The sequence below is a fragment of the Teleopsis dalmanni genome, chromosome 1 (genome assembly GCF_002237135.1).
Source record: "Teleopsis dalmanni isolate 2A chromosome 1, ASM223713v2, whole genome shotgun sequence".
NCBI lineage: Eukaryota > Metazoa > Arthropoda > Insecta > Diptera > Diopsidae > Teleopsis > Teleopsis dalmanni.
In genome coordinates this window covers 201,379,453-201,444,366 of record NC_051846.1, presented here as the reverse complement: position 1 = coordinate 201,444,366, position 64,914 = coordinate 201,379,453, and the positions used below count along the sequence as shown (strand labels likewise).

Genomic DNA, 64,914 nt, shown 5'->3' with positions numbered 1-64,914 from the left:
ATACAATTCAACAAGTAACCCAGCAGTAAAATTAGTGCTCTAATATGGTACAACCTATAAGCCAGTCCCATGATGTTACTGTCGTATAAGATTTTGAAAATATATAATAACTAAAAATTAATAGAATGACTGCTGAAGACAGAAAGAGAAATTGAAGAATAAACTATATTAAAAAAAGTGATTTTTAACTAATCAAATATGTCATTTAATATGATTTCATATAAAATTTTATATATATATATATATTGCTTATATTAATAGTAATATAAATTTAATATAACTAAAATATATAGATATTAATAAAATTTGCTGTTTTGTAGATATATACATGAGTGAGTGATACATGCCGGTACAAATCACTATGAAAAAAATTGTAAATATATTAAAAATAAATATGTTTATATTAATTAATTAGTAATTGGGAAAAATAGATTTTTTAATTCCGTTTGCTTTTTTAACAAATTTGCACTTCTATAGGACATTCCTTTTAGTTTTTTAATTTTTGTTAATATAATTTAATTAATTCAGCAATTCGAACTCTGGGGGAAAAACTGTTTTTATGCAAATATAAATTTAAAATAGATACAATATTTAAAAATATTTGTCAATATAGAATAATATTAATCGCTTCAATGTTAGCTGTTGTGTATCCAAATACAAATTAAAAGTTTGGTTTAATCAAAAAATTACGAAAGTTTCTATAGGCAATGAAAATAAATATATCACATATATATAAAATATTTAATTATTTATTTAATTATTTATTTAATTCTTGATACAAAAGTCTTGCTCAAAGTTTGAGGTCAGATTATTTTCATTAAAGAAATCACATGTATTTTTCCTATACCATAAAGCACTGTATGTGTGTATTAGAAATATCCGGATTAAGTAAACTTTTAGGTAGTGAACATATACGTATTATCCACTATATAATTATAGTAATGAGTAGTACTGTTTTAAGAATTCCTCCCATATATTAATGCAGGCTCAGATACTTGTTTACTCATTGTACAACAGATTTCTAAAGACAGCACGTATACATTAAGAAAGAATATATATTACGTTTAACTATGTCTTGCTGGAGTAGCGCAAATGATTTTATCACTAGTGTCTCTGAACTTAAGCAGGTGTAATATTCTTCATGTTTATGATAGAATAAATTCATTATTACTATAAGAATGTAATTACCATAAGAATAGAAAAATAAATATGGAAAGTAGGCTTTCAGTAATAGATATGGTTTATGAAACTAATACGACTAAAAATTTAAACTAACTTCCTCAACAATGGATCCCAGATATGTTTATTTGCAAAGAGATATGGTAAAAAAGTTACAAATGATGTTAAATAAATTAAGAGAAACCCAACAGAGAAAAAAACAATGAATTTAAGAGTGATAAACCAATTCTTCTTCATGTACTTTTAATTCAGTTGAAAAGCAAATTAGTTTATAATTTTTCCTTTATTTTATAAAATAACTTTTTGAACTACATCATAACAATAAGTAATACCGCAATAAAATGTTATAAATTTAAACCTATGTATATAGTTTATGACATACTGGTATATAAATTAATTATTCTGAATACTTAATTATTCTAAATTATTTTGAAGTAATAAAAACTTTCTAAAGGGACCACCTACCAGGTCAGCAATTCTATTTGTTTTAGAGAAGCGTCGGTTCAAAAGATTGTGCTTTGTATGAAACACACAAATTGGGTGTAAAACAGTTAATCGTTTATAAGACGCTTATTAAACAGAGCTTTTACTGTAATACGCTCATTTCTTCTATTAATCGCACGTAAAAGTAGTAGCTGTATTAAGACGAAGTCAGAACTCTGAACATAATTCTTTAAATTTAAAATACATATTATATTCCTATTGTCTAATTTAACTAGTTTTCACAGTAATATGATTTATCTGCTTATTGTGTTCTTTTTATTCGTTAAAACTTATTTCCGTTATCTTCCACAACCTTCTACTGTATTTCATTCTATATTATACTTTCCTGCCTTTACGTGTTTATATTATAAGTAGTTTTATCACTACCACTTGAATATTTTTCTATTTCTGTTAAGTGTTGTAGATATTAGGCCTATCTAACACCCTTTCTCTTCGACCTTTACTCCTCGCACTTGCTGATTCTCTTATATATTGCATTTATTATTTAAATAATGTTAGGTTATCACTTAATGTATATAAGAGAGTTGTGTTAATACTACTTTACTACTGTATTATGATTTAATTAATTTCATTTCCGCATTGCCTAATGTAGCGTGACTAATATCGCAATTGATTCATCAGAAATTCATTCAAAATATGTGTCGTTAATGCACAAAACTTAAAGGCAACAAACTTTATATTGTCTCCTCTTTTCGTATCCAATCAAGACATAACGTGCAAACGACGATTTGAGCAAATGGTCAAACAAATTTGACAGAGCGGTGAGGTATATTGCATATTAAGCCGCGATTAGAGGCTCAACAGTCCGGAGAGCGGAACCTTAACTTTTTTGTCGTCAATTTTGACCGATTATTTTTTCATGGCGTTTTCAATTGTGTAAATCATTGGAAAAAATAAAATTATAAACAAAAAGATTGGTAAAGTGGTCGAAACAATAAACAAACACCTTCATTTCGATACAAACAGTGAAGTGTAGCAGTTGCAGTTTAGGCTGACTTCCACCAGAAACTCACGATGACGAAGTTGAAAATTGTGCGTTACTTATTGTTTATTAAAATTTGTTAAGAAAACCTGCAATTAATAGTGCAATTTATAATTAAAATTAAATAATCTAGATTACTTAATTTTTACGTATAGTTAATCTTGTTGACTGCTTGCATTTTGTGCAGTGTTGAAGCGATATATCCACCAAGTCAGCGACAGGTACAGTTAGTAGAAATCACCTTGCCAAATGTAATAGAGGACTTCGAATATGTACCCACACAAGGTGGATACAGATATAGGTGAGTTGTGAAATATTGAATAATTAATATTTAATAGAATTTTTTTAATGCATTATTGAATTGCATATAACACCATACTTCTTCTGATTTCATCTTGCAGCTACAAAGTCTTCGGTGGTCCCAAACGTGAAGAATACGGTGTAATACCAAATGCGGAGGCGGCGACTGGTGTGCGTGGCTCAGGTAGAGACCAAGGTAAAACCAAATCGAAACCACGCTACGGTACTAAAAATCGAAAATTATCACCGAAATCATTACAATCGCTTGCGGGATAATTGAAACTATTCGAGGCATTGGTTTTGTGACCTTAACATATGGTTTTGAAGTATTTTCGGTTAATTACAACCTTTCTTGTTTTAGTCTTTAAGATTTTGAATTTTTTGTTATTTATTTTGTTATTGTTTTGTATTGTTAAGTTTTAAAAATATACAAAAATATCAACACTAAAGAAAAACCAATGAAGAAAAATTATACTAAAAACTGAAGATATCAATGTTGAGCCAATTAAATGATTGGCCAATATTACACGTAAAACCAATTAATTAATTAATTTTAAATTTATGCAGCACTCTTGTTGAACTGCAGACTTTTATAATTCACTCATTTCATTCAAAAAAAAAATGGTTACAAAAGTTTAAAAGAGTTTAAAAATGTTTGAGAAATTTAAACATTTTGACATGAATTATGAGATTTAGGGATAAAAATCCAAATTTAAAAGTCAAAGACAGTCACTTTTCAGGTTTTAGTTACAACTTTAGTTAGAAATGGAAATAAAATAGAGCTGTACCATTAGATAAACTACATAGATAATATGTGCTATTTTTTACATATTTTTTTAAGTACCTGAACATATCTTAAAGACAAGATATACATAATTTGATTAGATATAATAATGTTAGATTTAATTTTGAATTTCGTTATTTTATACTGCGTTTTTCTTATATAAATAAGTCTGCATATATGCTTCTTCCTTTTTTTTGTTGGTGTTACAAATCAAACATAAAGATCATCCAACAATTTTAATAATATATTTAGGCGACGTAAGGTTAGGTTAGTATGGAAGCCTACTTGACTTCAAATAATAATAGGGCTATAATAAATAATAAATTCAATAAGTCTGCATATGTATTTCTCTTCTATTTGCCTATTGAATCTTACTGAAATAATTATTAGAATGTAGAGAAAGCAATTTTTGTAATATGTAAGTTTAGAATCAATCTGATTAGTACAACAAAATATACTGAAATCTAGAATTATTACAAGACTTTATAGTTCAGTGCTACTATTATAATAACTCTATACCAAGTTTGAGTTACACAATTTAATTAAGGCGTCTTGTTGTCTAAGTTCTGCGTCCACGTTTCAAATGTGACAGGGCTTAGGTTCGACCCCAGACACATACTCTGATTTACTGCTATACTCGTGTTACGATATTGGGTATCACAAAATTGAGAAACCTACATTATAACATTTTCAATCGAGTATTAATTTTTTGTGCATATATTAACATTTAAATTGGCTAAGAAAGACAGTTTTAGTCAGAAAGGCTATCCTAGAAGAGTCACGACTACTTTTATCCAAATTATGCTGATAGTTTTACTTGAGATGATATTTGTACATGAAGTTTTTGTACATGATTCGATGTTATGCAGAAAATCAGCTTGTCTTATAAAAAAAGTATATAGTGAGTAAGCATAGTTAAAGTATAATGAAAAATTTTAAAATAATTGAATAATGGTTGATGTGCTAAAGACTGAAAATGATCACGAATTATTAAATAATAGATAATTTTCAATTTTTATTAATGTTGGGATGACTTACCTCTTATCAAAGGCATTAAGTTCACATAAGGTTTTCGTATAATTTAGCAAACAAATGCTTTTTCACTGAAATTGCATTTTAATTTTCATTTACGCAACTCCGTTTATGAATTAGGAAATATTTTTTGACTTCAGAAATGTCACGTTTTAGTTCTGAAAATGTTCGAAAATTGTTTGAATAAGAAATTTATGAATAATTTCTCTTTAAATATTTTCATATGGCTCTGAATAAGTAAACTGTTTAACCTATATTTATAAATTTTTATTTAAAATATTTTTAATATTTTTTATTGTTACTTATATTGTTAATTAATTAATTAATTAATTAATTTATTAATTAATCTATATCTTACACTGTCAATCATAAGTTTATTTAGTGTTATTTTATATAAATATTTATTTTTATTTAAATAAAATAAATAAAAAAAATAAAAATAAATAAATAAAAAATATTAAAAAAAAAATAAAAATATGATTAATTTAATTATTCTACAACTGGTATTTGATTTCGTTCTAATATAAACACAGCAAGTGAATTTGTTAATAAAACTTTCACAGCAAATTAACAAAAACTGCAGAAAAATATGCGAACATAAAAAGTCAAGTACGGCTTTGGATCAGTTGGTTAAGGTGTGCAGACTTTGAGCTTCAAATTTGGCAAGACACGAGTTCGATTTCTGGTTCTTACAGTCTCAGAAAATTATTTACGAATAATTAAATACAAGAACTATTTCCAGGACCACTGATGATGGATATTTGGCAATACTCGAAACAGCTGTATGGTCAGTCAAAAATTCAATTAATTAAAAGAATATAAAATAAATTTATGTTGTTGTAATTCACTACTGCTCGAAGAAACTCTTTATTTTTATTTTATTAATTTGTTAATTAATATTTCAGTAATAACTTTAAAATCTGTTTTATTAAAATTAGAAAAATCTAAAGATATTTTTCTTCAAATTATTGCACGTTTCCATATATTGCAAAGTAAAAACAATGTGATAAATTTATAAATAAACAATAAATAAGTTTATTTTTTGTTAGTTTTATAAATTAAAGTACGTGCATAAAATAACTGATAAGATTTTTTCGCAGATACTTAAAGATTGATTAAGCAAGAAAGAAAAAAATCTTATAGTAATTATATATGTATTATGTGTAATATTTCAAGACACCAATAAAGCATATATAGTAAACTAGTAATATTTAGTTAGTTGTAAAATCAGTATAGTACAATATATGTTCAAGAAAAACTCTAGATGGGATGAACTCAGGAAAGTGCGCTTAGCAATTATACACTTAGCTCTTGAACATACCGACAAATCTTAGCTGATTTTCTTTACAGCTATTCAATCTTTTACATAATTTAATATTATTTAATAATATTCAATATTTAATATCATTATTAATAAATAAACATATAAAAATCGCTTATGACTTAAAAATTTTAACTAAAGATAACTCTCCCTTGATTTTAGGTTGTTTATCACAGATTTATTTTATAAATAATGCTTAATTTTGAACACAAATAAATATATATGCAAACACTTATTTAGTTATTAATCAATAAATTAATTTCGAAAAGTTATATTAATTTTTTGATTTTTTATTTAATAATTCTAGGATTAATAAAAATATGTTTAAACTTAATAAGCTCTAAAGTATACGATTTATTCAACTTTTAACAGCACCTAAATGTATGCTTCAATTTTAATCATTTACACTACTTTATTCATAGCAAAGGCATAATTTATTGTGAATGGTAGAAAAAGATTATACAAAATATTAACTTCATTGAAACTAATTGTATACATTAATTTATTAATGATTTATACCTCTCAAAATATGTATCTTTATATGACAATTTTAATACCTTTGATATGAGAAAATCAGAGCTATTGATGCTATCAAATTGTATATTAAATAATGGTGCCAAGTGTTTGCACGATGTTTGTAGAATAAGATAAATAAACTGCAATTATGTGACATCAGACTTTGAGATGGTCTCAGAATATTATCTGTTGAGTTTCAGTTGTGATTTCTTAACTGTTATTTTTATTGTTTATGACTAATTAAGCAATAATACAATAGTAATAATTTTTAGTATCATTTGAAGCCGATTTATATCCCATTTATGATGGTTTTATGATTTTACTTATGCCCTTGATTTATAAATAGGTTTTAAGAATAAAGTATTACCTACATTTTCGTACTCGATTTTGGACTGAACCTATTTCGATTAATAATTACAAACCAATAAAATAATTCATTATAATATTTCAAATTTTTAAAATATTTAATGTATATATTTTATATATTTTATATATATTTTATATATTTTATATATATATTTTTATTTTATTCACCGACTTGTTTCATCTTTCATTGTAATTTGTGACTTACATTTACTATCCCACACATATGTAGGAAGTAATTTTTGTACAGGAAGAGAACAGCCACAAGTTCTATATATAATTTACATTTGTTATTGTTTAGAAACGAGTATATCAACAGACTTTTTAGGTTATTAAAACAATTTTTTGTGAGTTATATAAAAATTATTTGTTTTTGTCTTGGTTTATATGGTAGCTTAGATTAACTACTTTTGCACACCGGCATCGTAAATTTATTTCCTCACTTAAATTTCAAGACAAAAGTTTATATATTGTACAACAAAAAATTGTTGCTAATAAAAAGCCACACAATTAAATATTTAAAAACTTTTATAATCTTGTTTAGAGTTTTTTAGATACATTTTTATGCAAATCTTTGAATAAACAATTGAACAAAATATATAATTTAGCGTACAACGAACCACATATTTTCTGCAGGTTTTTTATGTAAGGGAGGAACTATCTGACAAAATAATTACGAATAAATAAAAATTACTTAAAAAGTAACATCTTTTGGTTTTAAAAACTTACTTATTTTTGATTAGTGTATATTATTAAATATAAATATAAGTTTAAATACTCATAAGTCTTCTTAAATAATGAGGTGTATCAGTTATTGAAACTATTATCTATAAGTTGTCTTCTATTAAGTAATGCTTGAGCAAATACTTTTTATTGCTTATGAAATAAAATTTAATAGGTAAACAATGCCAAAATTTTGATAAGTGTGAAATTTGGACATATGTTGTTCTCATTATAGGCCCTCATTATATGAGGCCGAAAATAAAAGGATATTTATTTTCTATTGTCAAAAATAAAATACTTCTAATATTGTGCACGCTTATGGTATGTAAAGTACGCCATCACTGTACAAGGTTTTTTAATAAGTAAGCGAATAGCCATCTTATATCAATCTTAAAATTACTCACTCCCCACACTCATAGAAACCTTCATGCCGGATTGGTGAATTTGTTGGATCAAAAACAGTGTTAATATAGTGAGTTTATTTAAAAGTCACATAGTAGTCTTCAGGGCGATCTACGAAAATTCTTCAAAAATTTTATTGTATAATATAAATAATATAATTCATAAGTAATAGAATAATAGAATATCATTATCCATCAAGACAATGCTTGCCTTGTCAACGTTCAAGTCATCTGGGTTCCTAGTTATAGTGATATCGCGGGAACTGTAGAGCAGATGAGCTTGCCAAGGTAGGGGCTCTTCTCCCTAGTATTCACTTATTAATATTGGCATTCCACTTGCAACAGCTAAACTAGCAATTAAGCAAAAATATCTGAACATTGCCAAGCAACAATGGCTCAATGAGCCCAGTTGTCAGATTTCTAGGTCGATATGGTCTAATTTGGACGAAAAACGTACAAATCATCTGTTCCAACTAAAATGTAATCTGCTCAGCACTACGGTATCGGTGCTGACGGGTCATTGCTTAATAGGGAGGCATGCTATGAGACTAGGTATTCCTTATAATGACCTTTGTCGCAGTTGTGACTCTGAAGACGAGGAGGAAACTCTATTCCATCTCATGTGTCAGTGTCCATCTTTAGCTAGGAGAAGATCAAAAATCTTGGGGGCCGCTTTTCTGACTGACCTGTCATCCTGCAATGTTAGGGACCTGGCCAGATTATAGAATTGTCGGGATGGTTTACGTTCACCTAAATGGGTGAGTCGTTGCCTTTTTCGGCGTTGGACGTATGCTGAAGACCTTGTCTATATACGAACCTACGCTATTTCTTTGGCACCACAACAGGCCGTTATTTTGAGCTCAAGTGGGCTCTCTTGGTATACAAGTCCACTCCAACCTAACCAACTTTATTCTTTAAATAAAAACACAGATTGTTATAAACACAAGATTTAAATCATTAGGTTTAACGTCCGGCTTTTCTAATTGTATTAAAAATTGTTTCGTGGAAAACGATATTCATCAAAGGAAGCAGTAATAGCTCCCATAGAGAGTAATCTTACAAAATTTTGGAAGCCGACATTACATACATGAGCTCAATAAGTTGAAGGATTTTCAAAATAAATGAAAAGAATTAAGGATTATACCCAAAAATAAAACAATTTTTAGAACTATGAATTCGGGCAATTTCAATTGCCCTTCCGAGAATTTATTGGACAACAAAGTTTACTACTTGTTTTAAAAGTTTATTGCTTAAGAAAATTACTTCCGAATGGTCCGAACTATTGTTGCAATACAGTTTCGTGGTCTGAAGAAAAATTTTCACATAATTTAATTTCTGGAAGAAAAATATATGTTTTGTCACTTTTTTTTTATTTATTCTTTATATTTTGCTTCATTATAAAAATTGTTAAATATGCGTTTATTAGTAAACTAATTGAATCAATTAGAAGGTGTATGAATTCTGAATAAAGTTGAGTACTTAAGCTAAACTGAGCTCAAAAAGTGATAGGATGGTTATGGCTGTATATGCAGTTATTGCTTAATCTATTGCATTTAGATTTCACTGTCACATCCCTGTTGTGGACTTTAAGCAATACAACCAATATGAAGAGGAACAATGTAACCAAAGGTTCATTGAGGGTTCGGATTATAAAAAAAACATTTTTTCCTAAAACATATTTAAAGGAAGCATTTTCAAGACAACAATGCAGGCCAGCAAAGTTCATTGTGAGCTGTAGAGCCCAATAATGAGTACTCAGTAAGTTCAACTGTTAAGCTTTATTAAATTATAATAATTTTATATTATTATACTATTATTTTATTATAATAAAAAATAAATAAATAAATAAATAAAATAAAACAGAACTCATTGTGAGCTGTGGAGCCTAATAAACATTATTGGGTAAGTTTTATTAAATTATATAAATAAATATATAATATAAAATTTAAATAAATAAAAATGAAATTATAGTGTACATTGTAATATGATAAAATAAAAAAAAATAATTGATTTAATATATGTTAATTTAACTCTATTTAGTTTTCAAAATTAATATGTAATTATACTTAGTGGAATTTTTACAATTCACACATAACTTAAGTAATCCCTAAGTGTTCGTTGTTGGGCACTAAAGTGCCACTTAAAATCAGCGTAAATGTCACTTTAGTGTCAAATCATCACTTAATTGCGCTTTGTACAACTGTCCCTTAGACTAATACGTAGCTCGACAACAATTAAGTAGTGAAGTATTTTATCGCAGTAGTTTGAATGAAAATGTTATCTTTTATTGCCCTGTTAGAGATTGCGTCACTTTCATTCAAATTAGCAGCAAATATATGTATAAGCAGATATTCATAAAAACATTAATTTCTTAGAAATATGCATAAAGCAAAAAAAAAAAAATTAAATTAAAATAAAATAAAGAAGAGGACCACACTTCACAAGAAGTAATTCGTAAAGAAGCTTAAACGTATCAAAATGGGAAGATGGCGAAAATGTTATAAAAATCACAATTAACATTGAAGTGATAATTTCTCAGAAGCAGCAAAAAATCCCATGCGAAGATGCAGCTTGACCAGCCGGTCTCTTGGCAGCAGAAGTTGAAGACACTGAAATGCTGGAGTAGTCGTGCTTTCAATGAGCAAAAGAAAGACGTGAAGATGAAGCACGCGACGACCTTGAAAAAGATAATGTTAAAAAAAAAAATTAAAAGAAGTGAAAAATGTAAAATATTGACATAAATCGAAGAAGGATGATTATTGCAGCCATGAAAAAAGTGAAAAATACCTAAGAAGACTGCAAAAAATTAAATTAATTTTTGTTTTTTTATTTTTTCATAAAATGTAGTTTACTCTTAAAACAGTTTATTTTCACAGCACAAACATACATAATATATGTAAAAAAAAATTATGTATTGTATATATGAAATACGAAACTCGTTTTAACCTTTGCTTACCTTTTTATTAACTTATAAAAAACTATTAAATAACTTTTAGCCAAGTTACGTCATATACAGCTTAAAAGGAAGCCATACACGGCAAGACAATAAAGTATTAATGTCTCTCTGCCGCGGTGGCTGCAGATCTGTTTGACGTCTTCTTTCTGAAAGCAGGTTCTAAAATGTATTTAAAATCGAAAGTGTTTCGGCAGTTTGTAACATGGAGAAGCCAATCAACTTGCGGCATTAACATTTCTATTATTGGCACTCATACAGCACGTGTTTCTTGACGCCTTCGGGGACAGTGATGAATTACTGCCAAAATTCTATAAAATAAAATTTATTTATGGTCTTTAAATATATGCATAAATTATTTCGACGATTCGACGATTATGTTATATTTCGTTTAAATGACGCTGCAATAATTCTTCTTTAATTTAATTCAACAAAATCGTCAATGACTTTTAAATGCTTTAGGTATGTCATTTTTAAGTAATGATTCAATTTTTATTAATTATAAAATTATAATATTTGTATTTTAAAACAGCTGAAATATACAGTAAATCTTATCCTTAAGAAAATGACATACTCTCTTAGCTTTACGATGCAAAACATATCCAAAAGATAGACAATAGTCTCTTAGTAACATATGCTAAGCAGAACTCTTTAACAAGTTATTATATATTTATTAAAGATTTATTAAAGATATCGCTGAATAGCAGTTGAAGGCTTCAAAACTCTGTTTTATTCCATTTACATTTGAGAGATTTCATTTGTTGGGCAGTAATTAAAATTTTAGATGATTTTGAGCTGGCCATAATATACATTAGAGAATTTAATTAATTTTCATTTACAGAGAACTAATTGATTTTAATTCTGTAGATATTTATAGTTATAAAATAATTATTATTTTTTATATCTTCTTCAAATGACTTTCAAACGCTTTGTATTATCAGAATTTAATATTAATGTTTTTAATTAAAAATATTAAAGTTGATATTTTCGGTACTTACGAAATTTTTAAAGTTTAGTAAGTGAAATTAATTTATCTCATAAGCTTATTAATATAGTATAAATAATCCATATATTAATATTTATGTATTCAGTACAATATGTGGTTAATTTCATGAATTTAAAATAAATAATTTAAAAAAAAATTTGGCACCGTATTTAGCCATAACCAGTTCGCTTACAGCTGTTGTAAAAATCAAGCTAAATGCGATCTGCAAAGATGCTTTTTTTTACTGGTTGCCAACCAAAATCATTGTGGAAGGTCGTATAAAGTATTCAAAAGCGAGGATTCAACTTTGACTAATGAGAAGCTTCAGACTTGCCTTGTTTCAGTTAAAAGAAAATAATATAAAGATAATAATAAATGATATTAAAATAAAAATGTTTGTGGATATGTTTGAAATCCGTTCTTTGAGTTCATCTAATTTTGATTTAAGATACTTAAGGGATCAATTAACAGGTGATTTTAAACTGAGTATTAAACTAACTTTAAAAAAAGTGCAATAGATTTGGGAGCAAATAAGTTAGCCTTACAAAACGTTCCACTAAATATAAAGAACAGTTGATTTTTTTCAATAAAAGGACTTACATTATTAATCTTTTCGAAAAAGGTCTTTTAGATACCTGAATTCATTGATTATTCTAAATTGAGTCAATTATTTTATTAGCTTTCAGATATTTATGGCTATTAAAAACTTGTTCAATTCTCAAGCCCCTTAAATTAAATTAAAATTTATATGGATAACTTCACATCAACTTTTTTTGTATTGTAAATAGTTTTAATTTAGTATAAATTTAAATGAGTAAGGAATACAATAGAAAAGGTACGAAAAATAGTTTATCTATTATATATCAATATTGTGTCATAAGTGCTCAGCAAAATGGAGATACAATTTTTAAAGCAGAAATAATGTTTACAATGCCTTGTGACAAAATTCTATCTTTAATAAAAAAATGTTATAATACTGGAAGCATCTATTGAACCTAGGATTACAAGAGACGAAAGCTATAGACTTTGTTACGAAGAAGAGGAAAAAGTCTACCCACTTATAACGGAATTAGGCAACATCTTTCCATAGTATATAATGGCGTTTTTAACTGCTACTCGTCTATGAAACAAAAGTGGGTTTATCAGAGAAATCCTTAATGTATGCAATGATGTGATAACAAGTTCCCAATTCGTTCAAAATTTAATCTAATCTAAAATACTGGAAATACTTAAGAAAGAACTATAAAGTTACTTCAAGAATTTGCTTGAGTAAAACCTAAAACAGATTTAGAGAAATATCCAATATTTGGATATTGGCTTATTTACCACACAATTTATTTTTATTATTAAAAATAAAAATATTTTAACAAAAATTGAAAAACATAAAAATAAAAATAATAATAATAAAAAAAATTTTAATTTATTACTGTTTAATTTTTTCTAAAAACCGCATTTAAATAATTCAGAAGACTTAAGCAACAAACTCGATTGATTAATTCTCATTGATTGATTTGAGTTTGATAAATTTCTAATTTTAAACCTGTCCGCTAGTTAACACTTCATATTAACCTTAATTTTATTTAAATATATTAAAATTTTGAATAAAATATATAAATAAACAATTGTTCTTGTCTATATATAAATATTTTCAATTTCATGCAAATTAGTTAAAAAATATTTAAGCAAGCACATGACAACTGCAACTAAATGCAGACGCCCTCCAAGCGACTCATTATACCAACAAAATATTTATCAAAGAAAATAACAAATCAATTCAAAAAGTCAAGGGCCTCAATCAAACCAGTTGAAAAAATTTCAGAAATAAATATAAATTAATATAAATACAATTAAATACATTGATGCAGGCATCTAGCTTTATGGAAAACGATGGAATATGTGATCTGAGCGAACAGATGCAGTTGAAAATCACGTACTCGTTCTGTGAGTCGAAACGATAAATCCACTGATTTCTTATTTTGAGCGAATGTCAGGGACGTTTTCAGAAGATGAATTGCTGATTTCATTTGGTCTGATGACGAATGCAGTCAGCAATGTTAATGAATAGTTTTAGTAATTGCAATTCAATTCGAATCAAAAGTATCTACCATATTATGTACATCATCAACAAAATCGAGAAGACGAAACTCATTTGCCAATCTTGAACGAATTTTATTCAAAATCAAAACAAACCTCCAGCAACAGTGAATTTCTTAATGAATTTCGATGTCTGCTCTTTGATTTGCATATGCAAACTTTTTGTATTGCCGAAGGCGTCGTTTTGCTGTTGGTATTGGCGCTGCTTCAAAAGGCAGGCGTACCGCACGTGTTGACCTTTGGCAAAACGCTAATACCAATCATAATTATTATCGTCTTTGTCAAAGGTAAATCAAATTTAAGTTGTGAAAAAAAATCTGCAAGTTTTGCATTTCTGCAACTGCAGCAAGTCAAGCATTCGAAACGGTACGTTTAACTGCTGTTAACGTTGAGAGCTTGCAGCTGGAGTTGGTGCTTTTTGGCACTTGGCATCTTGGCCGGCTTGAGTCAAGTGGTCAATCCAGTTGCTGACGAGCATTGATGCAGGCAATAATTTCAAATAATTCTGGGGTTTTTTTCGGTAAAATTTAGCGATATTTGACTCGCGCACTCATCAGAATTTGGATACATCGCTCGATTATTTAAACAAAAAACAAATAATATTTGGCAAATTGAAAAATATTGATTAAGAAATAATTTTCTCAGTGTTTGCTTGCTTGTTTGTTTGTTTGTTTTCATTGTTGATGCACAAATTGTGCCAATTACTTTAATGTTTGGAATTGCTGATGCTGCGCGTCTGCTCCGAAGTTGTTTGCTGCGTTTAATCAATTATAATCAAATTTAAGTTTTATTTAGCAAAAATTAATAAAAACAAAGTGAAACTGAAGCTCAAGTACGTCTGCTCAGCGACTGTGGCAGATCACCGAGATTTGCAAATGTGACAAGTCAAATTGTTTACCTGGGCTTCAGTAGCCACAAATGCCTCGTTTTTATTCTCTCAATTAATATTTTGTTAATTTTTTTTCGTTCTCATATAAAGAATTCAACTGAGTAGCTAAAACCGTTGTCGTTTAGTTTTCTCGCTTAATAAAGTTACCGTATAAATCATTATTTTTAAGTGCCATTAACATAAGTTTTTGTAGATCTTGTCAATTGCCAAATATTTTATGATCGTTAAACTCTGAGAATAGTTTAGCTAATTACTTTGATTATTTGTTTTGTAACTTCGCAAAGAAGGTGTGAACATTAATATTCCATTGCATAAATTGTAAATAATTGCAATTAAAATTATATATTCATTAACATAGTTTTAAAACACAGGCTATTAGACATACTAGACACATAAGATGTCCATACACACGACCAATCGATTATATTGATAAAGAGATAAAAACTCTTGGATAGAAAAAATTGAAAGCTTTATTCAGGTTAGACTAAGTTTGCAGAGAAAGTCGAAGCACTCACTGGATTGCACCACTAACTGATGATAATTAATAAGATTTTTTTTTTAAAATAAGATACCATATAAAAAAATTCACTTTAGAAGCTTTTTAAATAATAAAATATATAATTTTTTAAATCCAATCCCATTGGATTTACTTTGTACTAAAGTAACAAGATTATCTTGTGATGAATTCCTGAACATAAAACACAAAGGCAACGAAATAGTTAACTGTTTCGCCAAACGAGGATCTCAATGTCAACGAATCGGAACTAAGCCTTTTTGTACGCCAGCCGGAGAGCACACCAAATATTGTTATGATACCGAATTTAAAAACTGGTAGATGAAGTATTAAGGTCAAAGACAAGCCAAGAGACTTAACCAATCTACAACAATCTCTACTCGACACTTTACTCTGAGCAGAGGGGATATTAGAACTTTCATTGTGTTTCTAATGTGGTCTGTAGGTATCATTTGAGCAAAACGAGCACTTCAGCAACAGAGTTATCTATAAGGGGGACAGACTATTTGCTCCTTATGATATATGCAACAATACAAAACCGTTAAATCAGTTCAAGTTTATTAAACTTCGTAAAAAATAATGATCTAAGTTGTCTACCTATTATAACTTCGCTGATTAACTCATTTACTGTAAGTTGAAAACTATCTTCAGCTTTTAGTAAAAATTAAGAAATTACTGAGAGAAATTATATAATTTTCTAAAGTTTTTAGAGATGTCAGACGTTGATATATAAGTAAACAAATGGTGTGGTACATTTCCTACAATTGTAACATTAATTTTGAAGAAGTCAGTTAAAATTTTTCATTAATATCTATATCATTATGACCTTTAAATAATGTCGCAATTAGTGAACTATCTAAACATGTTAGATAATTTAAAGTTAAGTCGTCTAAAATCATAAACGAGTTAGGTATATAAATTAACTTAATTCAACCCAAACTGACCTTTGGGTTTCCAAACCCAATCATCTGGATTGGTCGCAGCGACTGGCAGGCCTTGATATTACAAGAAGTGAGTGACAAAGACAGCCTACAAGATGATGATGAAGTGTTTTCTAGAAGAAATTCTAGAAGAAACAAAGAAGAAATTCTCATTGACTATACTGATTGCGAGAAGGCCGAATATATAACTATGGTAAAAGAAAAGCCGATAATTTCTTAATCACTCCTTCTAATAATCATATACCACTCCAAGTTGAGCTCAATAAACATATTTAATAACCTGGTATCGGTAGGATTTGATATAGCCCTCCTTTAGAAGTTGTAGACATGCGGCAATATGATCTACGTTCTTAAAGTGAAAGTTAAAAGGTTCGTTTGCCGTTCAGGATACAAGTAGACTTCATGCTTGTATATTAGCCAAGGAAAATATTAATACCTTTTTGCTTCCACAGGAGTACCGAAGTTTTGGTGGTGGTAAACATTAAATTTGAATATTTTAATTTCTATATAGAGTCTGTCCACATGATCCAAACTGGATTCAAACGCTTTTAACAGAAGTTGCTGCAGTCACAAAAAAAATACTAAAGATGCTTCTTCCTGCATTGCATCAGGTATGGAAAAAGGTGTGTGCGTCATTCTACTTAACTTAGATGAATCAATCTTTTCCTAAAATCTATCTCGTTAGGCACTTCAAAATAAGATGGGAATTGAACTTCAATTCCTTCAAATTAAACAACACAGTTAGTTTTGAAGCCTTCTCAAATAAGTTAGGATTAGAACTTTCTCTCCATCTGTCTAATCTATGTTCACCTTAAGGATATAAACAAAGATCAACACAAAATTTCTGTACATGTCTTAAACAAATATTTCCAAACTCATACTTTTTTAAGTTGATGCAGCGACGTAAGTGTTTTAAAATGATGTTGATAATTGACAACTCAAAGTAGAGAATAATAGCAGATAATGTAAAATCAATTATATTAATTCGTAGACCAAAAATTATCTTATCTTCCTTTCAGAACTCTTCAATATCAAATTCTATATTCAAATACTGTCAAGCACCTAGTAATGATATTTGGTTATATGAACGAATAAATCATCAAAGTTCACTTAGAAATTACAGACGATATTAAGAAATACAAATCTATTGGATGGATTAGTAAATATGTGGTACAAAAAAAAAAGGAAGGGAAGGAATAAAGTGTTTCTGATGCACTTGGTTTTACACGTATATAAACACTTTATCCAAATTTTTATTTTTTGACAATAATGAATTCAAAAATTTGAAAAGGCATTACTTAGTTTAGGTAGAGATATAGCGTAATGTTAGTGTCAGTATAAATAACTGTTTAGAATTATAACTCTTTTGAAAACTTTTGAACAAATAAGTCTATCTTCTCTTTTTGTTAGTTTATATATGAAAAATATTTAATAGAAGTGTTAAATCACTATTTCTATTTATCACCCAATCTCCCTAAATTATGCCCTTGGTTTCTGGCTTAGATGAACCTAGTCCACTAGGTATAAGCCTATCTGCTTTCATCTCTCTCCCATGATTACTGGAGTGAAGTTTCCACACCGCTGTGGAAATCTTCGGGTTCAAGCGGTTTTCGGTGGTTTTAGTGGGTTCAAGTCACACACCGATAGCAAATAAAAAAAAGTTATTGCTATTGCAATCACTATAAAAGACATAGCAAACAAACTACTCCACTAAATGTCAATCAAATTTGTCGGAATCATTGTACATTTATTGGGAGTTCTCTATTAAAAAATCGTGTTTTTTTTGTCTCTTATGTTGTTTAAAGATATTTGTCATCAACTGTAATTTATTATAGATAAAAGTGGAAATTACATTTTATGGTCCTACTTTTAATTGTAGATTTCCAGTTTTGTGCGTCTTGATTTGCTTGATGCTTTATTATTTATAGGCCACTTTAGAGACATTAGCACTTTAAATGTCAACATCGAACCTTCTGTTTAAATATTAATTATAAAATGCAAATCAAAGAGCGATGTAATCTCTGATTTATTGCGAATGAAGAGGTAGTATCAATAAAGAAATTCTTGGATTTCTTAATAGCATTTATCAGTTGAACTCAGTTGCAGTTGGCATTTTTCAAAATTTACTCGTTTTTGAAGGTACTGACAGCAATAAATTAACAACTTCCCCTGAAAATCTGAAGACGTGAAATTAGCGAGTTTTGTGCAATTTTAAGTTATTTTGTTGACTATTTTTGGTATTTACAAAATTATAGATTTGAACTTAGCGTGAATAAAGCTCAGAAAAGACACGCATGAGGTTAACAAAATTAGCGGCTGTGAGTATGGATGCGTTCTACTCAGTACTCAGTACACAAAGTACAAGTATGGAAAATGACCAAAAATCTATAGAAACAAGCAATCTATAGAAAAACCGGAATCTATAGAAAAAAAACAGAAACTGAAAATGAGAGGAAAATCACGTAGAACTAATGCACCTTTGCCATCGACTACTGGCAATGATTTTTGCAAAATATGCCGGACTTGGCTTAAATGTTACTTGCATGTGGCCGGGTCATTACTCAGCCGCTAGTTGGGCAGCACGAGTTTGTCGTTAATCGTTTGCAGTTAGTTGACTTGTATCTCAAACCACCTTTAACCAATCAAGAATCTTCACATTAGTTAAGTGCAATTCAAACTTTACACTGCGCTCAGGTTAATACAATAAATTGAAAAAGCCATACCAAGCGCAGCGAACAAAAAAAACAAAAAAAACAAGTAACATCAAAATAAAAATTATGACATTTGCAGATTCTAATGTACCTATGCAGCATGTGCATTCAAAAGCGTATAAATGCATCCACGGTGCATAACAGAAATTATTCTTTTAGTAGATCTAACAGAAACAAGTAGCCGTCAATTGTAGGTGCTAGCTAGTGCAATCGCATATTTACCACTTTGGATTAATTTGAGCCAGTGCTTCACAATACTCTTCTCAGCTGCAGACATGAAATTGGTAAACCAGCAATCGCATACTTCCAGCACTTTAAGGATAATAAATTGTGGATTAATTTTTTTTTAGATGCTAGTCTTTGTTGTTTGCACCTTCATTGCTGTTTGTAGCGCTGCACCACAATCCGGTAAGGATGTTGAAACTATTGAGTATGAATCGGATGTCGGTCCTGATGGCTACAAATTCAGGCATGTTAAATAGTTGCAATATTAGAAAAATATTATTAAGTGTTGATTACATTACAGTTATAAGCTTAGCGATGGTACAATACGGACTGAGGAAGGTGTACTTAAAAATGTTGGAACCGAAAATGAATCTATATCAGTAACTGGCAGCGTGACGTGGGTGGGGCCTGATGGTGTAACCTACACTATGACATTCGTTTCAGATGAGAACGGCTTCCAACCTGAGGGAGCACATATACCAAAATAATTGTTGCTTGACTTTATAAGAGATTCGCCCTAGGTTTTATGTTTAGTCGTGATGTGTTAAAGTTAATGATCCTTTTGTCCCTTTCGTTAATAAGTTAATAATACTATAAATAAAACTAAACAATTCAAATCGGTTCAGTCAGTGAAAAATACTTAATATTTGTTTTTTTAATATTTTTAAAATTTATGCAGAGGTGGGATTTTGTGTTTTTTTTTTCTTTTATGAAGAAGGTAATAAAAATCGACCTATTTAAAAAGTTTAAACATACTATTGCCAGACAAGAAGGGTAGTACGATTCAAAACTTACTACTCCTATCAGCACTTCGTGTCATTAAAATCGTTAAATTACTATTTAATTACAACATCAACATTCATATGTTGAAAAATTTATAAAACAGAATTCATTCAAAAATGAATACATTATAAACTTAAATGTATAAGTATATGAAAAATGGATTCATTTTCAGCAGCTTTTTCGTATGAGCGTTTCATAAGATGGATATTTATTTTCAAATTCAATCTGAATAAAATCAGAAGAAATTCAATTTAGTTAAGTTGTAAAGTTCAATTTTTTTGTTGTTGCTATTCACTACTGTTCGAAGCTTCTCTATTAAATACAATAGATTCTATTAAGTAAAATAGTCACTACTGTCATAACTGACGTTTAAATGCAATAGTCGCAATGGATAAATCGTAGCATGACTTTTATTACGTTAGATTACTAGATTAGGTTCTAAACATAAAAGAGAATAATATAAAATCATGCAATAAATAATGTCTCTACAACAGAATAATAATGAAATTTATTAATTCAAAATAACTATAATTAAATTATTTAAATATTCTATAGCTGGTTTATGATTGCGGTCTAATATAACAGATAAAGTGAATTTATCACATTACAAAAAACTTCAAAAGTGGGAACATATAAGTCAACTACGGTTTCGGATCGGTTGGCTTATGCACACTAACTCTAAGCTTCACATTTGGCAGAGTATGAGTTCAACCCTTGGTACTTGCAGTTTAAAAAAAATTATTAACGAATAATCAAATATAAGAAATAATTCCCATTGATAAATAAGACCATTGATAATGAGTATTTGGCAATATTCGAAACTGTGTGGTCAGCCAAAAGTTCAAATAAAAATATTATTAAATTATGTTGTTGCAATTCACTACAGCTATCCATCTGTTTTCTGTTATCTATTTATAAATAAATGAATTTCGTCAAATCGATTTAGTTTTTCAAGCAGACTATGAATGTTGTCATTATGGTTTTTATAATATCGCGGTATCTATTTGGCCAAACTATAGCCATGGATTAATACTAAGGTAATCAATAAAATTACCATAAGTCATCGACTTGCGTTTATAACTACTAGAAAAAGCATTTACATGTTTTATGAGGTTACTACAGTAGCCGAAAACATGGATGATTGACTCATTTAGACCATAATTTAGACCATTTAGAACCTTTAAATCACATAAGTTGTCTGAAAAAGCTTTGAACAGAAACACCATTATTTTGATAGATATAGACTATGAAAAGTCTTAAAGTCACACTTATGAGTCTTATGATTATGATATTTATAAGGTAAGAAGGATGAATTAATTTAAAATAGACGGTTACATAGTATCAAAATATAGCGGTTTAATATCTCCGAAATTGTGGGAGTTTAGTTGTGCAGTCCTCTACACACAACTAAAAAAACGAAATGTCTTTTGAATAATATTTGCAGACTAAAGAATTTTAGAGACAGATATCCCTATTATTATGATTGTGAAGATAATTCAAAACTTCCCACAGCCCACAGAACAGTTGCAGAAATTGTCATTAAAAAAATATCATTTGTCGAATTTAGTTGAGAACCAATCAATACACACCCTTTACCCTATCATTTAGTATTCAAAAGTTGTTAAAAAATTTTTTTTCACATAAAAATTATTTATTTGTAACAAACAGTCCTAACAATTAAAGCAAGTCCTTTAAAAACTGAACTTAAGCTTCTGGGGCAACTGGCAAATGAGCGCCTTGTGGTTGGAAACCGTTTTCATCAGCAACATAGGTGACGGTGTAGGTTACGCCATCATCACCAACGAAACTGTATTTGCCTTGTACACTGATGGCTTCGTTTTCACTTCCAATGTTCTTGAGTTGACCTTGTGCATTAGCAGAAACACCATCGCTGGTTTCGTAACTGTAATTAGAGAATAATTGTTAGCACTAAAGGTTGATAAACCCATCTCAGCAGAATTTCTTTACTTACACATAGTTGAAGGATTCGGGTCCAACTTCGGAGTCTGAGCGCAAGATTGTGGCTTCCTCTGGACGAGGAGCAGCCAAAGCGACAGCGAAGAGAGCGGCGAAAACAATAACGAATTTCATTTTGTTTTTGGTGATTTTTGGTGTGTGCTTGAAGAAGCTTGAGGAACTTATGATTGTGAAAGAAGGTGACAATTTTAATTTATATCAAAATGCTTAAGGTTTAAAAATTTTGCTCAGCTACAGAATTCCGGTTTAATTAACTCTTATTTGGCTTTTTATGTTTAAGTTAATTTACATTCACACAGTTCGATTGCAAAAAAGAAGAAGATTAATACAAAACAGCGAAACTAACGCGTTATAATTTCGTAGTTGCCATAAAATTTCATACACAAAGGCAATAAAATAAGCGGAAGGCAGTGAACTAGTTCAGTGCGTATGAGTTGTTAATTTTAATTCAAACCAACATTTAATATCATTTGAAGATTTGAAGATTCTATTATTTTTATAATTTTTACATTACAAATTCCGTAAAACAAGAACTTTTGTTTAAGTTTTAAACTTAAGGCTTGAATATTAAGGCTTGAAACATACAAGTTTGTAAAATGAAACTAACTGGCGTCTACGACGTCTAATACAATGTCTACATTGTAGCGTCTTCGACGTCACAAGCCAATAAACTAACATGGTTATTTGCATTTCTTCCGAAAATAGAATTCAATGCTATCTTGATTATAAACGCTATTAGAGAAGAAAAGCTCCCACTAAACCAGATCTTAGGGCTAAGAAATATTTAATAATTTAGTTTACGAAATATAGTTTTTGATATCTGGTTTTTTTGTTGAATAGAATTTGTTTTCGGGTACTGCTATAAATACCGTAGTTTAGTTTCTGATTAACAACATTAGTTTTCTGTTAGCTAACAAGTAAACAATTGCATCAACCAAAAATGAAATTCGTTATTGTATTCGTTGCTCTCTTCGCCTTCGCCTTGGCTGCTCCAGCTGATGTTGAAGTTTTGAAATCAGAATCCGACGTACAACCCGATGGATACAAATTCGCCCTCGAAACCAGTGATGGCACAAGCAAGAACGAACAAGGAGAATTGAAGAATGTTGGTACCGAAGAGGAAGCTATTGTCGTCCGTGGCTCATTCAGCTGGATTGCTGATGATGGTCAAAAATACACAGTCAATTATGTTGCTGACGAAAACGGTTTCCAACCACAAGGTGCTCATTTACCAGTTGCTCCAGAAGCATAAATATGAGTAATTTTTTGTTACAAATGCAATTTTTTTAGTTTAAGATAAAATGATAATAAAATTCAAAAAAACATCAATTAAAAGTTTTTTTCATTTCATTTAAAAATGCGAACTTTATATATAAACGTATAAATCAAAAGATGTCTTCACAGCCAAGCAAGCAAGTCATCATTTTTGTTATATCAAATATAAAATTAAAATGAAAATTAGTTGGAAATTAAATTTTTAAAGTCAGACTACTTTAAAACTTTTAATTATATTTTCGTATTTTACAATTATTTCATGAAATGAAAAAAAAATTTGTTCTGTTTTTTGACCTAGAACTAAATAGTATAAAATCTTATTGAACTGCTCGATCAATACAATAGTTATGTATTAGATGAAAAATGTGTTCCAACGAATATCATTGAAGTTGACTTAAAAATCAATGGAAGAGTTGGAAATATAGTATCAAAATGCAACAACTTGACATCACTGCAGTTGTGAGTGTTTCATGCAGTACTCCTTCACCAACAGCTAAACAACGAAGAATCTTATGAATTATAAGATAATATTTATATACTATAATACTATAATATTTATCATTTGAAAATTTTCAGTGTTAGGTATACAAACTGAAGCTTAGTTAAAAAAGAAAAAGTAAGATAAAAACTTAATATTAAATGAAAAATGGTTTAAAATCTTCAAAGTTGTGGTATTTTGGTGCTATACCTATTCCTATAACTATAAATTAACAACAACGAGTCTAATGAATTATCTTATCACTATAACATTTATTATTTGAGAAGTTTTACTGCTTGGAAGACACATCGCAGTTTATAAGCAGCAGTCTAATATCTCTAAAGTTGTAGATGTTTGGTGCTACAGTCCTCTATTTACAGCTAAGCAACGAAAAGTCTTAAGAATCAGCTAAACACAGTGATAATTTTCATTTGAGAATTGTTGCTGCCACTAATCCACATAAGAGTTAATGCAAACATCAAAGGAGAAGATGAAACTATACAATAAATCTGCGACAGGTTTAACGTCTACGAAGTTGTGCGAATTACTATCTACATAAATAGTCAAGTGCCCATCTAATCGACAGAAGTAAGATAAGCTTAAATATTTAGGCAATATATTATATCGATATTATCTTTTCCCTTTTAGAAAATAATGCAGTTTGCAAGCACTAACATGTATATATAATATATATAAGAGGCCAGTAAACAACTAATGGTAGGAACACACAGAGGTGCAAGCATTATATTCAATTGAATTAGTTTTCTAAAATTTATATAAAAAAGTCATGCGCTTTGTGAATCAAAAATTTTTTCAATGTTTTAATTATCAAATTCCCAAATTAGATACGATCTCACTGAGCACTATAAATATACATTTATTACGTTGTCTGGTGAACTGAAAATATTTGTTCAGGACTATAGAATGGGTTTAGTATACTACATAATAAAAACTGAAAGAAATTCAACATATTAGATGCAAACTTGAACCACAAACTGTTATGCTCGGCGAATCAATCCTTACTTAGACGCACTTGTATCTGTTATACATACACATTATATGATGGAGAACTTTACCCAATCACTATAAGATTGGTACAAAAAGTTGGTGTATTTTACCGAGCTTGAGTTTATAGCGATAAATTTATATGCACTGTACTTAAATCTATAGCAATGTATCTGCACTGTACTTAAATCTATAGCAATGTATCTGCACTGTACTTAAGTCTATAGCAATGTATCTACACTGCATTTAAATATATGATAATATAAGAAATTACTGTAATGTTCCATTGATTCCCCCACATAACTGCTATGGATTAATGATGGTTTAATTAATGATATTATACTTGTAAATGTATACATATATTTAGCTTCATTTCAGTTTTGGAGTTAACGTTGAAGAAAATTTAAATGATGAACTAAAAATACACAATATATGCATAAGTTCGGTGACAAAAATTAATTACTAAATTCAAGTTAAGATAGCCTATTTTGGTTCGACTTAAAATTTCATTTACATATCAAAAATTTCAAGTTCAAATTTGATGTTAAACTAGTTTTAAATGGATTTAAGCTTCGAATGCGTTAAAATGTTAACATGATAAAATGTTTTACATGAATTAACATAAAAATGAGCTCTATTGGTAAATGTTTGATAAATTTTTACAATATATATTACCAAAATTTTTTCTAATGTCGCCCAAGTATAAATACCAAACAATGCAACTGAAGATCAAACATAAAGTTCACAGCTTCCAAACGCACCACATCAGCCAATTAATATTAGAAAAAATGAAGTTCGCTATTATTTTTGTTGCACTTTTTGCCTATGCAATTGCTGCACCAAATCGTGACGCCGAGACCTTGCGCTATGACGTAAATGTGGAACCAGAGAATTACAACTTTGCGTAAGTATACAGTTATTAGGATAAGTTATAGACCAGGAGAATCACACCACATACACAACACTAATAAATTTTATTAAAATTGCATTTACAGTGTTGAAACCAGCGATGGCAAAAGTTTCCAGGAAGAAGGAGTCGTCAAAAATTTAGGCACTGATGATGAAGCCATATCCGTTCATGGCTCATATTCCTATATCGGTGATGATGGTGTCACATATCAAGTCAACTATATTGCTGATGAAAATGGTTTCCAACCACAAGGTGCACACATTCCAGTCGCTTAAAGTTTGATTTTCCAAACTCCATTAAATTGTTTATTGTTATTAATTAAGTAATTGATTGTTATTTAGTTTGTAAGTAGTATAGTTTAATAAATTAAAAGACCAAAAAAGAAAACTTATTTTATTTTATTTATTTATTTTTATTTCATTACCTCGTACATTATATGTAAAGCATATAGGATGATAATTAACAAACTTCGTTGAAACTTTAAATAGAAATTTAATAGAACTTTAGTATAAAAGGTAATTACAGATCGTAAAAAAATATTACATACCATCGAGTTGAAATATACTTTCATTAATATTAATATTTCTACCCTACCCCGCACAACAACATGTACCTTAAGTAGTTTAATGTTTCGGTATCTCAAAATTTTTACTTCTACTTTAACTGAAACTGTTACTATCACTGCTACTTTTATATACAAAGCATATCCAGGAAGTTCTACTTTCAGTTTGACTAGCACTTTGACAATTATTGTTACTAAAATTTTTATTCTAATTAATAGTAGCACATTTAATATTAAAACATCTCTTATTATAATGACAAATATTTTTAGTGAGAAGTATTTGACTAAGCTTTTGATTATATTATAAATCAATTGGATAAAAATCAGGCATAACAAATAGTGCATTACTCTATTTAGTGAGATCGTGTGTTAGACTAAAAAACCGGAAAATAAACTTGACTAGCTCCATTTAGTAAAAGGAAGATGTCCTTGCTAAAACATTTTATTATCCTAAGGTCACATCATATCGAAGAAATCAGTTCAACCCCTGTTTTGCAAATGGAATACAAATAATGTTAGAAGAAGTAGTGATTAACTATACAAAACTCACGGCTTTCAAAATAATAGCTGCGAACTGAGCTATGAAGACGGTTAGTATATGATAAATAATGCTTTTTTTAAAAATATACTTAATTTATAAACTTCAAATTAATATGCATTATGTTAATTATAAAGATACATTTGTATAAATATATAAAATATTCATTGTATTTTTATAGTATAAAACATGCATATATTTTGAATATTTAAAATGTTGCGCTACGCGTATTGATGATATTATTGGCTTATAAGATACGATATTAGAAAGATTGAAAAAATAAGGAAAAGTTAAAAATTTGTATAAAGTTAATATATTTAAGTAGTGTGTACCTTCAATAAACCATTCTACTAACTTAATATAACAAAATTCATATTTTTATAGACCAAATACAATGTATTGGAAGTATAGTATAATCGTCTCCTAAGTACAAAATTTAGTATTATTTGAATTCCATCTAAAAACTCTTTTTTTTTAAATTTGCATCATCTAAAAGTGATAATAATAAGATGAATTAAAAGTTAAATTTATTAAATTTTATTTAATAATAGCAGTAACGTGAAATATAAGGCAAAATATAATTTTTGAATCGATGAACAACGTAATAAACATTTGAAAAGTGTGAGAATTTAGCTAACAACAAGCAAATTAATTAATGTGAATAGCTTGTATCAACAGAAGCACTAAATCTAAGCATTAAATTATATTGCGAGGAATAAAGGGATTTCTGAGGCATATACGTATTACATTATGTATATATTAAAATTCAAATATTTAAATATATCGAAAATCAAGTTTAAAAAAAAATCAATAGTCAATCAGCAAAAAAATTTCAGTTAAGAGATTTGAGTACAAATTATTCGATATCTATATTAATACAAATATTTAATTAATTTAAAAATATTGTGGGCTAAAAATCGGGATTAATATCATATAATTTTGTTCACGAGATTAAATTGGTACAACAATTGGAAATACATGATCGTCCTTATTTACTACTTTCTTGATGGAATGTATATTCTTCTCTTATGAGATAAGTGGAAGTTGTCATTAAAATATCGCATTATAGTTGATGTTTGAAAAGGATTTATAATTCGGATTCGTAATTTGTCATTGTAATAATATTTGAGAAAAATATAATTGTGAACTAACTTTCTGTCAGTTGTGTTATATATAACAACAAATTTCCTTTTCCACATCTATCTCAGAATAATTTTTTAAATTATTTGATTATAAAACTAGTTTCCTTCCTTCTTTACGAAACCTATGCCACATCACTATTAAGAAATAATAGAGATGTTTCTGATGAAATTTTAACAACTTATCATCTAAGCCAACTTATCATCTAATCACCTTATTTTCAGATGTTCTTTTAATCGATACATATTTCTATATATCTTTTTGTATACAATAAAAATTTTTTATATATGTGATAATGATAATCATGATGTCTTGAGACCATTTAATTATATATTAATTATAGGCTGTTTTTTATTATTTCATTATAACGTTTTAGTATACTAAAATTATTCCGGTTTTTTTGGATATTTAGAATGTTTTTTGAATATCTTAAGTTTCCTTGTTTAATGGATTAGCTAATCTTCAGAATATTTAAATTGTCAGTTTATGCAGAGTAATTTGACTATTATGTTAATTATCCCTATTCCAGATTTTTGCTAACCGTTGCGGATTATTAAATGAAATTTTGTAGATAAAATATATACATTACACACATGTAGTATATAGATTTACCGATTTATAACTCCGAATTGAGATGGGCACTAAACCGATGGGAGATCTTCTGTATGTACGACATCATATATATGTATCTTCATTAGCTATTAATTTATATAGTTTTGTAATTATTAGTTTTATGTGTGTTTTTTATCTGATTAAGCTGAAATCATTTTAAAATTAAAACACTTCATTTATGTACAAAAATCAATTTAATACTCTATTTTTTTTTTAACATTTATAAACAAACAAACAAAAAAGGATTGCAAAAAACTAAACAGTGTTTTTAAAAATTAGATTTAAGCTACTGGTAAATGTTTGCCTTGTGGTTGGAAACCATTTTCATCAGCTACGAAGTCAACGGTGTATTTTTGACCATCTTCAGCAACCCAGCTGTATGAGCCACGGACGACAATAGCTTCCTCATCGGTACCAATATTCTTCAATTCTCCTTGTTCAGTGCGAGATGAACCATCACTGGTTTCGAGAGCGAATTTGTATCCATTGGGTTGTACATCGGATTCTGATCTCAAAACTTCAACATCAGCTGGAGCAGCCAAGGCGAAGGCGAAGAGAGCAACGAATACAATAACGAATTTCATTTTGAAAAGTGTTGGTTTTGATTTGTCTTTGGCTAAACAAAGCTAGAACTTGAATGATTATCTAAAAATTGAGCAACCTTTTATATACCACAAAAATGATAATTTTTGGACAAAAGTTACCTATTGAACAAAAAAAAAAAAATAAAAACCAAATAAATAATAATAGTAATACAGCCAGAATAGTTTCAAAACAAGACAATGGATTGACTATATATTTCCTATAAATTTGTTTTTGGTTAAGTAACCGGTGCGTAAGTTTGACATGTTTTATTGGAACTCGTTTGCAGAAACCACAAATTTTATGTTATCTTCTTTTTATTATTTTCTTTTCTGCAGATGACCACAGTAGATGACAGTATCTATTTAATAATTTTTTAAACATAATTAGAAATTATGTTTTTCTACTACCACTAGTTTGTTCAAATTATAAATGTTGGATTGAGAAATGTAATGATATTGAAATGAAATTCATGACGTCTTCGCAAGATTGGAAATATGCAAATTATTCTAAAGTTTTGAAAGTAATCTGCCGCCAGCTTTAGACTGAATACGTTTCCAATGTGCCGAGAATGACTTTAGTTCGAGAACACTCTAAAGTAAAATAATTGTATATAATTATTTTATTAACGCAAGTTGCTATTGGTGTTAACTATCACTTCATTATGTTAAGTAAATAAAACTTTAATGTTTTTAATTCTATTGCAGCTTGACCTTTGAAGACGTTAGCGCCAATTAACTTACTTATCAAATTATCAGGCTTTTGTTGATATAATTTATAACTTCGAAAGATAACTTACGTGTTTACAATGCATTCTATATAGGTCAACCATAGTAAGTCATCTTCAAATATCATCAAAGAATGATCGCAAATATTAAACAAAATTACAACAATTGTATATAATAATAAGGAAAAAGATAATTTAATTGAGTCAAAAGGATTGCTACTTATAATAATTAATAAATGAAAAGTTTGAATAAAAATAAATGAACCATAAACACAAAAAACTTAATCTTCTACAATTCACATATATCACCCTCAAATGGATATGAAAGAGTGTTGTGAGCTACTTAAGTACAACTTCCAGTAACTCTTTCTACATATATAACTTTTTAGAATGGTGCAGTCTTATACTTAGAAAGTATATTAATTTAATATACCATAAATGTTGCTATCTTAATATTATTATTGTCCTCATAAATAATATATTATTAAAAAAGATAGTAATTACCATCATATCACTTTCATTATTGTTGACTGTGGATTCTAAGCACTTACTAAATATTTTGAACAATTTGGCTTGATAATGGCGTTAACCATATTCGAAGTATTCCCGAATGTTTATATAGTGACCAGATTCATGTTCACAGTTCCAGTCAGTATAGCTTCGACGGAAAAAAAGAAGCAAAGTTAAAATTGATTAAGACGTACTAGAAAAGTATGATGATCCAAAAGAGACTATCTCCATTGGAAATTCTATAAATTGAAGCAAAAATAGCAATTCATTTATTTTAATTTGATTATCAATAAAACTTTCAATCATGCTTTGTCGTATTAGTGAATGTAACTTTTTTACTTTTTCAACTGGGTTATAAAGGGGGCCTCGCAATTCTGATGTCGCCGACGTGCAGAGTTAGTCTAGCTCCGTCACTGATTGTAATTATAAAAACTTCCGGCTCCATGTACCAGATGCACACGTGTATATCCATAATTTAATACCGCTCGCCTTCTTCTATAATTTTATTGTTTTCCAGAAAGGTAAATTAATGACAAGTATGACACAAAATAGGATTACAGCAATCTTAACTACAATATATGTATACTATACTATACTGTTCGTAGTATTGTCCCACTACACTTTTAGAATTAGGGTTAGCTTTGTGAGTTATATCATATCACTGTTACCATCAATAAAGAATATATTTTGGTAGAAGTTTTTACATATTCGTTTGATAAGTTTAATTAAAATTATTTTTCCTTTACAAAGGAAAAGATTTTCTAAACAAAGTTCACAATTTATTTGCCTTGCTAATTTATTAACAAAAATGTTTAAATATATAAATATATTTTTACTTTCAAATACTTTCGATTTCATTAATTTCTTGTTTAAAAATTTCGTTAGTTCAAATTATCACAATAAATTAAAAATGATTTTAATTAATACGCATTTTTCTAATAAATGGCGTGAATATTAAGACGTGTGATTAGAATGGATATGCAAAAAAAATAAGTCATTTCACATAATAACTTGTATTAAAACTAATTATGTGTTTTTATATATGTTTAAAAATATATCGGATCTTTTTATTCCGATCTACCTAGATTTATTCAATTTGACTAAACTCAAAGCAACGCTGCGTCTGAAACTTTTCAGATTCATTGCTTTTAGACAATTATCACACTATCAATATCTAACAGATTAATCTAATTTTAATCTGATTAATTAATTTAATATTAATAAGAACCTTTCAGTACTTATATAGAATCTCTTCTTTGGTCAGCTCATTTTTTCATTTTTCGTTTTCGTGGTGACCACATTCTTATTCCCAATCTATTGACGGATTGTTTAGCCCTCTTGCTCAAAGTTCATTGACTATTATTGTCCAGCATTTGCAACAACTAAATTAAGATTCTGAAATTGTGATATCTTGAGTATGAAGAATGTTCTTGCTCTCTTTTTATCCATTCTGTTTTAATTCATTAAAGAGACTCTCGTAAGAAAAGTAACAAGTTTTTTCTAAATTTTCCAGCTTTCGGGAATAAATACAGACAAAATAATATTAAGAAGAGTAATAAACCTTTTCTAATTTCTTTAGCTTTCGGTCTTAGATGTGGCGAACTTATTGACTGCTCTGGTATTATACTGTCCTCAACCATTGAGTAATATTTTTACTCAATGCCTCAACTAAAGGAAAAAGACTCGAAGATTCTGGCATTCTGTCTCAATAGAATATGTTCACGTAGGCATAATGAATGAAAAGGCAGTATTAATCACTGAGCTAATGATAGTATTCCGTCTCAATTGAATATGTTTATGAAAGAAAATAGGGACTAAAAAAAACTATGTGTATCATTTTCTACAATAAATTACATATACATGAACCAGAAAATAAACCTCGAAATCAATTAATGTCTCCAAGAAACATGTTATTCCTAAGAGAAATATTTAATGTCTTAATAATTTGATGTAAATAAGTAATTAATGACTGCACTTTGAAAACGAATAATTCAAACTTAAATCGATTTAGTCTTTAAGTGGTTTGTGATCTTTCTAGAGTAAAAGTTATAGTAGTTACCATATTTAATTGAAAGGATAAACGTTAGCATATAACACGAAATGAATTTAAGAATTTTTTATACAATGCATTGTTTTATGTTTTAAAAACATTAATAACAATAATAGTAAGTAATAGTAAGCAGTATTCGTTATCAATATTCAGCTAATAGAATTCGAGTTCACTCTTTAGTTTTTAGAGTAATATTTAAATTCTTTTTTTTTATAGACGTCCGTTTTATTTACATATTTCTATTTACATTTGTTTGGTTTAAAAAAAAATTACACTAACACATTACAGTACATCACAACTTAAGCTTCTGGAGCAACTGGCAAATGAGCACCTTGTGGTTGGAAACCATTGGCATCAGCAATATAGTTAACAGTGTAGGTTTGGCCATCATCACCAACGAAACTGTATGAGCCTTTAACTGAGATTTCTTCGTGATCACTGCCAACGTTCAAGAGGTGACCTTCAGCATCATGTATGAATCCGTCACTAGTAGCAACGCCGAATTTGAATCCTTCAGGTTGAACATCAGAATCTAGGCGAGTGATTTCAGCATCAGGACGAGCCAAAGCTACGGCCAAGAGAGCAGCGAATACAATGACGAATTTCATTTTGTCGGATGTGAGTTGTGTTGTGTTGTGTTTCCTTAGAAAGTTCAAAACTTAGTGGATGCTGTTGCAATGCTTGCAATCCGTTTTATACGTTAAGTTTTGCATAATTACGAGTGTTTCGACGAAATCTCGGTTAAAATATGCATTTCAATTTGTCTAAAATGTGCGCTAGTTTTGAAACGAAACTGTTTCAAGTTTTTGCATCGAATAATTAAAATATGAGATTTTAAACTGAATTATAAAATTATTCCAATATCTTTAGTGCAAGTTCTTTTGTATAAACTCGCATAGCATTTTTTTTTAAATTTGTTTCACATTTTAATTTTTCTAAATTTTACTATAATTTTATTTTTAAGTTTTTGGTATTTGCATAATTTTTGCTAATTAAAATATTTTAGTTTAATTTAAAAAAAATTGTTTTTTTTTGTATAATTCGCTAATAAAACTTATGTATTTTTTGGCATCGGATGCTTCATTTGAAATTTAAAATTTCGTTAATTGCCATACTAGTTTCGGAATTTGGCTTGGGTGGCGGCTACCAGATACAATGCTTATTTGCAATCTTGTTTTTTTGGTTTTCGGTTAATTAAATAATAAAAACAATTAATAGTAAAATATATAATATATATAATAAAAAGTAGAAAATGCACAATTGTAGAAAATCGCTAAAACCAAATTCTTTTCACGGTTGGTTGCTCTCTGCGAAATGTGATTACCATTAACTAATTTAAGACGAAATTACTTTATAATTAAATTTACTTAAAATTTAAACTTATTATAATTTTGAGTATCTTAAAGATATGCTGAATACTTTATGAAATTTTATTTCATTTGTTGAATTTAGTTTATTGTAACCGGTTTAAGCATAAAGACGTATTTACTTATGCATAAATGGCTTTTAGTAAGTCTGTGCTCGCGGCTTGGTGAGATAGTTACCAACTGATGTTTTGGATGAACATGATTTTGGCAAAGGTTATCAGCTTCAGCTTCAGGTTGAACGTCATCATCATCGACGGAAGTCAAATTAATCAATTTATTAAATTGTCATATTAAAAAATTAGGTTTTTGAAAAGTCAACAGTCAAATGTTAACTTAGTAACTAGCAATTGTTTGAAGCTGAAATAGGTACAGGGTGTTGCAATTAAATATTCAAGATAATTCATTTAGAATATTATGAATATCAATGGGACATTAGGAATATGCTTGTATAAATACTATTATAAAATCCTTTCTTCGGAACTTGAATTGTAAATTGCAACATTATTATTAAAATATTAAATAGAGATATATCTCCTTGAAACTTATTTTGCCCTATTACAGATTCCATTAGAAAAGATTTTCAGTTTATTTAGGTAATACTTTAACCTACAATGTCCATTTAGAATTCCTGTTATAACAGATAATTTATTAATGATAATGATGTGGAGATATATATTTTTTTCAAAGCAAAAGCGAACCAGTTACTTTATTCCTTGTAACTTTGTTCAACATTTTAGTTTCTTCAATTTCTACAAGCTCTGGAACGCATAGAACCCGCACTTGACTGCTTTAGACAACTATGCTCAGCTTTTCTTGGCAACACGTTATCAGTTTTAATGCTACCTGATAAGATTCGAGTGCCATTTTTATTTACAACTAATAATAATTGTCCCCTGATACAACATGTTTGCATTAGTTTCAGTTGTCTGTCAATTGTTTTACCGTATCTATTTTACCGTATTATACCGTATCTATTTTTCTCTGCATATTATTATGTTGAAGCTATTTAAGCCATTGCATTTAAACAGTTTTACTCTTTCTTAACTCGAGGTATTTTCAAAACCCCTCTTTACACCTTGACTGGATTATTGTTTATCACTTCATCAGACTAAGCAATAATTGACCTCAATTCTGCATACCTTCCCGAGGAGCCTGTAACCATTCAGTTTTCGCAAATAATTTCATGGCTCTATCCCTTATGTATTTTTTGATGGGATCAATCTTAAGGTCCCTGAGGATGTTATTATGACTATGTTATCAACAAAAGTTTAAAATGATAAACTACTGTTTTCACGTTCTACAAACAGTTAATTTACTACTATGCTCAACATCGGTGCAGAGAATGCAGCTTGTTGCGGACGTCAATGTAGATTGATTCCGATCACACATACTTCCTGCACTTCTTTTTATTTCTCATTTTTTAATGTGGGGTATCTCACTTATGCTTACAGTTAGAATGTGGTTAATTTCATGTGAAGTAGCACAAATACTATGATTAATGTTCGATTAATTAAGTATAATGGCAATATAGTGGTAAAGAGTCGATTTAGCATTTTTTCTGAAAGCCATAGTACATTGCTGGCTACGAATCCAGTAAGTGTATAGTTCCTTTAACCGATTAACTTACTCAAAAACTCATACAATTTTGTGAAAGTATTAGTTTGGAGCGCAAATCGTTTTACCAATGCTGGTGAAACGATTTCTTACAAGTAATGAGTACCGTCATAATTTGCCTTATGACTCTGTAGTCTAGAATCGCTACAGATTTATCAAGTTTATACCTAGGCTTAGATATCTTACTCTACCTATCTATCACCTTGTTTCTACTTGTTAAAGTAATGCGTGCTATAAGAATATTTTCTTTCTTAGTTTACTTTCCATGAGTATATATCTTCATAATGCAATTAGTAAATAATAATCATTTGTACTTAATAATAATAATTATTACTTATTTCATTATATTACAATTAAATAACATTTCTAGCTATTAACCGTACTCACACTTTACAGTACTTAAATTATTACAAGGGCTACAGATGTTTTTTGTAAAAATAAGACAACTAAATGCTCTTAATATGGTTATAGGTGGCCAAATCAGTTAGTAAAGTATTTAACAATTAATACTTCAAAAGCTTGGTTTACATATTTATTAATAAATGCGATAGTTTAATAATTCATGATTGTTTATTACTATTTTATTCATATCATTGTGGTTTGCACGCTAACAATTGCATTAGCATCTCAACGAGCACAAACGTCATAAGGTTAAAAAACTGGACAATGCTGCTACCAGTTTGGGTCTTTGCATACTAAAGCGCCGATCTCATTAAAATTAATTTAATTCACTTTTAGAGTATTCATTAGGGGCATCAATGCATGTTAATAGAATTTAATATATGCAGTAAGAAACCAATATCGACATTGATATTTCAAACTTCGGTTTTCATATATAAATCGCTGCTTACCAAAGAAGAGTATTCACAAAGTTTCCAACTTGCAAACAAAACACAACACTAACCAACAAAATGAAATTCGTCATTGTATTCGCTGCTCTCTTGGCCGTAGCTTTGGCTCGTCCTGATGCTGAAATTACTCGCCTCGATTCTGATGTTCAACCTGAAGGATTCAAATTCGGCGTTTCTACTAGTGACGGATTCACTCATGATGCTGAAGGTCAACTCTTGAACATTGGCAGTGATCACGAAGAAATCTCAGTTAAAGGCTCATACAGCTTCGTTGGTGATGATGGCCAAACCTACACTGTTAACTATATTGCTGATGCCAATGGTTTCCAACCACAAGGTGCTCATTTACCAGTTGCTCCAGAAGCCTAAGTCGTGTAACAGATTCACGGATTTGTTTTGTTTTAGTTTGTAAGATGAATGAAACTGCCATAATTGTTTTTACAAAATAAATGTTTTTAATTAAAATCAATTAATTTAATTTTTTTCTTGCAAATTGAAAAACTGTTGCAGTAAGCAAAGAAGCCTTTTAAACCGCCACAAAATGGGTTCACCTATGGTATGTTCTCTACCTTTATGAACAAATAGAGTCATGAGGTCTCGATGAATATGGATGAACGTATGGCATTGAGAATGGTCTTGGTGACCTTATATTGAGACAGTTGAATTATGTTGATATTGCTTTACGTAGAACAGCTCCATATTTGTGGTCCTTTTGGAATTTGTTTGTTTAGTGTTTTCGGTTTTTGAGCATATGTATTTTGAGCATATGTTTTCGGTATAACATATGTATATATATACATATAATTGAGTTTCAGTAAAAAGGTTCTGGTTTGTCATGCCAACAACCGTTATACTATAACTATAAAAATCAAATTTAAACAGAAAGAAATAATTCGAAATCACAGCCGGGGTGTTGTTCTCAATAATATTTTATATAATACAATCACTTAGATCCGTTTATAGCACATGCTAAAAATATAGTGGTTATGACAGAAAGTGAAGATATTTAATGACAGAAACTAATCATGTATTTGAAAATATTCAAAAACAAGTTCATAGTTAAGCATTAACAAACATTTGAATATTTCCTGAAATTAATATACAGGAAATAAATAAGTATGTAAATATGTAAATTAAAACAACCATAATAAGAAAAATAACACAATCGTAAGATCATCACTTTTGTGCAGATATAAATCTGGATAATGGAATTACAGGTGCAGGAAAAGAAATCCTCCGATCAAAGCTTGCATTTGCAATCCACTGACAACTTATTTACTTTTTTTATGTCATCTAATTCATAAAATTCTAAAGTAGGCATTTTGTATTAGTCTAATAAGTGGTAGCTATTCATAGCAACTAAAGAGTGTGCTTTATTCTTACTGTCACATGTCGAAGATTAATGAAGAAGCATATAATTAACTTAGTACTAGTGCTGTTCGTATTCGAATTTACGAAGTATTCGAAGAATTCGAATATTCGAATAGTAAACGAAGTCTTCGAAGTTGGAAAAAAATTCGAATTTTTTGTAAATTTTTGTTCTCGAAGTCTTCGAAGTATAAGTGCAGTGAAAAACTCCGAAGACTTCGTAAGCAAAAATTGAAGTGAGAGCACAAAATGCAAACAAACGTGCGTCATACAAGTTATTTGAGGGATGAAAGCATTTGCTTTGTTTCGAATTCAAATTTTTTTCCAACTTCGAAGACTTCGTTGAAATACGAATATTCGAATAATCGAAGAACTTTGGTTTTTAAAAAAATTCGAATAACGTGAACAGCACTAAATTGTACCACTTCAATGATCATAGCGTTAGCAAGAGAGAGAGAGGTGGAGAGACAAACACAAATATAGTGAGTGAAAGAGAGAGGAAGCAGTAAGGGGGAGTGAAAGAGAGAGAGAGAAGAAAACTGAAGCTTATCCTAAATCGGAATATACGGTGATAATAACAATATATAGTAAATAGAAAATATTTCAAACTAGGTTGATGTTTTAAGTATGCCAGATATTTGATTTACAGTTGTATATATAGTACTGATGTATAATATATGTAAGCACGTAATAATTTAATTTTCTTACAATTAATATTAATTATCATCTTAATTATCAGTGAAAAAGAAAATGGTTTCCAAACTTAAGCTCAGTGTATCTATAGACCCAAACGATAATGTAAAATTTATATAATCAATTTCATGATTTATTATTAATGATCTCTTGTCTCATAGAAAGCGCCTGAATATACATAACTAGAAATGTACTGATATTTTTTAAAATGTAGATAACATCTTAAAAAATTTTAGTATTGTAGATTTAAGTTATTAAACCATGTAGAAGAGATGCATACAAATGTAAGATACAATTGATTAGTGAAAAAATATAAAAAAATAAAAATAATAATAATAATAAAGTGCTGCATATTTTTAGGCGACATTGTCTACAGAATTTTTATTCATCTAAGAATCAAAGATACCCATTTGATATCTTAAAATTACTTTACTTATTTTTTTTAATATTAATTCATATTATATTCTAAAAACACGCAAAAAACTTCTTTTTTGATTTTTAAATAAATAATTTGCCATACACTTGTTTAATACAATATTTCATTCTTAATCTTGTCTTCATATTTAGACTTTAATCACACCTGTACTTAAATTAGTCAATTAACACCTTCAAATATATTGTGAGAAACATTGAATTAGAAAAAAAGAAACATAAATACTAGATAAATGGCTAATACTACAGTGAATACAAATAATACATACAAAACTATTGTACTTAACGACGGTGCAAGGCGATTTTTGTGTATAGTTGGTTGAATTCTAAGTTTTTAAAATTAGCACAATTAATCAAAGAATATCTCACCGAACTGGATTTTGAAATTAATTTTAATTTAAAATAAAATTAGTAATTTTAGAAAAAAGAGACTTAAAGATGCAAATTGAGAGTTTCATACAACATATGCATTAAAAATATTTAAAATGAAAAAAATAATTACGCTTCACAGTATATACATCTAAAATATGAAAGAGTATAAAATCAAGCGCATTTCAAAAGAAAGCAACCATTAAGTTTTTGACTTGCAGACGAATAACATAAATCAACAAAATGAAATTCATCATCGTCTTAGCCGCTCTCTTCACTGTCGCTTTGGCGCGTCCAGGTGATGTTGAAATCGTAAAATTGGAATCTGATGTGCAACCGGAGTCCTACAAATACGCGTAAGTATGGTGACCTATTGCACCAGCGTCGCTAAAATTCATTTAAAAATAATTTCATTTTAAATTAAATTAAATTAATTAAATTTAATTAATTCAATTAAACCAAATTTAAATAAATTAAAGTGTTTTTTGTAAAATTTGGTGACACTATATCACACTTCTTACTACTGTAGCTATGAGACCAGCGATGGTACATCACACAGCGAAGATGGTACATTGAAGGATGCTGGCACTGACCATGAAGCTATTGTTGTACACGGTACATTCTCTTGGGTTGATAAGGATGGCCAAAAATATACTGTCAATTACGTAGCTGATGAAAATGGTTTCCAACCAGAAGGTGACCACTTGCCAAAGGCTTAAATATTTTAGATTGATAGTCATAGTAATAAATTTGTCAAATACTCATAAAACTAAATCATATGTAATGTATATAATGTGAAATGTATATAATTCAATAAATAACGAACATGTCTGTAAATATGACACTACACATGTAGTATTTCTCTTCATATTAACGCATATTTGAACGGCTTTCGGTGTATGACTTGTATTTATATAGAAGTATTGAAACACATGTATTTTGTGAATCTGATACTTTTATTAACATTATTTTAAATTATCTCGCTTGAAATTCCTTCGTAACAAGCAATATCGTTTAAACCAAAAGATCAGATAAAGGCAATTTTTCTATTTTGTCAGGAGTAGTTCACTATATATTTTAAACTGCTTAAAAGCATCGCTTTATATTTCTTAATCATTGTTTTGCTTTTTTCAAAGTAGTCAATCATATTTATAGTTGGGTCATAAGTGCACCGTAGTCTTACCCACAGGTTGAAAAGCTTTTTCCCTTTTTTGAAGGTCATTTGTCAGGAGAAGTTCTTTATATTTTTAAGAGGTATTTGCATAGAACAATTTCTTCGAAAGTGGTAACTGTATGGATACTATTTAATAACCATTAAAGAAGTCGGTATTTAGCAAATTGTTAAATTTGCAAAATATTTCTTAATATTTTCATCCGTCTTCTTCGGATATAAAAACTTATCTGTTAGCACAGTTCAAATGAGGTACACTCAGAGGATGAAAAAAAATCACAGCTATTATTAAATCCATTTGTCCACCATTCGCAATTCTTATAAAGTACAGATCAAATAAACGATTTCATATTGTCTTTAGGATAATATATAGTAGCTGAAAAGAATGTTGGCATCAACATCAAACGAAATGTTTCAGACCGTGAAAGTCACTGTATGAAGTCAAGGCACAGAATATTGTAAATACAATAAATTGGTTCAACCAAAAAAACTACGGCTACGATACATGAAATGTTGTGCTGGTTCGCATTATTGTATAGATTGGAAACATGGACACTAGGAATTACAACAATAAACAAAATTGAAGATATTGAAATATAGTGCTACCGTTGTACTACAAAGAAAGCTAAAAGGGATTATGAAATGAATGGCAAAGTACTAAGACGACTCTGCTTAAATGACTAAATGCCGCAAGTAGCTTATTTGGAGTATATCTTTTGTAGTACTAAACATGAGAAAATGGTAGGAAAACTCGGTATAGAATATAAACAGATGTCGTGGTTTAGTAATGTGCTTGAATGGACTGGGCTGAGAATAATAGGGAATTTTACGCATACAGCTTAACTTAGAATGGTATACTCTAATTTTATTGCCAATCTAAATTAGTTTCTTTTTCTTGTTTATCTTTTATTTTATCTTACTTTGGTGATTTAATCTTGAAACCGTCAACAGATACGAAGCCAGATGTACAGTAATAAAAATCCTTTTTATGACTTTAAGACTCACTTTAGAAGTCATTATATTAAAATCAAACAGATTGTATTACATTTATTGCAATTTATTTTGCTGTTCATATAATTATTTATTTCACGGTAACAAAATCGAAGAAAAAACAGTACATATTTTACAAATATTTAATCAAATTACTAGTAAAAACAACTACTTAAACAACCTTTGGCAATTGTGGAAGATGTTCACCTGTTGGTTGGAAGCCATGTTCATCAGCAACATAGTTGACAGTGTAAACTTTGCCATCATGCTCGTCCTTGTAGCTAAAGCTGCCGTGTACAACAATAGCGGGATGCTCACCGCCTACATCCTTAACTTGGCCATCTTCCTGATGCTGCTTACCATCACTAGTTTCAACGCTTAAAATTAAAAAAAAATGTGAAAATTCTGGATATTGTTTATATGAGTCCATATCCTACGCAAAATGAAAGGATTCCGGTTGCACATCCGATTCCGATTTTACAATGACAACATCATTTGGTGCGCCTAAGGCAACAACTAACAGAGCTACGAAAACGATGAGCAATTTCATTTTACTGAGTTTCTGCCGATCCAAGTTAATTACTTTCTGATTGCATTAAGAGCAGCACAGAAGCCTTTTATACTCTAAAATTATTGAAGTTTTAATTACTTTTTTTTTTATTCAAATGATATATATATAAAATATTTGTTAAGTTTTAGGCAGTAACGTATAATTGCAATTTGGTTGCTTTATAATGATAATTATCTTAACTGTAATATGTTATAAACTTGTTTTTGTGATAATGGTAATTCCTCTCCAGATGTGCAGAAAATAAAAACAAATTAAGTAATATTTATTTCAGTATATAAAATATAATATTAAGTCACTTTTTTAATTAGCAAAGTGTTGATTTGTAGAACACAAAGTTGACACTGAAAACCAGTCACATAAGAGCAATGTCTACTTAATGTATTGACTTCAAATATAGTCAGATGAACTCAAATAACATAGATACAGATGCAGATGCAAAAACGATTTTTGTAATTAGATATCAAATACATATAAAGCATAAGTGAATTTGAAACATTGAAAAAACATTATAAGCTATTATATATTGATTTTGGTTTAAGGTAATATTAATAATTATATTAATTCCATTCAACTTAATTTAATTTAAATAAGAAATAAAATACATAAGAACCTGTCAATTTAAAAAATCTTAATATCGCAAATCACTATTCAATTTTATTTCCATTCAAATACACTCGGTTTCAAATTTTATCTTAAAGATTTTCTGATTATAAATAAAAATTATAAACAAAATATTTTTTTTTTTTTAATGACGTATGCACATTTGTTTCTATGCACAAAATAAAACAAATAAATTATAAAAAATTTCGATTGGGGAAAGAATTTTGTTGAAGTAGAAGAGAATTTAAATCAAATTCTCTTATACTTCCAAGCGCTCTCTTCAGCTCAATAATTTCGGTGCTACTTTTTTTTAGTTGAAGAACTGGTATGCAATTCTATATTTCCTGCATTTCTAGTTCAAATATTATTCTGCATAACATGAAATTCGCTATTTGCTTTCTCCGTTTTAATTTGGTTACCTATGATATTTAAAATATCGAAATACAGATTAAAATTTTGGTATAAAAGTAACCAATCTGCATTTCTAGAGCATCCATTAAGTAGTGAACTTTCAAAGGAACAACACAAATCCAACAAAATGAAATTCGTCATTGTTTTAGCCGCTCTCTTCGCTGTAGCGTTGGCTCGTCCCAACGATGTTGAAATCTTGAAGTTGGAATCTGATGTGCAACCAGAATCCTACAACTATGTGTAAGTACAACTATTGGAATGATGGGAATGATATGAAAGAATATAACTAACACAAATATAATTCTTTTTATAGTCTTGAGACCAGTGATGGTACATCAAAGGTTGAAGATGGTAAATTGAAGGATGTTGGCACTGATCACGAAGCTATTGTTGTTCATGGATCATACTCCTGGGTAGCTAAGGATGGCCAAAAATACACAGTCACCTATGTTGCTGATGAAAACGGTTTCCAACCATCCGGTGCTCATTTACCAGTTGCTTAAATATTTTTAGTTTACATGTGAAAAAAATAAAAGAAATTTAAAACTAAATCAGAATTTTATTTCTTACATGCATTTATGTAATAGATATATTAAAATATGTACCTTCTATAGGTTAAGGAAATAAATTAGAGAAGAGTTAGATAGAAAAATAATGACATTAGAGACAGTAGAGATATGTATATATATTCGAATTCTTTAAGCAGTGGTTCAATTATTTCCTAAAATTTTATTGCTCAAAGTTATTTTATGTAAAACATTATTTGATTTCTTTAAGTATCAGTAGGAGTAGGTTAACTTAGGCCGGAGTGCCAGCTTTGTACATCAAAGCTTATTTAAGCACAATTAACGGTCTGTTGTAATACAACGGATGAGACATTGACCATATATCACACTTGAAAAATAATCTTTTAGGTAGAAGTTCCCATTAAACAGTGCACAAAGAACGTCCGTTTAGGAAGGCTCAATTCTGCCATTCTCGCGAATGAGAAAGTAAAGAGACCGTAATGGCATATAGGTTTGGATAATGACACAAATGTTTAATTGTCTAATTTCTCTCCAGTGACATATGTTCAAATATCGTTACATGAAATAATCAAATCTTCAATCCATATAAAATAAGAAGATTAAAAAAGAAAAAAATAATATTAACATATTTTTATTTCAATAGTGAATAGTAGAAAGTTTAAATGGAAAATTTAAATGTATATGGAAACAATTGCATATTCCACGTATACATTTTTCATTGCTAGGGCCGATTTTGTGACAATCATGTGGATCATTAAGACGATGACCAGGCACAGTTACCAAAAATTATTCGAAATGAACAAAATATCAAGAAACTCTAAAATTGTTTTGTGCAAACTGGGATACTGAAAATAACAGTTTATTAGATTTTGACAGAAGATTTGCGCAAATAGATAGTCTGTACCGGCTTCGTGTCACATAGTCCAATGGACGATTAAAGAGAGAGTGAAGAGTTCGGCATTGCAAAGACATATTAAAAATGTCCTATAGGAGCTTGTCAGTCACGCAAATATTTGTAACTGGTTATAAGATATAGTGTGTCCAGCACGATACGAGACATTGCACGTATTTTTTTGATACCGTGCGAGGCATCAGACAAATTGATCCCTTACCATGTGATCTTTTCAATTTCATCATGGAAGTAATCATGTGCAGGGCATATTTTCATCGTAATGGAACAATATTTTACAAATGTGTGCAGTTCCTTACTTACGCCGACGACATTGACATCATTGTGCATAGCAACTATGACGTTACAGCTGCCTTAGAATGAGCTTAGCGGTGAATGATGGCAAAACGAAGTATATGTCGGCTACTGGTAGAAATGTGCGAGTAGTGGCTGGCGACTATACTCTATAGATCGCTCATCCTCCCTGTGATTCTGTATGGCGCAGAAGCATGGACGTTATCACAGAATGATGAGGTAGCACTGGGAGTGTTCGAGCGAAAAGTTCTTCGTGAGATCTTTAGTCCTCTATTTGGCGGAAAAAGACTTAGAGATAGACGCAGACCGTGTCTTTGGTGGAGTAATCAAGTTGAGGGAGCACTAACTGGACTTAATGTACGAGACTGTAGAAGGTGCGCAAGCAGCAGAGGCGCCTGGGGAGACATGCTGCGTCAGGCCGAAATTCGGTAATGAGTTGTTATGGCCAAATAAGTAAGTAAGTAAGTAAGTTTAAATGAATTTACTCACAAGATCAGAAGGCGAACATAGAACATTATTTAAGAATTGTACAACAATCGTGAGCTAGACTTCAATGATTTTCGTTCTAATTTCGATTGGATATTCTAGGTAGTTAGTTTTTGTTGTTTTATAGTGCACCATTGTAAGAAGACATCATGGTATGTGAGATCAAAAATCGACCATCGATATTATTTATTATTCACAATATTAATCTGATATGGTTCTGTGAGACTGCTAGCTATTCCCCAAACTAAAATTGACAATGAACGAGGAACGTGTCGAAACCATATCGGTAATCTAAAACTCTTTAACTAATATATTAAAAACAATTTCAGTAAATAAGTTTAAAAAATTGTTTAATAGTGTTTTCATTCTAAAGACGATAATTTTTATATATAGCATTCTTGATAGTTACGACTTTTACTGCGTTGTTATTTAACGGTTAATTTTGCTATATATTAATGTTTCGAATTACTTTTCAATTTTGATGTATGCTAATATGCCTTAGTTATTTTTTAAATAATTCACTTAAAATAATTCTTTTATTTCAAATTGATTTTACTCTTAAAGTCAGTGGTTTATTACATTGATTTCCTTTAACCTAACTGTTTATCTTTAAAAAGTACTCTCATTTTTTAGTATTATGTGTTGTTTTTATAAATGGCGAAATATTTCTTTCGACATTTTGTTGAATTCAGTGAAATTGATCTACTCTATCACTAGTCGGCCCTTTATGACACAAAGGCATCTATCCACATTAGATCCATCCAGCATTGCTAATGTAATCATTTTCTAACTCAGGAAAGGTACATCCTTTTAAAAGTCTTTTCTGTCAGCTAGCACCTCTGTGGTATCACTATTACCACTTCTTAGAATCTTAATGAAGATGTTTTCCATAACATGGACTGTCGTTAGCATTTATCTATCTGTGTGCCAGTGTATTCATACCTTATTCAATATAAAAAGTTTTAGTGATTACATCGGGTGGAATACAGAGTTAACTATTGTACCTATATGCAAAAAAAGTAATGTTATATCGTATAATATAATATATAGCTTTTCTGTTAAGATCATAGTGTTGTATTTGAAAGAAAATACATACATTTCTGAATTTTTTAAATTTGCTTATATTTCCTTAAAAAAAAGAAATTCATATAAAATATTAATAAATTTAGTTCAATTATATACACTAAAATATATAGCTTAAAAAAGATATTGTCTGCAATACTGTTAAATTCTTTTTTTAGAAAAAGAGAATAATTTAAATAAAAATAAACAAATATTTGCAACAATAATAAAGCTTCAAAATAAATCAGATATCAAACATTAGTTCACAGATTTTAATGAGAAGAATTAAATAAATTCGTTGAAAAGTTTTATGACCCTTGCTGACTTTTTATAAATATTTTTGCATAATCAGGTAGTAAATTTCACTCCATTTTATGCAAAATTTATATTTTCAATACTAATAGCTGCACTAAAAAAATTAACTGAATTAATATTTTTTAGTTGGTAACAAACAAAAATTAATATTCGAATAACAAATTAAAACACTTAATCCAGTTTTCATTAAACTTATGCATTTTTAGCATTCGTAGTATGCAAATGTTTCGTACAGAATTCACCTATGATATTTACTGTTAGAAAGATCATCTAAAATTTTAAGTATAAAATACACTTGCCTGCATATCAAAATCATCCATTAAGTCTTGAACTTCCAAAGGAACAACACAAATCAAACAAAATGAAATTCGTCATTGTTTTAGCCGCTCTCTTCGCTGTAGCCATGGCTCGCCCAGGTGATGTTGAAATCTTGAAATTGGAATCTGATGTGCAACCAGAATCCTACAACTATGCGTAAGTTCAACAGGATATGAGGATAATAAACAAGGATAAAATTAATACAAATAAAATTATTTTTATAGTCTTGAGACCAGTGATGGTACATCAAAGGTTGAAGATGGTAAATTGAAGGATGTTGGCACTGACCACGAAGCTATTGTTGTTCACGGATCATTCTCCTGGGTTGCTGATGATGGACAAAAATACACAGTCAACTATGTTGCTGATGAAAACGGTTTCCAACCATCTGGTGCTCATTTGCCAGTTGCTTAAATAGCTTTAATTAAAATAAGAAGACAATAAATAAAAGAAATGGTGTATTAAAACACAAAAAATGTTTCTTAATTTTTTTTTTAATTGTAAGACATCAAATTTGTTGAACAATTTTAATTCGTTCTTGAACTTTAAAGGATTTGTTTAATTAATTCACTTTATTTGGTGGGGGATTTATTATTATCAATCCTCTAATCCCTCCTGGAATATGCAACTTCACTTCAGTTAAATCTTTCATATATGGATTCAAAACTATTCTATTTTGCTTGAACTGTTATCGACAGAAGCAAAAGGAATTTGTAATATAAATTATAAATAATTATAAATAAAATTATAAATAAAGGAGTTTAGCAGTGAAAAATGAAATCAAAGTAGTCTTAATTTTTTCTTAAAAGTTTTTATTTAATTTTTCCAAGCTTGTTAAAATTGTCTGCAGAAAAAGTTTAAAGGGACCCAGAGACCCAGAGGGACCAAACAAATTCGATTCCCTTTTGTGTTTGGTATTTGAATATACAAGCTTATTTATAATTAAAGTGAAATCTACTATTTTTTCAAAGCATTGTTCTAGTTTTTTAACTAAAATATGATTAGTTTCTACTATTTTTGCTTTTATTAAACAAAAATAAACTGGCAATTACTAAACAATACTTTCGTAAATAGACCAAAAAAAATTGCGTATTTTACCAAACTAGACTGCGTGTAGTGCCTTGTGGCTTTCAAGTTAGTACTGCGTGATAAATATTATTATCTCCTGTAGCTCTCTTCTATGGAAACTTCTGTTTCATTTCCTGCTCCTGCCAGCCACAGCCGTAGGCAGATTTATGGCCTTTCCGACAGGCAAATAGGTAGAAAGCTCATACTTTTTCAGCATTCAGGCCACGAAATCCATGAACAAAGTTCTCTCAAAACATAGAACCTCTGTACACATAATACACAGAAACAAATCAAAGTTATTTACATATGTTAATATCTCGGTCTACCCTGTCGTATCTCTTGTAGTATATGCCTACCGGCGGTCGATAAAAAGTCACCAGAATACCTGTTAAGTCTACGTCCAGGTTTATCCAGAACCAGGCTTAAGCTTTTAGGTCCCCTTTTCCTTAACACTTCACCGAATTTCCAGCATTAACATTGGCTAGACATTCGTATTTATCATTATTTCCGGCTGGTTCTAACATGATCATTCTTCTCCCTTCACTTCACTTCACCTTACCTGTAGTTCTTCATTTGATATTGTCTTATACTCGTACCACGATATTTAAAGAATATTTTGCAGAGATCTAATTATAAAATGTTATAATTTTACCTTGTTTTGTTCACTTCCTTGGTTCAAAACACTTAAAAAAACGTTTTGTATAGAAACATTATGTTTGATTATATTTTTAATAAACGTTTAGGAACTAGTCTAATTTCTTGTGATCATGAATATATTTGCATTCTTATACCTAAATAGATAAAACAATTACAAGTCTACGTTTATGTTTAAATAAATTTATTATCAATTTATGAAAAGATCTTTTTCCATAGTTATACGTGAAAAAAAAAGTATGATGTTCAGAAATTTTATTTTTTTTTAAGTTGGCAACACTGTTTCTAGTAACAATCAGTTGATTTAAATTCAGTACGTTTTGTGATTTAGGTTTTAGTGACCATTTGTGGCTATTTGCTCCTCTTAAGATCTACGGAACTTACGGAAATGGTTTGTTGAAAATATTGTCACTTATTTTTTTCAAAACTTCCACATATTTTTAATGGGTAAGTGCTGCATCAGGTTCATCAACTAGTAAAGGTTTGCCCTTAATATTACTACCCATATCTTAACTTTTGATATTGCAATTATTGGATCTGAATGAAGTTAGGCGAACTTAATACGCTAGATTGAGTTTTTCGGACTTACTTTTACACAGCAAATGATTTCCTAAGATTGGACCACAGCAATATTTTTTTTAAATTTACAAATAGATCGTCTATTTCGCTGTGATGATTCGTGTTAGTATAAATCGTGTTTACCTCGAGCATAATAATGAATTGAAGAATCAAATCTATCCACTTATCACCCCAACACTGCATAAAATTTGGAAATGGGGACCAGAGATTTTAAAACACAAACAGTGACTGGAAATGTATATATGAAAATAACAAAGTATATTTTTTGATTAAATTATTATTTTTAAATAATTTAAATAATTAAATATTATAAAGAGTAAGCTTATACCTGGATCAATTTTCGTAAAAGTTTGATTCCAAATCACCTCGCTAAAATTGAACCAAACTGCCTAAGCAGACTCATTACTTTAATTTTTGAATATTTCCTATATAAGCGATTTGAAGTTGTGTCCAAATGTGATATTCACATACATTTTTGGTTGAAATTTTGCATTCCTTGACTTGTGATTATAATATAGATTACTAATAGAAATTAAAATATTAGAAAATAGGATAATAAATTATTCATTATGAATCTGGAAAACTAAGGTAAAAGTAAAAAATTTCTATGCATTATAGAATTGCTTAGTATGTGCACAATTATTTCGATGGTACACATTAATATGCTAGAAGCTGATCATTTCTATATAAAATATTGTCTATAAAGCAGTCAAGTTGTTTTGATTTTGTCTGAAACACGATATTTCTTGCAAGTTTTATAATTAAGTCACTATAAGATAACACTCACATATATATACTTTAAAAAATTTTTTTATTTATATTCACAATTTAAACTAAAACTATTTAAGCAACTGGCAAATGAGCACCAGATGGTTGGAAACCGTTTTCATCAGCAACATAGTTGACTGTGTATTTTTGTCCATCATCAGCAACCCAGGAGAATGATCCGTGAACAACAATAGCTTCGTGATCAGTGCCAACATCCTTCAATTTACCATCTTCAACTTTTGATGTACCATCACTGGTCTCAAGACTATAAAAACAATTTTATTTGTATTAATTTTATCCTTGCTTATTATCCTTATGTCCTGTGGAACTTACACATAGTTGTAGGATTCTGGTTGCACATCAGATTCCAATTTCAAGATTTCAACATCACCTGGGCGAGCCATGGCTACAGCGAAGAGAGCGGCTAAAACAATGACGAATTTCATTTTGTTTGATTTGTGTTGTTCCTTTGAAAGTTCAATACTTAATGGATGATCTTTCTATCGAATCTGCTCTGTTTTATACTAAAAATCAGTTGCGTATAGAGCATTCAAAATACCATAGTTCAGTCATAGTTTCGAAAATAGAAGCCATTTGCATGCGTTTAATGCTACTTTATGTGCATAGAACTGGATTATAACAGACAAAAAATATTATTCATTTCGGAATCAATTCATTGTTGTCAAATGCAAAAAAAAATAAATAAAAATAATTAATATGCAAAATATTTGGCAATGCAATAAAAACAAAACTCAAATGCTAGCTTAATTAATGACGTGCAAGTTTTTATCTTTTTTATAAATTTCAGTCACAGAACATCGCCGCAATGTCTTTATTACGATTACAGTTAGGGGCATTGGAACTGCAAACATTTTAATCATTCTTAATTGAAATATAAAAACACAAATTTTTTATCTCAATTACCAAAAAAATAATTAACTGTTTAACTCTTCTTATTTCTGTTTCTATGCATTTCATAGCACCGATTTTTAACAGCCATTATCGCTGCTATATGTCAGTCAGGGATCAGTTAATACATACTTAATACACAATCTTGCATATACTACAAGCTCACATACGAATACAAATAAATCGTGTTAAACATATAATTAAATAAATAAATTATAATAAATATATTTATATATAATTTCAGACTAAAAAGAAGCAACTTTGACTTTGAATTCATTTCCATATTAAAAGCGAATTTATTGAATAGTTTTTTTAATGTGAAATTTTTATTAAATTTTTAATTTGAGTTATTTATAAAGTATTAATGTTAAAAATACAACTCACAAAAAATTGAACTCAATTAAAATTTAAATTAATTTAATTTATTTCAAAAATATGGTTATGTGTAGATTCAGTACGGCAAAAATCAGCACGGGAGGAACAGACGGAATAATTTACGCATCAGAGGTGAAATGCACTTGCTTACTTCTCTTACTAATCATCATCTATACTGCACAAAGACTAAGGGATTAAAGTATGTACCACGCAAACACGCAAGGACAAAGTAAGATCCTATCAACTACTTCGAGCATTGGTTACTCCATTAATCATTTTATATACACTTCACTTGAGTTTTGATAACTTTTATTTCCTTGATAGGAAACAGGGTTGATTATAATACAAAAAGAAGTAAAGATATACACCGACAGATAGTAGCATTGGAACCAAGTCTACTCCGTGGACATATCATGGATGTATATATCAAGCGGAAATATCCACTATCTGAAAGGTTCTTCAAAATGAGCCTCATTCAAAGCACTCCTCCAGGGAATGTAGATAGATTATTTATTTGTTTTGTATCAGTTGTAATGTAATCCCAGTTAAGATTTCAGTTAATGTAAAGAGATACTTCAAATCTAAGTCAATTATGTGATGCTGAACGAATTTCTTCACTTCCTAAAAGCGCAATGATTATTTTTTAACAGGGTGAATTGGTGTTTTCCTGAATTATGAAAATGCAAAATTTTACATGGATACCTGCCGTGAAGGCTCGATACCACGGTGTGCTTCATATAGGCATCGGTGGCTAATGAACGCCTCATTGGAACTCCAAGGAATTCTGGCGATACCAACTGAAGTTTTATGTTTGGACACAACTTCCCCCTTAGTGAGGAGCGAAGCCTATCTAATACCTCTGCTGATCTTTAAGTCACAGCACCCGGTTGGAAAATGCGACTTCATATCAATCAATGTAAGTTTGACTTTTAACCACAACCACCACGACATTCCCTTTAAGGAACCAACCTCAACCATCCTCAGCAAAGCAGAAGCTTTAGGCCCTGACCCCCATGGACTTTCCTGAGTCAATGTTTAATTTTCACCAACTTCAAGCTTCACTAAAGCGAAGTTTACACCATCAGCCGACGATTTTGGACGACCTTCGGGATTTTCACCCTTCAAAGAAAAGAGACCGGTCTGAAAGTTACTTTGATACCCGCAGAAGCGACGGTACATTCTGACCATATACTATTTGGCACTCATTAAATATTTGTATATATTTTAGATTATCCCAAAATCCGTAAAGAATGATAAACTGAATCTCTTGCTGTGACCATGGTGGAATTTGTCCAGACTCATTGTCAGTCAGTTTTTATTTTTTTTATTTTCATTTTGACTGCTTGGTGTGAAACATCATAAGAAATATCGCAATTCTATGCCAAGTCAGCTGGAATTTATTGTTTCTGCATTGCAAATTGGATGCATTTTTGTAAGTTCTTTCATAAAATCTACTTTTACAGCAAATCTATATACATTCATAGAACTCTCCTTCAGCAGGGTGACTTGGAGAACATGCTTTTTCTTAGTTTAACGAACTTCTAACTTGATCCATTGAAACCATATAGAAGAAAATGGATAAATGCGATTTATTTATTTATTATTATTTATTTATTATTATTTATTTATTTATAAAATTATAAATATTATTTTTTATTCTTTTCTTTGATGCCATATTGTATTTTTATTCCTTGTAGGTCTTATATATTAACATATATCATTTTTTTTATAATTATTTGTGAATAAGTCTTTTTATTCTTTGTAGAACTTATTTTTTAAGATATATAATTTTTTTTTATAATTTTTTGTGAATTAATTATTTATGGCATACTAATAGGCAGTCAACATTTTCTACCTCAGGCTTCCTATACGTTTAGTCGGGAGGTAAAGGTCACTTTTTGATTTCTTTTTGTAGAAAATGAAATTTTTGTCGTATTAGACACTTTATAATATAGTGGCTGTAAATATAGTGATGTACCTACTAAATAAGCAATGGGGCCTTATAAAAACATGTCCATTTTCTGGGCAGTTAGTTCTATATATATATTTATTTATATTTTTATATTTATTCATTAAAAAAATATATATTTAAAACAGTATACAGTATCTTCGATTCTGGTTAGATTAGGTTAAATTGTTGCTACTACAGGTTTGTAATAATTGATTAACCCAAATTTCGAAAATATAGTCATCATAAATATTTTCTAAAAATTAAAAAAGTAAATGGCATATGTACTTAGAATAGAAAGTTTTTATAGATTTAAAAATGCATTCTTTATATTATTCACATATAGTATTAGTCAGATTCTGCTGAAAGGTTTACTATCATATTGTTCAGTTTAGGAACTCGTCTGTAAAATTGTTTGTTTATCAGTCGCTATTGCTTTCTATACATTTTTATCCAAATACTTTCACTTTGTAGTGGAAAGTACCAGGCTGAAAAGTATTGATTGTATAATACGGTATATGTATATGTGTATTTTTCAAATCAACTTTATACCAAATAACATTTGCCTGTCCCTGAATTTTCAAACTATTAAGTTATCACAGCAAGTGTAAATAGCTAAACACTTTTAAGATTACACAGATGGTTTACAAATCTATTTTGATTTGATTTTTCAATGTTATATTAAATTTTTTTATCACATTAATTTCACTTCATTTGAATTTAAGAAAAAGACTAAATTTTTAAAAAATATTAAATCTTTTCATTTTATTTTTTTTTCTTTTCAATTAATGAGTAACAAAAATTATTTAAGCAACTGGTAAATGAGCACCGGAGGGTTGGAAACCGTTTTCATCAGCAACATAGTTGACTGTGTATTTCTGACCATCCTTATCAACCCAGGAGAATGATCCATGAACAACAATAGCTTCGTGTTCAGTGCCAACATCCTTCAATTTACCATCTTCAACACGGGATGTACCATCACTGGTCTCAACACTGTAAGCAAACAATAGAAAATTAATCCATTCTATGAAGTATCCTTTTTAAGTAACTTTTTCTTCTGTAAAACTTACGCGAAGTTGTAGGATTCTGGTTGCACATCAGATTCCAACTTCAAGATTTCAACATCACCTGGGCGAGCCATGGCTACAGCGAAGAGGGCGGCTAAAACAATGACGAATTTCATTTTGTTGGATTTGTGTTGTTCCTTTGAAAGTTCAATACTTAATGGATGCTTCTGCAATGCATGTGCTTCCGTTTTATACTAAAACTGAAATTAAAATTTCTACAGAAACGAGTACATAAATAAAAAACGGACTGAAACGAAAGTTCAATGTGTGTCTTAAAGAAACCTATTTCATGTTCCAAAACTGGATTTTTTTCTATTTCTTAAACCAAAAATTTGGATTTCTAGACCGTTTTAAATTATTTTTTAAAATAATTTTTAATTTTATTGTTATTTTGCTCGCCTTGCAATTTTATATGTTCTTGCATGTTAAATGTTTTTGTTCCATATAAAATGTAGATTAACTGGTTGTATAAGATGTTCTCTAGTATTTTAAAATTTTAATTTAAATGATGCAACTTCATTAATTTTGCAGTTGTACATTTAATTAAATAGCTCATTTAAAAAGCAGAAATGAAACAAAAAAATTTTGATGAAATATATACAATAAAACTTTATTTAAATCTTTAAGACTATATGAGGTCAATGCATGATTTTCGTATATGTGAATATATACTTAATATAAGAAATAAAAGAAATGTTTCACGGTTTTCTTCCATTTCTAAAGATTATCAGCTAGTAGTTAGCTATCAAAAGAATATATCACATTAGTAAGCTTCAGAGAAGTATACCGTCTACATGTAACAATTAAAAGGTGGAGAAATTTGAACATACAGCTTAAAAACTTTCATTATACATTTAAAACTTAAGGATTGTCTTGTAAATTTACTGGGGAATAATCACGCCTATCGTAATTCTTACTTATCTGCTTTCATAAAGCAATTTACAAAAAAGTAATCTGTCTTTCATCTGCATTGAAATCATCATCAAAAATCACATGTTTTTTAAGAATAACATTCCCTTCAGGAATGTTGACAAGTTCTGATGTGTTTAAAAGTAACAAAAAATAATCAAGATTATTGACCAAAATACAAATATACCGATTGCGCTGGATACTTACACTACTTTCGTTTACACCATTGAGATTTGCGTTCAATTATAACTTTTCAAAATTTTAAATGGCGCCTAAATCGGAATGTATACAGATAATTAAGCAGCAAACCAGACTCTTCCTTTCATAAAATTCTCTCTGGCACTATTGACAGATTATTTTGATATGCTTTAGCTACCAACAAACCGAAACCAAGTGGGGCTTTGTTGGGTACTTGATGACGCAGAAATTACTCTTAACGAATGTGCTATTGCGAGCTCAAGATTGCATAGGCTGAAAATTTATAGTTAAGGCACATTTTTCGCTTAATGAATATGTCAATAAATAATAGTAATAGTAATAAAAGTAATAAATAATAGTAATAGTGTTGCAACTGGGCCGATGTGTTTTTTTCAAAATGATAAAGATGCTATCGATTTTGAATCTTAAACCCACTTGATTATCAAGTTTTTATAACGCAGGATTGAATATATGGCTATGGAAGATGTGTTTCCAACAGGACTGTACGACACAAAACAATCTACATAAGTTCTGAAATTGATATTAATTGACTTTTAACATCATATGATCTTGGCACCACTGGATCTTTTTTATAGGGTTATGAAAAGAATTTTATTTGTGGGGGCATTTCTCAAGTTAGAACTCTTTGAAATTTTTGATGATAATGCGCTAAATATTGTAAGATATCTCGTAGTGAAAATTTGAAGGAAGTTGTATTTCACATACACAAACTAAAGTAAAGAATTAATTGAAATCTCAATCACAAGTGTGTATTATTTATATTTACTTTTGGAGCTGTAGTTGTCGAAGTTGAAAATGTTGCTTGAGAGAAATTGAAGGATTAATCTACACCTTATCTTTTCAATACTTTATGTAATATTATTTATATATGTAAATATTTATGATAATATTTTGGTTCATATAATATTTCACTTTACACTATATTTTTTTTAATATTTTTCTTCGACTTTAAAGCAAATTGTTTAACCGAAAAGGAGTTGCACTGAATTACCAATAAAAGTTTACATTAAAGATGACCTAAGACGAGGGGCGCTCTGTTAGTTTACATTATAAGTTTCAAGTAATAGAACTGTTCATTTTTTGGCACAAAGTAACAACGAATTTGAGTTTTCAAAGATTGCAAATGTTTTTAATAGATAAACATATTTACTAACTATTAATATATATAATAAACAGCTCTTGGTATTTTCGTTTTTTCGATTTTAGTGTTAATTTCCAATTGGTACATTGGGTAAATGTGCACCTTCAGGCTGGAATCCATTTTCATCTGCAACATAGTTAACTGTGTAGGTTTTACCATCATCAGCTACGAAAGAGTAGGAGCCACGAACAACAATGGCGTCATCCTCAGGTCCAAGATTTTTTAATTCTCCTTGCTCTTCATGTTTGTTACCGTCACTGGTTTCCCATCTACACAAGTTTAATAAAAAGTCATTACATATGATCGAACACGAAACATCAATGTTCCACACTTACGCGAAATTATAACGATCAGGCTGAACATCGGCTTCCAAACGCAAAATTTGTGCCTTTGAAGAATCATCGACTGGTGCAGCCAAGGCAATGGCGCAGAGAGCAGCAAAAACAATAAGTAACTTCATTTTTGGTTTAAATTTCAATTTAGTAATATATTTATATATATTATAATAGTTTTTAAACGTATTTTTAGTATCCGCGTTGTGCACTTGTAAAAAACTGTTTATGGTGTGTTGCAATATTCCGATTTCATCTTCATTTTATAGTGGAAACTGCGATACTAAAATTCTGAGACGAACTATTGAAACTACGTTTTTCTTTTTAAGATTTAATCACCGTAATTACGTACTGTCTGACTTCATCAACAACTGACAAGTTCTTTAGTCAAAATAGAAAAAAGACAAAATTTTTTGGAGGTTTAAACTCTTCAAAAGCATATTTAAGGAAACATATGTTAATCACTACATGTATTTGCATTTCTGACAAATTAATCAAATTACTCATGAGTCTTTGAAGTATTGTATTTCGATAAAAATAATCTTTTTTTTTTGAAAAGCAAACAATAACTGAATTCATAAATTAATTACCAAAATTTTATGCATTCATATTTTTAGTAAAAATTAAGAAAAAATCTAGAAATGAAAACAAAAGTGAAAAACACAATTGGCGTCATGATTGATGGAGCTTATCAAACGACTTGAAGTCGAGTTGTGAACCACACTGACTGGAACTCAGTAGAAGCTAATAACTCAGCTAATGATCAGTCGCTTTAAAGTATAGTTTAAAGAAGTACTAGCAATGTTTTGTTATACTTACATAAATGTCGTATATAATACATTATTGAATCTAATAAAAAATAAAAAATGTGTTAATTTTTTAACCGAAGTTTATTTAAAAATGTTCACTTTATTCGAGATCGTATATTTTTTTATATAATACCCGCCTAAACAAAAACCCTCTAAAAGAGTATTTAACAATCATAAATCACTGTTATGTGCGAGTAAAACTTTCCTTAGGAGCTACACATAGTTAGAAACACTCCTGAAATTCTCTCCTTCGTATAAATTTAGTGGATCTTTAAAGAGTGCTGAAAATGAATTTTAGAAGTGTTTAAAAAGTGTTAACAGAAGTGCGAAGAAAACAGAGTAATATTAATTTTTGTATTATTATTATTAAATAGTTATTAAATAATCTTAAATATTTTTTTAATTTCACACAATAATATACTAAACCACTTAAATTTTAATACCATTTGGTTTTCCAAAATTTTTCAGGAAATACAAATGAATTACGTGTTCAGACCCTCGTCCTGTTAATAAACTATTTGATATTCCCAATTCAAACAATAATATAAGATTATGATCAGTGCAACTTTGTGTTCTGAGCACATTTCTGAAATGTTATCCTTAGGGAATCCCCCCTTAAGACGCCTTGAATTAAGAATGAAATACTGTGTTTATATGATAAAGACTTCTACATATAAATTAAATAAAATAGCAGAGATAGAAACATCATATCCTCATCGTCGTTAAACATGAAAATTCTCTTCATTTATACAAAAAAGTATATTCTCGGTAATTAGCATAAAAAATTAGATTGTTTTTTAATTGCATTTATATACATGTCTATAATATTTTAAAAACTATATGATAGTAATCATAAATATAGGTATGTACACAGAGTAGAAATAAAAAGGGTACCGACTCCTGACGGTGTAGTATACTCTTATCATATATGATACTATGTATAATATATACATTATATTGTCATTCTTATTCTTATTAATTGCAACATATACATATTCTTATATATATATATATATGTACAATATATAATATATACATTATATTGTCATATTGTATATACTTACATATGTAATGTCTTTTTGTTTGTTCGAATTTTTTTTCTTTTTGTATTGTTTTTAGCAACTCTTTCCTTTTTTGTAGTTTTAAGAAACATGCTACCTTCTGTAGTTATTTATCTTTCGAGTCGTATAGAGTGCTCTTCCACTAGTTATGTGATTTTTAAGATATTCCAGAGCAATTTTTTTTTGAAGTTGATGAATTTATGTTGATTTTGGTTTTTTGTGGTACAAGCATAAGTTTACTATTATAAGACTATAAAATGTCGTTTTACTATATATTAATATATTAATGCATACAGAAAGTTTTGATCTTTGCCCGATGAGCTAGTCCATATATGTAACGTATAGCTTAATTTCACTTTGTTTAATTAATGTGTACTTCCTTCCATCTTAGCTTACTATCAAAAGCCAAAACAAGATACTTTGCATTATTTCCGTAAGGAATTTGGGAGCGTAGTAGTGTTATTGGGAGCTAATTAAATTTTGGCTTAGTGATGTTCATATGAACTGATTTATTCTTATTAATTTTAGTTCCTAAATTATCGCTCAGTATTCTACTGTGTCTATAGCAGTTTGTAGCTTAGTTCGCTTTTCTTTAGCTAATTTTCATCTAATTTTCAAAGGTGGCAAACATGATGTTCGGGGGACGTCATATAGATTTTGTGAACAAAAGATTTAAAAAGAGATACTCTCTTTAAGGCGCCTGCTTTTATTTTTTCTACGTTGGTGTACAGAACAGTTTTGAAATATAACCATATTGTAGAAATACTTATTTAAATATGCAATATATTATAATGATTATAACAAATACTTTAAATCACACGAAACCCTTTGCATTCATGAATAGGACATCCACTTAAAAATGTTGGATGTTTTCTAATCTTGGATATAAGTTACATAGGGAACAGTTCTTATTTCTTTGCTTAACTAAACATAACTGCTCAGTCTATGGTTTCAACATTTACATAACACGTACTGAAATCTTGCTTCTAGTAAAATTATTGCTTTCTAGGCTGTTCTTGGTTGATTACAACATAATCTATGGCTTTTAGTATATTATCTAGCTATTTATCGCTTTTCGAATTTTATTACAAACAAGTGTTTACCGCTTATATTTCTAATGTAGCTTATATTTGTTTTAGTAATTACTCTTTGAAAGTAGATTTTTATTATAACAACAGTAGCATTCGTTCCAGTGTGACATTTGAGCTATTAAGGTAATGTTTAATAATCATGAACTACATATCAGTTTCGGTTTACATAAAATAATGATGGATTATATGTTCTTAAACACCTTCCAGCTGTATACACTATACGCTATAGATAACACAGTTCCAAAACACAGTTCGATGTTTATTATTAACTGGGCATATTTGGGCAGAAATAATTTCTTACCTTCTATATCTACTAAAAATAAACACATTCATTTATTTACTAAATCAATATCTGTATTTTAATTATTATGAATTATTATGAATGCATTTATATATTCTGTCATTAATTATTTGATAAATTCATATTGCCTGCTGCTGGTGCAATTACTGGTAATATTGCAGTTCAAGAAGCCTCTATTCTTGCAGATGAACTTGTCTTAAATGTTACTTGCTTATCACTAGCAGTAGTCCAGAGCTTCTTTATGTATTTAACAACTAATTAAGTTTCTTAATTTATATTACGCAGTGGTTTAGAGTGAAATTTGCATTTCATTTGAAAGCATATAAAATGCACTTGCCTTCGGTTTGGAAATTATTTCAACAGTGCAATTGTGATTGCACGTACAAGATTCAACTCGGTTCAAATAGATTTCCGTCGCTATGAAACTGGTAGGAAACAATATTTAAGCATTATGACTTCATAAGGATTAGAACTCATATTTACTTTATTTTCAGCTACATTGTCTAACACTCATTGCTGTTATAGCCGCGGTCTTGGCTGCACCACAAGGAGACACCGAAATTTTAGAAAACTCTGTGGAAAATATTGGAATTGGCGGTTATAGTTTTTCGTATGTTATCATATAATTTAATTTTTTTCAGCATTTTGTTTAAATTTATTATTAATTGTAATTTCATAAATTTTTTTTCATTAATCAAATAAATTTTATTGTTATTTGTAGATATAAATTGAGTGATGGCACTACGCGTACCGAAGAAGCTGTACTGAATAATGCGGGCACAGACAAGGAATCGATTTCAATAACTGGCAAAGTTACCTGGGTGGCACCTGACGGTCAAACTTATACACTCACATTCGTTGCGGATGAAAATGGCTTCCAACCAGAAGGTGCACATATACCTAAGTGAAGTCTCAACTACAAAGGTACTACGGAAAAAAAGTAAATATAAAACGAACTCAATAATATTGTGTACAAAGATTTATGAAAAATAATAAAGTCGGTGTCATTCAGTCAGTGTAAAAAATGTCTTTTATCGATATTGTTTAGATAATAATTATTTAAATATTTAATTCGTTATTTTTTAATTAAACGACAATTGTCAACGAAATCAAACTCTTTTCCTTCAGTTAAGCACTCATAAAAAATATAAAGACAAATTTTGCAAAGAGAAATTCCTATGAAGAAGAATATTAAATTCTATAGATTTATATAAAATAGAAAACTAATTAATAATTTAATATTGAGGATAGAATGCAAAAGACTAATGTAGCTTTGCATATCTATATAAGAAGTGTCGATATAACGTGAACCGTAACTCCACATTCCACATAGTCAAACGTTTCCTACTATTTGGTAATTTAGTTGGTCGCCATACATTCGAAAAGATTAACGCTTATTATGATTGACCTTATTAAAATCGAGATTTTTTCCAATGCATTCATCGAAGCTTTCCAAAATAACCTTAAGTAAGGCATTGGAAGTGCTTCTTAATAGTGCCTTTAACAGTAGCGGTGAGATTAAAATCCATGACATTATGGTGTGATTAGAAACTGGGTCATTCTTCTATCATGAATAACTATAGCAATTGTATGCGAATAACCGATCACACCTGTTCGACACTTCTATACAAACCATGTCAAACCCAACAACAAAAATTTTGGCTTTGGTATTTTCTCAAAGAATATAGGACTGAAGTTTGCTTCATTGACCGCTGTAGTGTTTATCAAACAGAGATGTTAGCAAAGTTATAGCGTATTTAACTAAGCAAACACATGATTATTAAAACAACGATAAATATATACTAGGTTAGCCAGTAGGTTACCTACTGGGATAGTTGGTGTTAAAATCAAAGGATGCTTAGGATTGTTAGGCACTGCTGAACTATATAATTTTTTTAGGGTTTGTCTAGTATAGGTACCGGGTCATGACGATATTGAAGGAACCTGTGGGGTCGATGAAATAAGCAGATGGGTTACAAATCTTTCCTTGGTTGTAGATGGAAACGATCTCCAAGTACATGTTGCTATTTGTTATTTTGTATTGAAGAACAGCGTCACTCAAAAACCTGAAGTGTGAAGTATAGATAAATGTGATAGCAAAATGATGGAAAATAATTAAGGGACGTTCTCAGCTTACTAAGAGCGTATACATCTTAGGTATTGGCTTATATAACTGGTCACTGGTTATTTGTTAGACGAGATCTTAGGTTAGGAATGACTTCTCATGAATATTGCAGAAGTTGTAAAGATGGAGAGGCGGCTTTAGAGAAGAAAGTGGAGCACCTCTTACTAGTACCAAAGCAACATTTTTAGGTGTTAAACTATCTTTAACTCTGTTTTATATTAAGATCAAACACAGTTTTCACTTCACTAAAGTATTGAGATGTTAAGTGTTGGTATCACAATTAAGTGTGTAGACTTATTGCCTCAATAACGAATGATGACATATTTTTTCGAAGACGGTCCACTATCGGATGTAAAATTTGTGCACAATTTCTTTTTCTGCAACTATCGGAGTATTTTTTGATTACTGTTCAATTAGTCAGTAATTAGAAATCTTTTGTAACGATTAACTTAATAAGTAGTCGTATATGTTAATTATAATTTGTGAGACATTAATTAATTTCCCGCTCTTTGCAATTAATGAAATTCCATATTTAAGGAAGATAGTTAGAGTTGAACAATTACAATACTATAAGTCAGCCATTATCATTCCGCAGTTAGCTTCACAATATTTTGGGCCAGCTTGTGTAGAATATGGTTGTGTTTGAAATTGTTAATTTCACTCATATGTTAATAAAATATTTTTTTTGTTTTTTTTTTTATATTTTTTTTTCAATTTCGTAACAAAAAACTTTAACACCTAATTAAGTTCACATCACTATAAACTTAAGCTTCTGGGGCAACTGGCAAGTGAGCGCCTTGTGGTTGGAAACCGTTTTCATCAGCAACATAGGTGACGGTGTAGGTTACGCCATCATCACCAACGAAACTGTATTTGCCTTGTACGCTGATGGCTTCGTTTTCGCTTCCAATGTTCTTGAGTTGACCTTGTGCATCAGCAGATTGACCATCGCTGGTTTCGTACCTGTAATTAGAGAATAATTGTTAGCACTAAAGGTTGATAATTCCATCTCAGCAGAATTTCTTTACTTACACATAGCTGAAGGATTCGGGTCCAACTTCGGATTCTGAGCGCAAGATTGTGGCTTCCTCTGGACGAGGAGCAGCCAAAGCGACAGCGAAGAGAGCGGCGAAAACAATAACGAATTTCATTTTGTTTTTGGTGATTTTTGGTGCGTGCTTGACCTGTTGTCTGTAGAGCTTGGAAGGTGTATGATTGACAGAAGCCGCGACAATAGTTTTTATAGTGCGTGCGATGTGCGTAAATGCTCAACTTAACTTGCGAACTGGTTTAACATTTTAATAGAGCAAAAGCCGATGTTTTATTAATTCTAGTATACATATACATATTAACACCTATTAATTAATTAATTTTTTTTTAAACACTTTTGAAAACTTATAATGTTTCAAATTTAGCAAACATTTTACAACAATAAAAACCAACGCAGATAAGCCAAAAATCAGCAAAAGTTAGGATGATATGAACTTGAGACGAATGAGAAAATCTTGTTTGTTTTATTTTTAGAAGACTAACGTGGATTTAGCATATTAATGATATACACGATTGATATATAGTTACATATCTTAAAGTTTTAATATTGCTTACATACATATATATGATTTAATATGTAGAAAAACGTGAAAATTTCAAAAGTTATACCGAATTTATTAATAAGTTTATTATAGTTTTAATGTTGAAGTTTAAGAAGAAGTACTAATTAATACAATATTTCAACACATGTTTGTAGTAAAGGCTATATTGATTCTTGATGTTTAGAAGCTGCTAGAAAAGTCAAAGTTATAGCTTTTACAACAAGACACAGAGTTAGCGCTGGCATCATGTAGATCATTTCGGACACCAGACATCGTTACAACGACTAATCTTAACGGATGAAACAAGTTTACAGGACAAAAAAATGCTAATACCCTCCGATTTAAACAGCATGTCTTTGGAAGTGTACTTCGATTTCATAATTTGGAAGTGTTATTTATTGCAATTTTGAATCTCAGAATACAATTTGAATCTAACTTATATTTAAGCTCACACGATAAACTGTAAGTAGTAATTTGTTATTTTGAATAATAAGTAATAACTTTATAAACTTAATAAACTAGTGAGAGGAATATAATAATGAGCCGAATAAATTCCTGAAAGAAGATGCTATGATTGAATTAAAGTAGAAGTAAAAACTGAAATCGGCTAGTGATATTATAAGAATACAAAAATCATTCTTATAAGAGAATAGACAAAAATTTACGAGAATAAAATCGGCTAGTGATATAAGAATACAAAAATCGTTCTTATAAGAGAATAGACAAAAATTTACGAGAATAAACTCAAAAATAGGACTTCGGCCCTTTAAAAGCATATTCTGCAAGAGAGAAGAAGATGAACTAGTCTTCAACGGTTACTTCCTGCATTATCAGTATTTGGTTTTGATCTTATAATCAAAATATATTGCTTAACTCGTTAACTATGTTACTAATATTATCTAAGACTGGAGTAATCTCTACAAGAAAGAATTATTAAACTAGTTTACCCTTTTTTAATATAATTACATGAGCGAAATATGTAGTACAATATGTTTTAATTAACAATATAATTAAAATAATACTCATCAATAGTAACATTTAAAAATAA

The 64,914-nt window shown here is 29.4% G+C and overlaps 16 protein-coding genes across 16 annotated transcripts; 8 read left to right on the top strand and 8 right to left on the bottom strand.

Annotated features, from left to right (window-relative positions):
- Positions 1–2,534: 2,534 nt before the first annotated feature.
- On the top strand, positions 2,535–3,273 carry LOC119674277. Its single transcript, XM_038085412.1, has 3 exons — positions 2,535–2,715; positions 2,821–2,966; positions 3,067–3,273. The coding sequence occupies exons 1-3, from the start codon at positions 2,698–2,700 to the stop codon at positions 3,239–3,241; spliced, it is 339 nt and encodes a 112-aa protein (XP_037941340.1). The 5' UTR covers positions 2,535–2,697; the 3' UTR covers positions 3,242–3,273.
- Positions 3,274–19,330: 16,057 nt separating this feature from the next.
- LOC119674266 (endocuticle structural protein SgAbd-6-like) lies at positions 19,331–20,061 on the top strand. The gene is made up of 3 exons (XM_038085401.1): positions 19,331–19,476; positions 19,543–19,661; positions 19,719–20,061. The coding sequence occupies exons 1-3, from the start codon at positions 19,468–19,470 to the stop codon at positions 19,903–19,905; spliced, it is 315 nt and encodes a 104-aa protein (XP_037941329.1). The 5' UTR covers positions 19,331–19,467; the 3' UTR covers positions 19,906–20,061.
- A 1,782-nt stretch (positions 20,062–21,843) lies between these two features.
- LOC119674255 (larval cuticle protein 65Ag1-like) lies at positions 21,844–22,323 on the bottom strand. Its single transcript, XM_038085390.1, has 2 exons — positions 22,173–22,323; positions 21,844–22,103 (listed from the first exon to the last, which is right to left on the bottom strand). The coding sequence occupies exons 1-2, from the start codon at positions 22,289–22,291 to the stop codon at positions 21,905–21,907; spliced, it is 318 nt and encodes a 105-aa protein (XP_037941318.1). The 5' UTR covers positions 22,292–22,323; the 3' UTR covers positions 21,844–21,904.
- Positions 22,324–23,117: 794 nt separating this feature from the next.
- Positions 23,118–23,429, top strand: LOC119674247 (larval cuticle protein 65Ag1-like). Its single transcript, XM_038085378.1, has one exon. The coding sequence runs from the start codon at positions 23,118–23,120 to the stop codon at positions 23,427–23,429; it is 312 nt and encodes a 103-aa protein (XP_037941306.1).
- Positions 23,430–25,723: 2,294 nt separating this feature from the next.
- Positions 25,724–26,120, top strand: LOC119674236 (larval cuticle protein 65Ag1-like). Its single transcript, XM_038085367.1, has 2 exons — positions 25,724–25,839; positions 25,931–26,120. The coding sequence occupies exons 1-2, from the start codon at positions 25,724–25,726 to the stop codon at positions 26,118–26,120; spliced, it is 306 nt and encodes a 101-aa protein (XP_037941295.1).
- Positions 26,121–28,978: 2,858 nt separating this feature from the next.
- LOC119674227 (larval cuticle protein 65Ag1-like) lies at positions 28,979–29,281 on the bottom strand. Its single transcript, XM_038085356.1, has one exon. It carries the CDS (start codon positions 29,279–29,281, stop codon positions 28,979–28,981), a length of 303 nt encoding a protein of 100 aa, XP_037941284.1.
- Positions 29,282–32,865: 3,584 nt separating this feature from the next.
- Positions 32,866–33,211, bottom strand: LOC119674216 (larval cuticle protein 65Ag1-like). The gene has a single exon (XM_038085345.1). The coding sequence runs from the start codon at positions 33,172–33,174 to the stop codon at positions 32,866–32,868; it is 309 nt and encodes a 102-aa protein (XP_037941273.1). The 5' UTR covers positions 33,175–33,211.
- A 3,247-nt stretch (positions 33,212–36,458) lies between these two features.
- Positions 36,459–43,506, top strand: LOC119667065. Its single transcript, XM_038076349.1, has 5 exons — positions 36,459–36,761; positions 39,482–39,558; positions 39,790–39,956; positions 43,081–43,243; positions 43,317–43,506. The coding sequence occupies exons 1-5, from the start codon at positions 36,459–36,461 to the stop codon at positions 43,504–43,506; spliced, it is 900 nt and encodes a 299-aa protein (XP_037932277.1).
- Positions 39,475–40,109, top strand: LOC119671361 (larval cuticle protein 65Ab1-like). The gene is made up of 2 exons (XM_038081950.1): positions 39,475–39,616; positions 39,790–40,109. The coding sequence occupies exons 1-2, from the start codon at positions 39,504–39,506 to the stop codon at positions 39,977–39,979; spliced, it is 303 nt and encodes a 100-aa protein (XP_037937878.1). The 5' UTR covers positions 39,475–39,503; the 3' UTR covers positions 39,980–40,109.
- Positions 41,470–42,007, bottom strand: LOC119674204 (larval cuticle protein 65Ab1-like). The gene is made up of 2 exons (XM_038085334.1): positions 41,859–42,007; positions 41,470–41,798 (listed from the first exon to the last, which is right to left on the bottom strand). Exons 1-2 carry the CDS (start codon positions 41,969–41,971, stop codon positions 41,594–41,596), a joined length of 318 nt encoding a protein of 105 aa, XP_037941262.1. The 5' UTR covers positions 41,972–42,007; the 3' UTR covers positions 41,470–41,593.
- A 3,432-nt stretch (positions 43,507–46,938) lies between the features above and the next one.
- On the top strand, positions 46,939–47,344 carry LOC119674194 (larval cuticle protein 65Ab1-like). The gene is made up of 2 exons (XM_038085324.1): positions 46,939–47,071; positions 47,140–47,344. Exons 1-2 carry the CDS (start codon positions 46,959–46,961, stop codon positions 47,327–47,329), a joined length of 303 nt encoding a protein of 100 aa, XP_037941252.1. The 5' UTR covers positions 46,939–46,958; the 3' UTR covers positions 47,330–47,344.
- Positions 47,345–50,059: 2,715 nt separating this feature from the next.
- LOC119671360 (larval cuticle protein 65Ab1-like) lies at positions 50,060–50,453 on the bottom strand. The gene is made up of 2 exons (XM_038081949.1): positions 50,318–50,453; positions 50,060–50,249 (listed from the first exon to the last, which is right to left on the bottom strand). The coding sequence occupies exons 1-2, from the start codon at positions 50,428–50,430 to the stop codon at positions 50,060–50,062; spliced, it is 303 nt and encodes a 100-aa protein (XP_037937877.1). The 5' UTR covers positions 50,431–50,453.
- A 3,519-nt stretch (positions 50,454–53,972) lies between these two features.
- Positions 53,973–54,464, bottom strand: LOC119671356 (larval cuticle protein 65Ab1-like). The gene is made up of 2 exons (XM_038081944.1): positions 54,290–54,464; positions 53,973–54,212 (listed from the first exon to the last, which is right to left on the bottom strand). Exons 1-2 carry the CDS (start codon positions 54,400–54,402, stop codon positions 54,023–54,025), a joined length of 303 nt encoding a protein of 100 aa, XP_037937872.1. The 5' UTR covers positions 54,403–54,464; the 3' UTR covers positions 53,973–54,022.
- Positions 54,465–56,585: 2,121 nt separating this feature from the next.
- On the bottom strand, positions 56,586–57,104 carry LOC119671353 (larval cuticle protein 65Ag1-like). The gene is made up of 2 exons (XM_038081941.1): positions 56,891–57,104; positions 56,586–56,824 (listed from the first exon to the last, which is right to left on the bottom strand). Exons 1-2 carry the CDS (start codon positions 57,013–57,015, stop codon positions 56,623–56,625), a joined length of 327 nt encoding a protein of 108 aa, XP_037937869.1. The 5' UTR covers positions 57,016–57,104; the 3' UTR covers positions 56,586–56,622.
- Positions 57,105–60,485: 3,381 nt separating this feature from the next.
- On the top strand, positions 60,486–61,174 carry LOC119671355 (endocuticle structural protein SgAbd-6-like). Its single transcript, XM_038081943.1, has 3 exons — positions 60,486–60,577; positions 60,644–60,759; positions 60,871–61,174. Exons 1-3 carry the CDS (start codon positions 60,569–60,571, stop codon positions 61,055–61,057), a joined length of 312 nt encoding a protein of 103 aa, XP_037937871.1. The 5' UTR covers positions 60,486–60,568; the 3' UTR covers positions 61,058–61,174.
- Positions 61,175–63,034: 1,860 nt separating this feature from the next.
- Positions 63,035–63,460, bottom strand: LOC119671354 (larval cuticle protein 65Ag1-like). Its single transcript, XM_038081942.1, has 2 exons — positions 63,307–63,460; positions 63,035–63,237 (listed from the first exon to the last, which is right to left on the bottom strand). The coding sequence occupies exons 1-2, from the start codon at positions 63,423–63,425 to the stop codon at positions 63,039–63,041; spliced, it is 318 nt and encodes a 105-aa protein (XP_037937870.1). The 5' UTR covers positions 63,426–63,460; the 3' UTR covers positions 63,035–63,038.
- Positions 63,461–64,914: the final 1,454 nt, after the last annotated feature.

Bases quoted from the DNA above. Each gene is read 5' to 3' on its own strand.
- LOC119674277 (XM_038085412.1), top strand. The intron at 2,967-3,066 runs GTGAGTTGTGAA...TTCATCTTGCAG, and splicing joins CAAGGTGGATACAGATATAG to CTACAAAGTCTTCGGTGGTC.
- LOC119674236 (XM_038085367.1), top strand. From the start codon at position 25,724: ATGAAGTTCGCTATTATTTTTGTTGCACTTTTTGCCTATGCAATTGCT. The intron at 25,840-25,930 runs GTAAGTATACAG...TTGCATTTACAG, and splicing joins CCAGAGAATTACAACTTTGC to TGTTGAAACCAGCGATGGCA.
- LOC119671353 (XM_038081941.1), bottom strand. From the start codon at position 57,015: ATGAAGTTACTTATTGTTTTTGCTGCTCTCTGCGCCATTGCCTTGGCT. The intron at 56,825-56,890 runs GTAAGTGTGGAA...AAACTTGTGTAG, and splicing joins CCTGATCGTTATAATTTCGC to ATGGGAAACCAGTGACGGTA.
- LOC119674255 (XM_038085390.1), bottom strand. From the start codon at position 22,291: ATGAAATTCGTTATTGTTTTCGCCGCTCTCTTCGCTGTCGCTTTGGCT. The intron at 22,104-22,172 runs GTAAGTAAAGAA...CTCTAATTACAG, and splicing joins CCCGAATCCTTCAACTATGT to TTACGAAACCAGCGATGGTG.
- LOC119674204 (XM_038085334.1), bottom strand. From the start codon at position 41,971: ATGAAATTGCTCATCGTTTTCGTAGCTCTGTTAGTTGTTGCCTTAGGC. The intron at 41,799-41,858 runs GTAGGATATGGA...TTTAATTTTAAG, and splicing joins CCGGAATCCTTTCATTTTGC to CGTTGAAACTAGTGATGGTA.
- LOC119671355 (XM_038081943.1), top strand. The intron at 60,760-60,870 runs GTATGTTATCAT...TGTTATTTGTAG, and splicing joins ATTGGCGGTTATAGTTTTTC to ATATAAATTGAGTGATGGCA.
- LOC119671356 (XM_038081944.1), bottom strand. From the start codon at position 54,402: ATGAAATTCGTCATTGTTTTAGCCGCCCTCTTCGCTGTAGCCATGGCT. The intron at 54,213-54,289 runs GTAAGTTTTACA...GTTTGCTTACAG, and splicing joins CCAGAATCCTACAACTTCGC to TGTTGAGACCAGTGATGGTA.
- LOC119671360 (XM_038081949.1), bottom strand. From the start codon at position 50,430: ATGAAATTCGTCATTGTTTTAGCCGCTCTCTTCGCTGTAGCCATGGCT. The intron at 50,250-50,317 runs GTAAGTTCCACA...TTGTTTTTATAG, and splicing joins CCAGAATCCTACAACTATGT to TCTTGAGACCAGTGATGGTA.
- LOC119674194 (XM_038085324.1), top strand. From the start codon at position 46,959: ATGAAATTCGTCATTGTTTTAGCCGCTCTCTTCGCTGTAGCCATGGCT. The intron at 47,072-47,139 runs GTAAGTTCAACA...TTATTTTTATAG, and splicing joins CCAGAATCCTACAACTATGC to TCTTGAGACCAGTGATGGTA.
- LOC119671361 (XM_038081950.1), top strand. From the start codon at position 39,504: ATGAAATTCATCATCGTCTTAGCCGCTCTCTTCACTGTCGCTTTGGCG. The intron at 39,617-39,789 runs GTAAGTATGGTG...TTACTACTGTAG, and splicing joins CCGGAGTCCTACAAATACGC to CTATGAGACCAGCGATGGTA.
- LOC119667065 (XM_038076349.1), top strand. From the start codon at position 36,459: ATGAAATTCGTCATTGTATTCGCTGCTCTCTTGGCCGTAGCTTTGGCT. The intron at 36,762-39,481 runs GCCTAAGTCGTG...TTTGACTTGCAG, and splicing joins ATTTACCAGTTGCTCCAGAA to ACGAATAACATAAATCAACA. The intron at 39,957-43,080 runs GTGACCACTTGC...CTGCATTTCTAG, and splicing joins AAATGGTTTCCAACCAGAAG to AGCATCCATTAAGTAGTGAA.
- LOC119671354 (XM_038081942.1), bottom strand. From the start codon at position 63,425: ATGAAATTCGTTATTGTTTTCGCCGCTCTCTTCGCTGTCGCTTTGGCT. The intron at 63,238-63,306 runs GTAAGTAAAGAA...CTCTAATTACAG, and splicing joins CCCGAATCCTTCAGCTATGT to GTACGAAACCAGCGATGGTC.
- LOC119674247 (XM_038085378.1), top strand. From the start codon at position 23,118: ATGAAATTCGTTATTGTATTCGTTGCTCTCTTCGCCTTCGCCTTGGCT.
- LOC119674216 (XM_038085345.1), bottom strand. From the start codon at position 33,174: ATGAAATTCGTCATTGTATTCGCTGCTCTCTTGGCCGTAGCTTTGGCT.
- LOC119674266 (XM_038085401.1), top strand. The intron at 19,662-19,718 runs GCATGTTAAATA...ATTACATTACAG, and splicing joins CCTGATGGCTACAAATTCAG to TTATAAGCTTAGCGATGGTA.
- LOC119674227 (XM_038085356.1), bottom strand. From the start codon at position 29,281: ATGAAATTCGTTATTGTATTCGTTGCTCTCTTCGCCTTCGCCTTGGCT.